The sequence below is a fragment of the Rutidosis leptorrhynchoides genome, chromosome 3, assembly GCF_046630445.1.
Source record: "Rutidosis leptorrhynchoides isolate AG116_Rl617_1_P2 chromosome 3, CSIRO_AGI_Rlap_v1, whole genome shotgun sequence".
NCBI classification, from domain to species: domain Eukaryota; kingdom Viridiplantae; phylum Streptophyta; class Magnoliopsida; order Asterales; family Asteraceae; genus Rutidosis; species Rutidosis leptorrhynchoides.
Window position 1 is genome coordinate 678,540,685 of NC_092335.1, and position 72,089 is coordinate 678,612,773.

Genomic DNA, 72,089 nt, shown 5'->3' on the forward strand with positions numbered 1-72,089 from the left:
ATAGTGAAATATCAGACAGAGCAATCGAGACAGATTATTGTATTTAACCAAAGAGGATCCTAATTTCCTTAATTACCGAAGAATCAAATCTTATTACAAAGATTTCTCTAAAACCCTTGAACTTCGAAAATCAACCCCATCTACGTCAAAAGATATGATGAAATTTTACTTTTTCTCATTTCACTCTTTTGTGATAACTTCACTCATACTCTTCACAAAATCAAATGGTTTTATCCATATTACTCACTGATGATAAAAACTCTAAATTCTAGCTCGTATGCGTCATGAAAACATACTTATTGTCAGCATGACCATCTCAATCAAATTTTGGGACTAAATTTCTTTAACGGGTAGGTACCGTGACAACTCAGAAATTTTCGACCAAATTTAAACTTAATCTTTATATGTTTTCGACACCATAAGCAAAGTCTGTAATGTTGAAATCTCAAAAACTTTAAACTGTGTTCATGTATTCATTTACCCTTCGACTGCTCTCGATGACTCACGATATGATTACTTGTAAATAGATATGCATATATTAATATATATATATATATATATATATATATATATATATATATATATATATATACATACATACATATATATAATATATATATATATATATAAATATATGTATGTATGTATATAATAATATGAAATATTATATATTGTAATTATTAAAATTAATTATGTAAAATAATAATAATATATAATAATTATTATTTAAAAAGTATCTATATATAAATAAAGTATATAGAATATAAATAGGGTTTCGAAGTTATTTAGTAGACGAAAGTAACACTCAATTGTCATTCGATTGATAGTAAAAGGATTAAAAAGGAACTTACGTAATTTTAAAATAAACGGTGATCAGAAAATGAGTTAGATAAATTATAGGCTTATTAAAAATGTATTTAGGAGCTATTTGTTAAATTTGTAAAACTTTTTATATTTTACTTGGGGTTGACATAAAAATTTGGGATTTTTGCAAAGACTTTTATCCGCCATAGAATTAACAACGGAGTCCGATGTAGCACTCGGTGAAAACTGTCGGTAGCTTACCAACAATTAAAATTCACGAGACCTTAATTTATGATACTGTTTTTGTTCTTTGCTTTCCTCTTAATTTCTTTGATCACCACTTTCCGAATTAGACAAATGAAGTGTTATTGTTTTCCTTGATTGATTGATAACCAATCACCCCACACCCACTTGTAATCTTCTTTTTCCTTTCTGTTATTCTTTGACAAACAAGTCCACTAAAACATTTATCTTATATTGTAATACATGCTTAATCATTGATATTATAATTATATTATATCTTATAAATTCTATATAAATATGCATATATCTACAACTTGAGAAAACACACCCATTAACTTTCTTGTTCATCCTTCTTCATTGATCTCCATCCTAGCCGAGAACCACCATCTTGGTTCATTCACCACTGCCACTCTTCGACTTCCACTACGTGCAACCACCATCATTAAAATCGTTTAAAACACCACCACATATCATCGTTATGTTTGCTTCTTTTGTTTTCTGTTTTGTAGGAAGACAACTACCATCTAACAACAACCCATCTCTGTTTCCATCGTGAACCACCTTCTTTAACCGCCACCTTTCACCCGCACCCCTCATAACCACCTGCGTAATTTATGTCAAACAGACCCGATCCAAACAGCTTTTTCTGTCCACTGTTTAATGTAGTGACCCGAAAAATTTTGACTAATTTTGAACCAAACTCTCGATACGATTTCATATTTTCTACACGATAAGCAAAGTCTGTTATGTTGAATCTCAAAAATTTTGAACTGTTTCATGAAATCATTTGACCTTGACTATTTCCGACGATTCACGAACCATTGGTTGTAAATATATGTGTATATATAAATATATGTACATTTATATATATATAATAACTTGAATTAAATTAATAAACTATTATTATATAAAGATATATATATATATATATATATATATATATATATATATATATATATATATATATATATATATATATATATATATATATATATATATATATATATATATATATATATATAAATTTATGAATATTACTTGTATATATATATATATATTGTTATATTAAATTTAATTACTTAACATATATAATTAATATATTCATTTGTGTAATAAAACTTGTTATTTAAAACTGTTTATATATAGAAAGAGAATATATTAAAAATATTTAATTTCGAGCCTAATTAGTAAACGTCAGGGACACTCGGTTGACGTTTCGTTAGTTTTAATATAGATGTAATACATGTTCATGAATGATTAAGATAAAAGTTGGATTGTAAATTGATTACGAAGATTTTAGATTTGTTAAAAATATTTTTTACATTTTAAGTTTAAATATTAGTACTCCGTACATATAAATTGGAACAGAAAATAAACAATTATCGAACCTTTTTAATCAGGTTTCAAACAGTTAATGAGTGAAATAATTAATTATATTTAATCTAAAAGTTTGGGATTTTTAGGAACACTTTTATGTATTAACTGTTTAGCAATGGACACGAAATAATATCCGCTTTAAACTGTCGGCAGTCTAATAGTTATATATGCCCGTGAAGATTGATATTATGATATAAAATTACTGTGTATTTTGTTTCTTGTCAACTCACATCTCAATTCATGAGATTACTGTTTGACACTGTTTGTTTTGTTTCACCTGCATCATTTATAATTAGATATTAGTTATATATAGTTGAGAGATAGATATAGAAACTTATGCATCAATATATATATACATAGCATATACACATACATACTTAATCATAGGCATTCTATAACCTTGATCACCAACACACTTTCATCATCACAATACCATTCAACCACCGGTCGTCTTCCATCCTCCGGTAACCACCCAACACCATATCAATCCACTTAACCATCAAACCCATCGTTAACCACTACAGCTACACCTTGTTTCTACTTCTGTTGTTAATCTACTCGAAACCAACCCAACACCTTTGCTAAGTATTCGATCACTTGTTTATTTTATTTTGTTTAACCAACCCAAACCATCGACCTCCTACTTTTTTTTCCTGTATTCTTTTGTGAAACAAAACACATCACTTAAAACCATCACCCGTCACCTTTTAATCACGCACCACCGAAATCATCCTCGTCAATCACCCTAACCACCTTTCTTTCTTTATCTATTTTCTTTCTTCCTTTCTTTATTTATGAAACCACTACACATACTGTGAAATTTGTTTCTAATCGACGGTAACAGCTGCAATGTTTATAGCTGCAGCTGTACTATCATTCTATTTACGTTCGACGATCAAAACCACCACCACCTGCGTTTTTTCTTCTTCTTGTTTCTTGTTTCTTTTTGGATGCCACACCATCTTCATCACCATAACCGCTCACCTCCACCACTGATTACTGCAGCTGATATTGATTAACCTATAACACCACCTTTATCTTTTAAACACCCATTTAATCGAGCAAGATAGAGACAGATATGGGTAATGTGTCGTATTAAAGATTGAATCTAAATTCTTGGACAAAGGTGGCAGACATTTTGTAGTTGCACTTTATAATAATGTTCTTGTCCCTTTTTCTTTTTTCCTTGTGCCACGTGACCAACAACAACACTCACAATTAATTAATCAATTGGTTAGTTCTCTGGGTTCCTTTTTATTATTTATGTGTGTCGAACAAGTGGGATACACAAGGATTAACCATGATAGATTTATGATGATGGTGATCGTTTCCCTGCAACCTGCAATGTTGCTGTCATTGTACATATTTTTTTTAAACAATCACGAGGTAACGGAATAGGATGAAGATGATATGAGGTTGATCATAATTATGATAATAATCTATAATGATGAGGAAAGATGATGAATAGTTGTTATGATTATTTAAATATGATATTGGATACGGTTATGTTGTTAGATTAATGATACGAGTGATATACGATGATGTTAAGTAAATGACGATGATAATTTTATGTTAATGATGATCCGGGAAGATGAAGTCGACGATGTTAATGATGACCATGATGATGGTATCCGTGAGCTGTGATGACCGTGAATGAATCACGATGAGGTATTGGTGATGAAACGATGATGGGACGATGATGTTATAAATGATGATAACAAGATAACGATGATAGATGAGTGATGTTAACTAACGATGATGATTATGATTATGATGAGAATTTTGTTACGAATTATAATGGTGATGAGAGGATTACAGTTAAGTGTATGATGATGATGTTGTTCGATTTAATGATCATGATGGAAATGATTTAGATGATAACAAGGATGATGATGAAGATGAAGTCAGACAAGTAATAGTTAAATAAATTTAATTTAAGAATTATAACAGAAAACTATAAGCGGAGGGATGGTTTGGAAGTGTGATAGGGGAACGAGAGGTCGCGGGTTCGATACTAGATGGGGGTATATATATATTTTTTAAATAGAATCCTTCTTGGGCTGTTAGTTGGGCTGATAGAACAGATATGTATATAAAGGGGTTACAAGTTCAATTAGAAAAGCAAACTAGATCGAGTGGTGTTGGGTGTTTTCGGGTTTTCGAGAGGTTGAGGGTTCGAGTCCTGGCGGTGGAATTCTTTTTGAGTTTTTCTTCAAGGTTGAACTCTTTTATTTTCATCATCATCATCATTATTATTATTATTATTATTATTATTATTATTATTATTATTATTATTATTATTATTATTATTATTATTATTATTATTATTATTATTATTATTCTTATTATTATTATGTATTTATTATGATAAGTAAATTATTATTATTATTAACATTAATACATGTTATTAAGTTGGTTATATTTATTAACTATATTAGTACCATCATTTAATATTATCATCACTAATATTATTATTTATAGTATTACTCGTGTTATTTTTGCTAGTAATAATATTGGGATTTCAAGAATACTAAACAGGTTAATTTATGATAAAAGGTATTATGATAAAGATTAGGAATTGATTATAATTATATGAACATGTGTAAATTATGATTATGAATACAAATTAGTATTAAAAGAAACTATAGTCATTAGTTTATAAATTAAGCACGAAAGTTACGATTATTATAACTATGAATATACATGTTTAATAATATTGTTAAGATTAAAAATATAGAAATTTTAGATATAAATGTTATTATGAAAATTATTAAGATCTTAATTAAAAGTATGTTTTACAAGAATTAGTATAATAAATATTATCATAGATACTTTAATATAATTTAATATTATTATCATTACTAATATTATTATTAACATTATCACTTTTATCAATATTATAGAGTATCAATATTATTACTAATATTAGTATTATCATAATTATTAATTACAAACAAGTTATCCCTATATAAAAAAATTTATATTTAACTTAACTCTATCAACAGTTATATATATATTTAATCGATTACGACTATATGTATTAATGAGTATACAAATGATATAGGTTCGTGAATTCGAGGTCAACCCTGCATTGTTCAATATAGTCATATGTATTTTTACTACAAAATACAGTATGGTGAGTTTCATTTTCTCCCTTTCACTCTTTACATTTTTGGGCTGAGAATACATGCAAATGCTTTATTAACTGTTTTACAATATTTATATGCGTGAGTTTCATTTACTCCCTTTTTAAATGCTTTTACAATATATATATTTTTGGGACTGAGAATACATGCACTGCTTTTATAAATGCTTTACGAAATAGACACAAATGATCGAAACTACATTCTATGGTTGGATTATCTAATCGAATATGCCCTTTTTATTAAGTCTGGTAATCTAAGAATTAGGGAACAGACACCCTAATTGACGCGAACTCTAAAGATAGATCTATCGGGCCCAACAAGCCCCATCCAAAGTACCGGATGCTTTAGTACTTCGAAATTTATATCATGTCCGAAGGAGGATCCCGGAATGATGGAGATATTCTAATATGCATATTGTTAATGTCGGTTACCAGGTGTTCAATCCATATGAATGATATTTTTGTCTCTATGCATGGGACGTATGTTTATGAGAAATGAAAATCTTGTGGTCTATCAAAATGATGAATTTTATTGTTTTATGATAAACCTATGAACTCACCAACCTTTTGGTTGACACTTTAAAGCATGTTTATTCTCAGGTATGAAAGAAATCTTCCGCTGTGCATTTGCTCATTTTAAAGACATTATTTGGAGTCGATCATCGCAATGGGACCAGATGTTGGTGACTTTGTCCAGATGGATTAGGACGGGGTATGACATGTGGTATCAGAGCGGTGGTCTTAGCGAACCAGGTCTTGCATTAGTGTGTCTAACTGATAGTTATTTAGATGCATTAGTGAGTCTGGACTTCGACCGTGTCTGCATGTCAAAAGTTTTGCTTATCATGTCGTGTCGAAAATCATCTACTTATCATCCTTAGGAAATTACCTGCTTATCATTCTTAGTCTAGACATGTCTTACTGCCTCTATTGCATGAATAGTGCATAGACAAAAATTCATATCTTAGCGTATCTGCTAATTCATATCTTAGCGTATCTGTTATTGTTACCTTTGCCTGACAGATTCCGTAGATTCCTCCGTAACTTATGGTATTTTAGTATTATATATGCATATGTAAATTATGTATTACAGGGTACTAATCAACATCATATAATCTATTTCTTATCGAAAATCCTTCATCTGATCGCACGATATGAATCCCTCAACCAGTTCGAGTCCCTCAGATTCCGATAGCTATTCCGAAAGTTATTCCGATAGCTTTTCTGACATGAATGTTCACCTAAGCTTCGGAAGCAGCGTCACCAGAACGAATCAACCAATCGGCCATCCTCAATTCATCTGATGGGTTCGTAGTCGACTTAACCGATGGAGACGAGAAGAAGGCGATCCTTTCCACCCACTAACCTGCACTCTTGACGATGAACCTGAAGCACTTACCGAAGAACCCATTCGAAAAACCATTTTCACACTCATTTTCAGAAAATCTCGCCAAGATTATATTCTATCTAAAATTCTAAACCTTATTCATTCGCTTGTTCCTACCGAAAATCATCCCGGAGTAATAAGTCAATGAGTTTCGCGCCCGAGTTGTAGCCTTGGAAAACATGGTGCAAAATGTACCAGCTTCAACAACATCAACTGCATCAACTGTACCACCAGCAACAACACAAACCACAACAACAACACATGCCTCAACATCACAATCGGTACCCCGATCATAATCATCGTTCTACATGACGTTCTGCATCATTTATCTTCGTTCAACATGGCGAATATGTAATCTCTAATGTTTTAGAGATTATATATTCTTATTCTAACGTAAATCAAATGAGTTTAATATCATATTAACTCATTAAATCCATGATTGCATCCGAAGAAAATATATATACAAGTATATTTTTATAAAGATTGTAATAAAAAAAAATTCTTTCGTACAAACTGTTAATGGTGAAAATATTTTAATGGGTAGGTAATACCCGAGGAATATTTAGATTTCACTTTAATAAGTTACACTGTACATTCGATGAAGCTGATTCAACGGTCATTTACTATCCTACTTACATCCACAGATATACGTATCTGTTCACCGCAGAATAACTATTTTTATTCAATTTCATATTTGGATTTTGACATACTAGAATCTAACAAGTGGCATAATGAAGAAAACATTTGATAAAATAAAATTTGTTAGAAACAAACAAATTAACTATGAAAAATTTTGTTAAGAATCCTAGCTAATTGTTCCTAGCTAACTGATTACATTTTATTTATCGCAATTTAATTATCGCAATTTACATTCTCGTAATTTACATTCTCGCAATTTACATTCTCGCAATTTTATTTATTGTCATTTAATTTCTGTATTTATTTTACGCACTTTAAATATCGGGACACGTATACAAGGTTTTGACATATCATATCGACGCATATATATATTTTATTTGGAATAACCATAGACACTCTTTATGCAGTAATGATCGAGTTCTCTATACAGGGTTGAGGTTGATTCTATAATAATATATATACTTTGAGTTGTGATCGAGTTTGAGACGAATACGGGTCACGATACGTACTAATTAATTCGAATATTATATATTAAACTATATTTGAATTATTGAATTGCTAACTGTGGACTATCAACTGTGGACTACCAACATTGGACAATTAAAATGAATTAAAATATTGATTATAACATATGAAACTAAACATCTCTTCAAGTTTGCCACTTGATTTCATCCTAAACCTCATTTGTATCTTCACGATTACATTCTGCGTTCAAACCTTTCATGATTTTGAAAACACCTCAATCGAGAGGAGGAACCAACTGTACTTCATCTACAGAAGAAAAGATTGATGCATATAGATATGCACCTGAAAAATTCTCAGAACTTGAGTAAACGTTTAACATGTATCTGTGCTAACTTATTTGGCGTTGTTATTACCAAAAATAACTTTACAATTCCTTTTCAAATTAGCTAATTTTGTCACAGCTCCAACAAATTAACATCGACCTTTCATTCGAATAAGTCTTATTATAACTTTGTTATATAAGTCTACCTTTCGTCATCATTACCGGAGAACCGTTTATATTCCACCACATTAGCAGTAAACTTACCAGTAACATCATTACTCATTGACATAAGTCTCTCCGAAGAACTATTATATTTGCTCATTAAAAACCCTATCTTATACCCATCCGTATCCTGTAACGAGAATTGCCATACCAATTACCAGAAATCAGCGTTTAATCATCTAAAAACACAATTCTCCTGAAACCACCTCGGATTGATAACCGACAATTCAGATATGGTAGCATTACATGCAGAGGAACCAGTAAAATTGTAGGTGGCCTAAATGGCCAAGAGTTTGATGATAAAGAATGGAGTGTTGGGAATGCTCGATAGAAAATTTGGTACTGAAAAATGGATTGAGCTAACTATGAAGGAGACCAAGGACAAAGACAAGGACCAAACCCTATATTCAAAGAATCCATGTAATCCTGGATCCGCCAAAATCTTTAGAGAATATCTTTTTCTGAAGTCATGTTAAAATCTTGCGGAAAATTTTTCTTCATCAACCTTCGAACTTAGAAATTCCAAAATATCATCATAAATATCTTCGATACTTCTGAGGATATTTTCATAAATATTCTTGTCCAAAATTATTTATCTCTTCCTGCTATCTATGTTACATCATAAAGGAAACTACTTTAGTTTCTAATTTCTTTAAAATTCGAGTTTGAATTATGAATGAATTTCTTCATCACAACTTGATTCAAAAATTCCAAGATATCATCGTATCTTTCATTATAAATATCCTCCATATTTCTGAAGATATTTTCATAACTATTCTTATCTGAAATCATTAATCTCTTCGTACTATCAGTGTTACATCATATAGAAACTGTTAGTTTCTATATTCTGTAAACTTCCGAGCTTAAAATATGAATGTTATTGAAGTAATGTTGGGAACTGATGCATGAGTTAGTATAATATAATGACACTTGATCAACGTGATTATATTACAGTAAGTCATGCTGAGTTTCTAAATGGAACGTGATGATTCACAGATCATAACGTCATCATGTGCTATGTTACACGACTCTTACATTCTACTAAATCTCTAAACAAAATCAAGAAGATATTTTCTTGATAATTTCATCTTTTCCAGTGACTTCTGATAATTTAGCAAATGTTTTGGAAATATGAACTGAAGTATAAAAGTTGAGAGTTGTGGGAATAATGGAACGGAAGAAGTTCATTTATAGTGGAAATACCAGACAAACCAATCGAGACAGATGATCGCATTTAATTAAAGAAATCTTAATTTCCATAAATTCCAAAGCATCAGATCTTATAGATTTCCAAGATTTTCTTTTAAATCTCTTGAATTCCGAAATTCAACCAAGACAACGTCAAAAGTTAAGACGCACCTTATTTTCTAAATTCAATCATGACTAGTTAAAAGTTATGATGAAACTTGTCTTTCTCATTTCACTCTTTAGTGATAGTTTCACTCATACTCTTCACATAAACGGATTGTTTCATCCATATTACTAACTGATGAGAAAAACTCTATTTATCAACTCATATTCATCATGAAAACATTCTTATCGTTAGCCGTGACAACCTCACTTAAATTTCGTGACGAAATTTCTTTAACGGGTAGGTACTGTAGTGACCCGGAAAATTTCGACTAATTTTGAACCAAACTCTCGATACGATTTCATATTTTCTACACGATAAGCAAAGTCTGTTATGTTGAATCTCAAAAATTTTGAACTGTTTCATGAAATCATTTGACCTTGACTATTTCCGACGATTCACGAACCATTGGTTGTAAATATATGTGTATATATAAATATATGTACATGTATATATATATAATAACTTGAATTAAATTAATAAACTATTATTATATAAAGATATATATATATATATATATATATATATATATATATATATATATATATATATATATATATATATATATATATATATATATATATAAATTTATGAATATTACTTGTATATATATATATATTGTTATATTAAATTTAATTACTTAACATATATAATTAATATATTCATTTGTGTAATAAAACTTGTTATTTAAAACTGTTTATATATAGAAAGAGAATATATTAAAAATATTTGATTTCGAGCCTAATTAGTAAACGTCAGGGACACTCGGTTGACGTTTCGTTAGTTTTAATATAGATATAATACATGTTCATGAATGATTAAGATAAAAGTTGGATTGTAAATTGATTACGAAGATTTTAGATTTGTTAAAAATATTTTTTACATTTTAAGTTTAAATATTAGTACTCCGTACATATAAATTGGAACAAAAAATAAACAATTATTGAACCTTTTTGATCAGGTTTCAAACAGTTAATGAGTGAAATAATTAATTATATTTAATCTAAAAGTTTGGGATTTTTAGGAACACTTTTATGTATAAACTGTTTAGCAATGGACACGAAATAATATCCGCTTTAAACGGTCGGCAGTCTAATAGTTATATATGCCCGTGAAGATTGATATTATGATATAAAATTACTGTGTATTTTGTTTCTTGTCAACTCACATCTCAATTCATGAGATTACTGTTTGACACTGTTTGTTTTGTTTCACCTGCATCATTTATAATTAGATATTAGTTATATATAGTTGAGAGATAGATATAGAAACTTATGCATCAATATATATATACATGGCATATACACATACATACTTAATCATAGGCATTCTATAATCTTGATCACCAACACACTTTCATCATCACAATACCATTCAACCACCGGTCGTCTTCCATCCTCCGGTAACCACCCAACACCATATCAATCCACTTAACCATCGAACCCATCGTTAACCACTACAGCTACACCTTGTTTCTACTTCTGTTGTTAATCTACTCGAAACCAACCCAACACCTTTGCTAAGTATTCGATCACTTGTTTATTTTATTTTGTTTAACCAACCCAAACCATCGACCTCCTGCTTTTTTTTCCTGTATTCTTTCGTGAAACAAAACACATCACTTAAAACCATCACCCGTCACCTTTTAATCACGCACCACCGAAATCATCCTCGTCAATCACCCTAACCACCTTTCTTTCTTTATCTATTTTCTTTCTTCCTTTCTTTATTTATGAAACCACTACACATACTGTGAAATCTGTTTCTAATCGACGGTAACAGCTGCAATGTTTATAGCTGCAGCTGTACTATCATTCTATTTACGTTCGACGATCAAAACCATCACCACCTGCGTTTTTTTTCATCTTGTTTCTTGTTTCTTTTCGGACGCCACACCATCTTCATCACCATAACCGCTCACCTCCACCACTGATTACTGCAGCTGATATTGATTAACCTATAACACCACCTTTATCTTTTAAACACCCATTCAATCGAGCAAGATAGAGACAGATATGGGTAATGTGTCGTATTAAAGATTGAATCTAAATTCTTGGACAAAGGTGGCAGACATTTTGTAGTTGCACTTTATAATAATGTTCTTGTCCCTTTTTATTTTTTCCTTGTGCCACGTGACCAATAACAACACTCACAATTAATTAATCAATTGGTTAGTTCTCTGGGTTCCTTTTTATTATTTATGTGTGTCGAACAAGTGGGATACACAAGGATTAACCATGATAGATTTATGATGATGGTGATCGTTTCCCTGCAACCTGCAATGTTGCTGTCATTGTACATATTTTTTTTTTAAACAATCACGAGGTAACGGAATAGGATGAAGATGATATGAGGTTGATCATAATTATGATAATAATCTATAATGATGAGGAAAGATGATGAATAGTTGTTATGATTATTTAAATATGATATTGTATACGGTTATGTTGTTAGATTAATGATACGAGTGATATACGATGATGTTAAGTAAATGACGATGATAATTTTATGTTAATTATGATCCGGGAAGATGAAGTCGACGATGTTAATGATGACCATGATGATGGTATCCGCGAGCTGTGATGATCGTGAATGAATCACGATGAGGTATTGGTGATGAAACGATGATGGGACGATGATGTTATAAATGATGATAACAAGATAACGATGATAGATGAGTGATGTTAACTAACGATGATGATTATGATTATGATGAGAATTTTGTTACGAATTATAATGGTGATGAGAGGATTACAGTTAAGTGTATGATGATGATGTTGTTCGATTTAATGATCATGATGGAAATGATTTAGATGATAACAAGGATGATGATGAAGATGAAGTTAGACAAGTAATAGTTAAATAAATTTAATTTAAGAATTATAACAGAAAACTATAAGCAGAGGGATGGTTTGGAAGTGTGATAGGGGAACGAGAGGTCGCGGGTTCGATACTGGATGGGGGTATATATATATTTTTTAAACAGAATCCTTCTTGGGCTGTTAGTTGGGCTGATAGAACAAATATGTATATAAATGGGTTACAAGTTCAATTAGAAAAGCAAACTAGATCGAGTGGTGTTGGGTGTTTTCGGGTTTTCGAGAGGTTGAGGGTTCGAGTCCTGGCGGTGGAATTCTTTTTGAGTTTTTCTTCAAGGTTGAACTCTTTTATTTTCATTATTATTATTATTATTATTATTATTATTATTATTATTATTATTATTATTATTATTATTATTATTATTATTATTATTATTATTATTATGTATTTATTATGATAAGTAAATTATTATTATTATTAACATTAATACATGTTATTAAGTTAGTTATATTTATTAACTATATTAGTACCATCATTTGATATTATCATCACTAATATTATTATTTATAGTATTACTCGTGTTATTTTTGCTAGTAATAATATTGGGATTTCATGAATACTAAACAGGTTAATTTATGATAAAAGGTATTATGATAAAGATTAGGAATTGATTATAATTATATGAACATGTGTAAATTATGATTATGAATACAAATTAGTATTAAAAGAAACTATAGTCATTAGTTTATAAATTAAGCACGAAAGTTACGATTATTATAACTATGAATATACATGTTTAATAATATTGGTAAGATTAAAAATATAGAAATTTTAGATATAAATGTTATTATGAAAATTATTAAGATCTTAATTAAAAGTATGTTTTACAAGAATTAGTATAATAAATATTATCATAGATACTTTAATATAATTTAATATTATTATCATTACTAATATTATTATTAACATTATCACTTTTATCAATATTATAGAGTATCAATATTATTACTAATATTAGTATTATCATAATTATTAATTACAAAAAAGTTATCATTATATAAAAAAAAATTATATTTAACTTAACTCTATCAACAGTTATATATATATTTAATCTATTACGACTATATGTATTAATGAGTATACAAATGATATAGGTTTGTGAATTCGAGGCCAACCCTGCATTGTTCAATATTGTAGTGACCCGAACTTTTCCATGTTTATATATATTAATTGAGATTGATATTTGCATGATTAAATGTTTCCAACATGTTAAGCAATCAAACTTGTTAAGACTTGATTAATTGAAATATGTTTCATATAGACAATTGACCACCCAAGTTGACCGGTGATTCACGAACGTTAAAACTTGTAAAAACTATACAATGACATATATATGGTTATATATATAGTTAACATGTTTTTATTATAAGTATGTATCTCATTAGGTATTTTAACAATGAGTTATATACATAAAAATGAGAATATTAATTTAAGAAACTCGAAAACGATATATATAACGATTATCGTTATAACAACGTCTTACTAGGTACATATGAATCATATTAAGATATTGATACACTTGGTTAATTATGTTAAATGATAAGTAAATATATTATTAAGTGTATTAACAATGAAATACATATGTAAAAATAAGACTACTAACTTAATGATTTCGAAACGAGACATATATGTAACGATTATCGTTGTAACGACATTTAACTGTATATACATCATACTAAGATATATTATATATCATAATATCATGATAATATAATAATTTAACATCTCATTTTTTATAATAAACAATGGGTTAACAACATTCAACAAGATCGTTAACCTAAAGGTTTCAAAACAACATTTACATGTAACGACTAACGATGATCTAATGACTCAGTTAAAATGTATATACATGTAGTGTTTTAATATGTATTTATACACTTTTGAAAGACTTCAAGACACTGATCAAAATACTTCTACTTAACAAAAATGCTTACAATTACATCCTCGTTCAGTTTCATCAACAATTCTACTCGTATGCACCCGTATTCGTACTCGTACAATACACAGCTTTTAGATGTATGTACTATTGGTATATACACTCCAATTATCAGCTCTTAGTAGCCCATGTGAGTCACCTAACACATGTGGGAACCATCATTTGGCAACTAGCATGAAATATCTCATAAAATTACAAAAATATGAGTAATCATTCATGACTTATTTACATGAAAACAAAATTACATATCCTTTCTATCTAATCCATACACCAACGACCAAAAACACCTACAAACACTTTCATTCTTCAATTTTCTTCATCTAATTGATCTCTCTCAAGTTCTATCTTCAAGTTCTAAGTGTTCTTCATATATTTTACAAGTTCTAGTTACATAAAATCAAGAATACTTTCAAGTTTGCTAGCTCACTTCCAATCTTGTAAGGTGATCATCCAACCTCAAGAAATCTTTGTTTCTTACAGTAGGTTATCATTCTAATACAAGGTAATAATCATATTCAAACTTTGGTTCAATTTCTATAACTATAACAATCTTATTTCAAGTGATGATCTTACTTGAACTTGTTTTCGTGTCATGATTCTGCTTCAAGAACTTCGAGCCATCCAAGGATCCGTTGAAGCTAGATCCATTTTTCTCTTTTCCAGTAGGTTTATCCAAGGAACTTAAGGTAGTAATGATGTTCATAACATCATTCGATTCATACATATAAAGCTATCGTATTCGAAGGTTTAAACTTGTAATCACTAGAACATAGTTTAGTTAATTCTAAACTTGTTCGCAAACAAAAGTTAATCCTTCTAACTTGACTTTTAAAATCAACTAAACACATGTTCTATATCTATATGATATGCTAACTTAATGATTTAAAACCTGGAAACACGAAAAACACCGTAAAACCGGATTTACGCCGTCGTAGTAACACCGCGGGCTGTTTTGGGTTAGTTAATTAAAAACTATGATAAACTTTGATTTAAAAGTTGTTATTCTGAGAAGATGATTTTTATTATGAAAATGAAACTATATCCAAGAATTATGGTTAAACTCAAAGTGGAAGTATGTTTTCTAAAATGGTCATCTAGACGTCGTCCTTTCGACTGAAATGACTACCTTTACAAAAACGACTTGTAACTTATTTTTCCGACTATAAACCTATACTTTTCTGTTTAGATTCATAAAATAGAGTTCAATATGAAACCATAGCAATTTGATTCACTCAAAACGGATTTAAAATGAAGAAGTTATGGGTAAAACAAGATTGGATAATTTTTCTCATTTTAGCTACGTGAAAATTGGTAACAAATCTATTCCAACCATAACTTAATCAACTTGTATTGTATATTATGTAATCTTGAGATACCATAGACACGTATACAATGTTTCGACCTATCATGTCGACACATCTATAAATATTTCGGAACAACCATAGACACTCTATATGTGAATGTTGGAGTTAGCTATACAGGGTTGAGGTTGATTCCAAAATATATATAGTTTGAGTTGTGATCAATACTGAGATACGTATACACTGGGTCGTGGATTGATTCAAGATAATATTTATCGATTTATTTCTGTACATCTAACTGTGGACAACTAGTTGTAGGTTACTAACGAGGACAGCTGACTTAATAAACTTAAAACATCAAAATATATTAAAAGTGTTGTAAATATATTTTAAACATACTTTGATATATATGTATATATTGTTATAGGTTCGTGAATCAACCAGTGGCCAAGTCTTACTTCCCGACGAAGTAAAAATCTGTGAAAGTGAGTTATAGTCCCACTTTTAAAATCTAATATTTTTGGGATGAGAATACATGCAGGTTTTATAAATGATTTACAAAATAGACACACGTACGTGAAACTACATTCTATGGTTGAATTATCGAAATCGAATATGCCCCTTTTTATTAAGTCTGGTAATCTAAGAATTAGGGAACAGACACCCTAATTGACGCGAACTCTAAAGATAGATCTATTGGGCCTAACAAACCCCATCCAAAGTACCGGATGCTTTAGTACTTCGAAATTTATATCATATCCGAAGGGTGTCCCGGAATGATGGGGATATTCTTATATATATATATATATATATATATATATATATATATATATATATATATATATATATATATATATATATATATATATATATATATATATGCATCTTGTTAATGTCGGTTACCAGGTGTTCACCATATGAATGATTTTTATCTCTATGTATGGGATGTGTATTCAAATATGAAATCTTGTGGTCTATTGTTACGATTTGATATATATAGGTTAAACCTATAACTCACCAACATTTTTGTTGACGTTTAAAGCATGTTTATTCTCAGGTGAATACTAAGAGCTTCCGCTGTTGCATACTAAAATAAGGACAAGATTTGGAGTCCATGTTTGTATGATATTGTGTAAAAACTACATTTAAGAAACTGATTTCGATGTAACATATTTGTATTGTAAACCATTATGTAATGGTTGTGTGTAAACAGGATATTTTAGATTATCATTATTTGATAATCTACGTAAAGCTTTTTAAACCTTTATTTATGAAATAAAGGTTATGGTTTGTTTTAAAAATGAATGCAGTCTTTGAAAAACGTCTCATATAGAGGTCAAAACCTCGCAACGAAATCAATTAATATGGAACGTTTTTAATCAATAAGAACGGGACATTTCAGTTGGTATCCGAGCGTTGGTCTTAGAGAACCAGAATTTTGCATTAGTGTGTCTTATCGAGTTTATTAGGATGCATTAGTGAGTCTGGACTTCGACCGTGTTTACTTGAAAAATGATTGCTTAACAAATTTTGTTGGAAACTATATATTTTTAACATGTGAATATTATGTGATATATTAATCTCTTAACGCGTTTGATATTATGTGATAGATGTCTACCTCTAGAACAAGTCCCATTGACTCACCTAATAATAATGAAGAGTCAAATGTAAATTGGAATGATTCGTGGACTGATTCACAAGTTCCCGAAGAGGAACCGGAAGAAGAGTCGGAACCGAAAGAAGAATCAGAACCGGAAGAGGAGGAACCGGATGAAGAAATAGAACCGGTGGGGGAAATAATAAAACGGTTAAGTAAAAGAAAATCCTCAACCAACCAACCAAGGTTAATTATGGTCAATGGTGTTTCCGCCAAGGAAGCAAAATATTGGGAGGATTACCAATTCTCCGATGAATCGGATTCCGACGAGAATTCCGATGATGTTATAGAAATTACCCCAACTGAATTTAAAAAGGCAAAAGAAAATAATAAGGGAAAGGGCATAAAAATAGAGAAATCTAATTCCAACCCCGATGAACTTTATATGTATCGTCAACCCCCGAAGTCCTTAAGTTGTAACAATGACCCGGGAACCTCTAAACCACCAGGTTTTTCTAAACCAATGTGGAAAATTACGGCTCGTATTAGGGGAACAACATATATCCCTAGAAACCTGGCAAAACGAACCAAAACCGAAGAAGAAGAAACGAGCGAGTCGGAATAAGATAGTTGTATTCGTGTGGTGTAATATATGTAATATAGTGTGCTTATGCTTTATGATATATGTAAAAATTGCTTGTATTAATAAGTATTTTTTTATGAATCTAACTCTTGTCTATTTTACAGTTTAAAAACACAAAATGGATAGACAACCCAATATTTTAAGAGACCTACCCGGAGACATGATTGATGAAATCTTGTCTAGAGTCGGTCAGAATTCCTCGGCACAACTATTTAAGGCGAGATCAGTTTGTAAGACATTCGAAGAACGTTCCAAGAATGTCTTGGTTTATAAGAGACTTTCGTTTGAAAGATGGGGGATATCACATTGGGAAACCCATAAGTTACGATGTGTTTACTTTGACGCATATATTGCGGGGAACCCAAATGCTATTTTACGCAACGGGTTAAGAAATTATTTTGACTCAATATATCCGAATATTGGACTTCGTGATTTAGAAAAAGCGGCTAACATGCAACATAAAGAAGCATGTTATGCTTACGGATTAGTAATGTTCGCTTCTCACCAAAGTGAGAACAAGAACATCGGGCTACAACTAATAAACAAAACGTTTCCACAAGTGACGGAGTCGGTAATTGGGGTAAGAAATGAGGTTTTTAGATTGTTACGGGACTGTTGGACATTACGTAACCCTCGTCTCTTTGACGACGTTACAACACGCTATCTTATCAACGGCCATAACGGTTATGTTCCACAAGACCAAGGATGGGAAGTAATCCTAGTAAAACCAGAATGCATGACTTGTTTCTGGACGTATGAATTACGTGTCTTTATTGCCTTTGCTGAATGACTTGTGTACTAGCTAGAATTATCTTCACAACTATCTTGTATCAAAGTTATTGTGTGCTATATTTCATGCTTTATGTAAAATAAGCGGTATTGTAAGTTTGTAAAATATTGTATAAAAGTTTGAACGCGAAATATTATTATAATCAGTTTTTCATATAGAATTGTAGTAGTTGAATTGTATATTAGCTACTAAGTATGAACTTAACGGGTAGGTACTACCCGAATTTAAACTTATAAAACGCTAATATGAAGAAAAAGCTTTTATAAATGAGTTCATATTCTGCTACGAAATACTATTAACTACTCTTAATATTCTGTATGATTAACTTGTTCCATTTGACTATTTTGAAGGAAATGGCACCGACTACTCGACACACCGTGAATATGAATGAAGAGGAATTCCGTACTTTTCTAGCTTCAAACATAGCCGCAGTACAGGCTGCGCTACATACCAACAATAACCTTGGATCTAGCAGTAAAGGAAATCGTGTAGGATGCACCTACAAAGAATTCACTGCCTGCAAACCTTTGGAATTTGATGGAACCGAAGGACCGATCGGATTGAAACGGTGGACCGAGAAGGTCGAATCGGTGTTTGCCATAAGTAAGTGTACTGAAGAGGACAAAGTGAAGTACGCTACGCATACCTTCACAGGTTCTGCGTTAACATGGTGGAATACCTATCTAGAGTAAGTGGGACAAGACGATGCGTACGCAATACCGTGGTCAGCATTCAAGCACTTGATGAACGAGAAGTACTGTCCCAGAACCGAGGTCAATAAGATCAAGACAGAACTTAGAGGGTTACGAACCCAAGGATTTGATATTACCACGTACGAAAGACGATTCACAGAATTGTGCCTATTGTGTCCGGGAGCATTCGAAGATGAGGAAGAGAAGATCGACGCGTTTGTGAAAGGATTACCGGAAAGAATCCAAGAAGATATAAGTTCACACGAGCCCGCCTCCATACAACAGGCATGTAGAATGGCTCACAAACTAGTGAACCAGATTGAACAAAGAATTAAAGAACAGACTGCTGAAGAGGCCAATGTGAAGCAAGTCAAAAGAAAGTGGGAGGAAAACGGTGATAAGAATCACCAATACAATAACAACAGCAATTACAATAATAATCGCAACAATTATCCCAACAATCGCAACATCAATCACAACTACAACAAACGGCCCAACAACAACAACAACAACAACAACAACAACAGCAACTACAACAATCATCCCAACAACAATAATAACCGCAACAACAACAACAATCAGAAGCAGCTATGCCAAAGGTGTGAAAAGAATCACTCGGGGTTCTGCACCAAATTTTGCAACAAGTGTAAAAGAAATGGTCATAGCGCGGCGAAGTGTCAGGTCTACGGACCAGGGGTTAATAGAACGAAAGGAACAAATGGTGTCGGAACGAGTAATGGCGGAGCAAGTAGTGTCGGAGCAAGTTATGCCAATGTAGTTTGTTATAAATGTGGAAAACCGGGCCACATTATTAGAAATTGCCCGAACCAGGAGAACACGAATGGAAAAGGCCGCGGAAGAGTTTTCAATATTAATGCGGCAGAGGCACAAGAAGACCCGGAGCTTGTTACGGGTACGTTTATTATTGACAATAAATCTGCTTACGTTTTATTTGATTCGGGTGTGGATAGAAGCTATATGAGTAGAGATTTTTGTGCTAAATTAAGTTGTCCATTGACGCCTTTGGATAGTAAATTTTTACTCGAATTAGCAAATGGTAAATTAATTTCAGCAGATAATATATGTCGGAATCGAGAAATTAAACTGGTTAGCGAAACATTTAAGATTGATTTGATACCAGTAGAGTTAGGGAGTTTTGATGTGATAATCTGTATGGACTGGTTGAAAGAAGTGAAAGCAGAGATCGTTTGTTACAAAAATGCAATTCGCATTATACGAGAAAAAGGAAAACCCTTAATGGTGTACGGAGAAAAGGGCAACACGAAGCTACATCTTATTAGTAATTTGAAGGCACAAAAACTAATAAGAAAAGGTTGCTATGCTGTTCTAGCACACGTCGAGAAAGTACAAACTGAAGAAAAGAGCATCAATGATGTTCCCATTGCAAAAGAATTTCCCGATGTATTTCTGAAAGAATTACCGGGATTACCCCCACATCGATCCGTTGAATTTCAAATAGATCTTGTACCAGGAGCTGCACCAATAGCTCGTGCTCCTTACAGACTCGCACCCAGCGAGATGAAAGAACTACAAAGCCAATTACAAGAACTTTTAGATCGTGGTTTCATTCGACCAAGCACATCACCGTGGGGAGCTCCTGTTTTGTTTGTCAAGAAGAAAGATGGTACATTCAGGTTGTGTATCGACTACCGAGAGTTGAAAAAACTTACCATTAAGAACCGCTACCCACTACCGAGAATTGAAGACTTATTTGATCAACTACAAGGCTCGTCTGTTTATTCAAAGATTGACTGACGTTCCGGGTATCATCAAATGCGGGTGAAAGAAGATGATATTCCAAAGACTGCTTTCAGAACACGTTACGGTCATTACGAGTTTATGGTCATACCGTTTGGTTTAACTAATGCACCAGCTGTGTTCATGGACCTTATGAACCGAGTGTGTGGACCATACCTTGACAAGTTTGTCATTGCTTTCATTGATGACATACTTATTTACTCAAAGAATGACCAAGAACACGGTGAACATTTGAGAAAGGTGTTAGAAGTATTGAGGAAGGAAGAATTGTACGCTAAGTTTTCAAAGTGTGCATTTTGGTTGGAAGAAGTTCAATTCCTCGATCACATAGTGAACAAAGAAGGTATTAAGGTGGATCCGGCAAAGATAGAAACTGTTGAAAAGTGGGAAACCCCGAAAACTCCGAAACACATACGCCAGTGTTTAGGACTAGCTGGTTACTACAGAAGGTTCATCCAAGACTTTTCCAGAATAGCAAAACCCTTGACTGCATTAAAGCATAAAGGGAAGAAATTTGAATGGAATGATGAACAAGAGAAAGCGTTTCAGTTATTGAAGAAAAAGCTAACTACGGCACCTATATTGTCATTGCCTGAAGGGAATGATGATTTTGTGATTTATTGTGATGCATCAAAGCAAGGTCTCGGTTGTGTATTAATGCAACGAACGAAGGTGATTGCTTATGCGTCTAGATAATTGAAGATTCACGAACAAAATTATACGACGCATGATTTGGAATTAGGCGCGGTTGTTTTTGCATTAAAGACTTGGAGGAACTACTTATATGGGGTCAAAAGTATTATATATACCGACCACAAAAGTCTTCAACACATATTTAATCAGAAACAACTGAATATGAGGCAGCGTAGGTAGATTGAATTATTGAATGATTACGACTTTGAGATTCGTTACCACCCGGGGAAGGCAAATGTGGTAGCCGATGCCTTGAGCAGGAAGGACAGAGAACCCATTCGAGTAAAATCTATGAATATAATGATTCATAATAACCTTACTACTCAAATAAAGGAGGCGCAATAAGGAGTTTTAAAAGAGGGAAATTTAAAGGATGAAATACCCAACGGATCGGAGAAGCATCTTAATATTCGGGAAGACGAAACCCGGTATAGGGCTGAAAGGATTTGGGTACCAAAATTTGGAGATATGAGAGAAATGGTACTTAGAGAAGCTCATAAAACCAGATACTCAATACATCTTGGAACGGGGAAGATGTACAAGGATCTCAAGAAACATTTTTGGTGGCCGGGTATGAAAGCCGATGTTGCTAAATACGTAGGAGAATGTTTGACGTGTTCTAAGGTCAAAGCTGAGCATTAGAAACCATCAGGTCTACTTCAACAACCCGAAATCCCAGAATGGAAATGGGAAAACATTACCATGGATTTCATCACTAAATTGCCAAGGACTGCAAGTGGTTTTGATACTATTTGGGTAATAGTTAATCGTCTCACCAAATCAGCACACTTCCTGCCAATAAGAGAAGATGACAAGATGGAGAAGTTAGCACGACTGTATTTGAAGGAAGTCGTCTCCAGACATGGAATACCAATCTCTATTATCTCTGATAGGGATGGTAGATTTATTTCAAGATTCTGGCAGACATTACAGCAAGCATTAGGAACTCGTCTAGACATGAGTACTACCTATCATCCACAAACTGATGGGCAGAGCGAAAGGACGATACAAACGCTTGAAGACATGCTACAAGCATGTGTTATTGATTTTGGAAACAGTTGGGATCGACATCTACCGTTAGCAGAATTTTCCTACAACAACAGCTACCATTCAAGCATTGAGATGGCGCCGTTTGAAGCACTTTATGGTAGAAAGTGCAGGTCTCCGATTTGTTGGAGTGAAGTGGGGGATAGACAGATTACGGGTCCGGAGATTATACAAGAAACTACCGAGAAGATCATCCAAATTCAACAACGGTTGAAAACCGCCCAAAGTCGACAAAAGAGCTACGCTGACATTAAAAGAAAAGATATAGAATTTGAAATTGGAGAGATGGTCATGCTTAAAGTTGCACCTTGGAAAGGCGTTGTTCGATTTGGTAAACGAGGGAAATTAAATCCAAGGTATATTGGACCATTCAAGATTATTGATCGTGTCGGACCAGTAGCTTACCGACTTGAGTTACCTCAACAACTCGCAGCTGTACATAACACTTTCCACGTCTCGAATTTGAAGAAATGTTTTGCTAAAGAAGATCTCACTATTCCGTTAGATGAAATCCAAATCAACGAAAAACTCCAATTCATCGAAGAACCCGTCGAAATAATGGATCGTGAGGTTAAAAGACTTAAGCAAAACAAGATACCAATTGTTAAGGTTCGATGGAATGCTCGTAGAGGACCCGAGTTCACCTGGGAGCGTGAAGATCAGATGAAGAAGAAATACCCGCATCTATTTCCAGAAGATTCGTCAACACCTTCAACAGCTTAAAATTTCGGGACGAAATTTATTTAACGGGTAGGTACGGTAGTGACCCGAACTTTTCCATGTTTATATATATTAAATGAGATTGATATTTACATGATTAAATGTTTCCAACATGTTAAGCAATCAAACTTGTTAAGACTTGATTAATTGAAATATGTTTCATATAGACAATTGACCACCCAAGTTGACCGGTGATTCACGAACGTTAAAACTTGTAAAAACTATACAATGACATATATATGGTTATATATATAGTTAACATGTTTTTATTATAAGTATGTATCTCATTAGGTATTTTAACAATGAGTTATATACATAAAAATGAGACTATTAATTTAAGAAACTCGAAAACGATATATATAACGATTATCGTTATAACAACGTCTTACTAGGTACATATGAATCATATTAAGATATTGATACACTTGGTTAATTATGTTAAATGATAAGTAAATATATTATTAAGTGTATTAACAATGAAATACATATGTAAAAATAAGACTACTAACTTAATGATTTCGAAACGAGACATATATGTAACGATTATCGTTGTAACGACATTTAACTGTATATACATCATACTAAGATATATTATATATCATAATATCATGATAATATAATACTTTAACATCTCATTTTTTATAATAAACAATGGGTTAACAACATTCAACAAGATCGTTAACCTAAAGGTTTCAAAACAACATTTACATGTAACGACTAACGATGACTTAACGACTCAGTTAAAATGTATATACATGTAGTGTTTTAATATGTATTCATACACTTTTTAAAGACTTCAAGACACTTATCAAAATACTTCTACTTAACAAAAATGTTTACAATTACATCCTCGTTCAGTTTCATCAACAATTCTACTCGTATGCACCCGTATTCGTACTCGTACAATACACAGCTTTTAGATGTATGTACTATTGGTATATATACTCCAATGATCAGCTCTTAGCAGCCTATGTGAGTCACCTAACACATGTGGGAACCATCATTTGGCAACTAGCATGAAATATCTCATAAAATTACAAAAATATGAGTAATCATTCATGACTTATTTACATGAAAACAAAATTACATATCCTTTATATCTAATCCATACACCAACGACCAAAAACACCTACAAACACTTTCATTCTTCAATTTTCTTCATCTAATTGATCTCTCTCAAGTTCTATCTTCAAGTTCTAAGTGTTCTTCATATATTTTACAAGTTCTAGTTACATAAAATCAAGAATACTTTCAAGTTTGCTAGCTCACTTCCAATCTTGTAAGGTGATCATCCAACCTCAAGAAATCTTTATTTCTTACAGTAGGTTATCATTCTAATACAAGGTAATAATCATATTCAAACTTTGGTTCAATTTCTATAACTATAACAATCTTATTTCAAGTGATGATCTTACTTGAACTTGTTTTCGTGTCATGATTCTGCTTCAAGAACTTCGAGCCATCCAAGGATCCGTTGAAGCTAGATCCATTTTTCTCTTTTCCAGTAGGTTTATCCAAGGAACTTAAGGTAGTAATGATGTTCATAACATCATTCGATTCATACATATAAAGCTATCTTATTCGAAGGTTTAAACTTGTAATCACTAGAACATAGTTTAGTTAATTCTAAACTTGTTCGCAAACAAAAGTTAATCCTTCTAACTTGACTTTTAAAATCAACTAAACACATGTTCTATATCTATATGATATGCTAACTTAATGATTTAAAACCTGGAAACACGAAAAACACCGTAAAACCGGATTTACGCCGTCGTAGTAACACCGCGGGCTGTTTTGGGTTAGTTAATTAAAAACTATGATAAACTTTGATTTAAAAGTTGTTATTCTGAGAAGATTATTTTTATTATGAACATGAAACTATATCCAAGAATTATGGTTAAACTCAAAGTGGAAGTATGTTTTCTAAAATGGTCATCTAGACGTCGTTCTTTCGACTGAAATGACTACCTTTACAAAAACGACTTGTAACTTATTTTTCCGACTATAAACCTATACTTTTCTGTTTAGATTCATAAAATAGAGTTCAATATGAAACCATAGCAATTTGATTCACTCAAAACGGATTTAAAATGAAGAAGTTATGGGTAAAACAAGATTGGATAATTTTTCTCATTTTAGCTACTTGAAAATTGGTAACAAATCTATTCCAACCATAACTTAATCAACTTGTATTGTATATTATGTAATCTTGAGATACCATAGACACGTATACAATGTTTCGACCTATCATGTCGACACATCTATATATATTTCGGAACAACCATAGACACTCTATATGTGAATGTTGGAGTTAGCTATACAGGGTTGAGGTTGATTCCAAAATATATATAGTTTGAGTTGTGATCAATACTGAGATACGTATACACTGGGTCGCGGATTGATTCAAGATAATATTTATCGATTTATTTCTGTACATCTAACTGTGGACAACTAGTTGTAGGTTACTAACGAGGACAGCTGACTTAATAAACTTAAAACATCAAAATATATTAAAAGTGTTGTAAATATATTTTAAACATACTTTGATATATATGTATATATTGTTATAGGTTTGTGAATCAACCAGTGGCCAAGTCTTACTTCCCGACGAAGTAAAAATCTGTGAAAGTGAGTTATAGTCCCACTTTTAAAATCTAATATTTTTGGGATGAGAATACATGCAGGTTTTATAAATGATTTACAAAATAGTCACAAGTACGTGAAACTACATTCTATGGTTGAATTATCGAAATCGAATATGCCCCTTTTTATTAAGTCTGGTAATCTAAGAATTAGGGAACAGACACCCTAATTGACGCGAACTCTAAAGATAGATCTATTGGGCCTAACAAACCCCATCCAAAGTACCGGATGCTTTAGTACTTCGAAATTTATATCATATCCGAAGGGTGTCCCGGAATGATGGGGATATTCTTATATATATATATATATATATGCATCTTGTTAATGTCGGTTACCAGGTGTTCACCATATGAATGATTTTTATCTCTATGTATGGGATGTGTATTGAAATATGAAATCTTGTGGTCTATTGTTACGATTTGATATATATAGGTTAAACCTATAACTCACCAACATTTTTGTTGACGTTTAAAGCATGTTTATTCTCAGGTGAATACTAAGAGCTTCCGCTGTTGCATACTAAAATAAGGACAAGATTTGGAGTCCATGTTTGTATGATATTGTGTAAAAACTGCATTTAAGAAACTGATTTCGATGTAACATATTTGTATTGTAAACCATTATGTAATGGTCGTGTGTAAACAGGATATTTTAGATTATCATTATTTGATAATCTACGTAAAGCTTTTTAAACCTTTATTTATGAAATAAAGGTTATGGTTTGTTTTAAAAATGAATGCAGTCTTTGAAAAACGTCTCATATAGAGGTCAAAATCTCGCAACGAAATCAATTAATATGGAACGTTTTTAATCAATAAGAACGGGACATTTCAAATATAGTCATATGTATTTTTACTACAAAATACAGTATGGTGAGTTTCATTTTCTCCCTTTTACTCTTTACTTTTTGGGCTGAGAATACATGCAAATGCTTTATTAACTGTTTTACAATATTTATATGCATGAGTTTCATTTACTCCCTTTTTAAATGCTTTTACAATATATATATTTTTGGGACTGAGAATACATGCACTGCTTTTATAAATGCTTTACGAAATAGACACAAGTGATCGAAACTACATTCTATGGTTGGATTATCTAATCGAATATGCCCTTTTTATTAAGTCTGGTAATCTAAGAATTAGGGAACAGACACCCTAATTAACGCGAACTCTAAAGATAGATCTATCGGGCCCAACAAGCCCCATCCAAAGTACCGGATGCTTTAGTACTTCGAAATTTATATCATGTCCGAAGGAGGATCCCGGAATGATGGGGATATTCTAATATGCATATTGTTAATGTCGGTTACCAGGTGTTCAATCCATATGAATGATATTTTTGTCTCTATGCATGGGACGTATGTTTATGAGAAATAAAAATCTTGTGGTCTATCAAAATGATGAATTTTATTGTTTTATGATAAACCTATGAACTCACCAACCTTTTGGTTGACACTTTAAAGCATGTTTATTCTCAGGTATGAAAGAAATCTTTCGCTGTCCATTTGCTCATTTTAAAGACATTATTTGGAGTCGATCATCGCAATGAGACCAGATGTTGGTGACTTCGTCCAGATGGATTAGGACGGGGTATGACATTTAAACTGCTACTGCAGCTAGTACCTTAATATAAACTTGCAACTACTATTCATCATCTTGTTCGAACAAACCCACCTTCAACAAATGTCAAACCACCTGCGTATTTTCTATTTCTATGCTATCCGAGACCACCCCAAAGCCTACACCATAGTTACGCTATCACTACTACTGCTATGTCATTCTGCTACTGTTTTAAAATAAAGAAGAAAGAGATAAATGGAGAAGACGATGAACAGTACAAAGGTGATAAACGATGAAATGATAATTTGATGATGCTGTTCATGGCTGCAGTGTTTATGTGTCTTGTTTAACCCAAACCCACATTTACTTGATCGAAAACCACAAAGATATGATCATGTTGATGATTAACAACAAAGATGTGATAATGATGGGTCGATGATGGACAGTGATGATGATGAGGTACGATGATATTAATGGTGATGATATGATCATGTTGATGATTAATGATGTTGATAATCTTATGATGATAATTCGATGGTGATGATACATGATAATGGTGATATCATGAAGAAGATGAAGGCGGGAATATAAGGGTTAAATGAAATTAGTCGGAGGTTTATTTCAGAAAATGGGCAACAGCCCAACGGTCTAGAGTGTTTGCAGGTGTACGAGAGGTCGGGGGTTCGAGTCTGGTTCGCAACAATATTTTTTTTTAAAAGCTTCTTTTGAGGTAGTTTTCTTATCAAAAATTTTTATTATTATTATTATTATTATTATTAATATTATTATTATTATTATTATTATTATTATTATTATTATTATTATTATTATTATTATTATTATTATTATTATTATTATTATTATTATTATTATTATTATTGTTATTATTATTGGAATTATAACTATTATCATTATTATTATTATGATTTTAATTATTATTATTATTATTATTATTATTATTATTATTATTATTATTATTATTATTATTATTATTATTATTATTATTATTATTAGTATTATAACTATTATAATTAAAATTATTATACCATGGGTTATTATTAACAAAATTAAAATTAGAATTATAATTACTATTATTATTGTTACTACTAAAATTATTATTATTACTAGTAAGTATTATTATTATTATTATTATTATTATTATTATTATTATTATTATTATTATTATTATTATTATTATTATTATTATTATTATTATTATTATTATTATTATTATTATTAATATTATCACTTAGTATTATTATTATTATTAATATTAATATAAGTATTATTATTAGTATTATGTTAATATTATTAAAATGACTACTAATATTGTTAAATTATATTATCAATACTATGATTAGGATTATAATAATAATAATAATAATAATAATAATAATAATAATAATTATTATTATTATTATTATTATTATTATTATTATGAAAATAATAAAAGTGATTATTATTTTCATTAATATTAGTATTAGTATCATTTATAAACATTAGTATTATCAATCTATTTATAATTAATAATATCATTATTAATAAACTTTCATTTAAAAACTATTATTATCATTAATATTATTATAAGTACTATTATTATTAATATCAATATTTTTATCAATGAAATCATAAACATTATTATCATTATTATCAATACTAAGTATTATCATTATTATTTTTATCATTACAAATATTATTTTGGCATTATTTATAATAATTATCTTAATAAACAAATGATATATATATATATATATATATATATATATATATATATATATATATATATATATATATATATATAAAGATATATTTAATACTTATAACAAAAATTTATATTTTAAATAAATATATAAAATATACATGTTATTAATATAAAAATGATGTAACTAATAAAATTATATATATATATACATATATATATATATATATATATATATATATATATATATATATATATATATATATATATATATATTTTCGATTACAATTATGTGTATTAATAAATATATATACTTAATATAGATACGTGAATCCGAGGCCAACCCTGCACTTGTTCAGTGCCGTCATTTGCATTATTACTACGAAATACAGTATCGTGAGTTTCATTACTCCCCTTTATTATATTTTTGGGACTAAGAATACATGCGCTTTTATAAATGTTTAACAAAATAGACACAAGTACTTAAACTACATTCTATGATGAATTATTATACCGCGCATCCCTTTTTGTTTAGTTTGGTAACCTAAGAATTAGTGAACCACTCCACTAATTGACGCGAATCCTAAAGATAGATCTATGGGCCTTGACAAGCCCCAGTCAGAGAATTTGAACTGCTTTAGTACTTCGAGGTTTATATTATATACAGACGAGGTGCCTGTATGGGGATATGCTAGATGCATTTTTGTTAATATCGGTTACCAGGTGTTCATCATATGAATGGATTTTATAGCAGTGAGCAGACCTATACTTTAATATGAAAAATGAAGTCTTGTGGTCTATTAAAATAATGGAAATGATTGTTTATGATATTTGATAGTGCTCTAAATGAACATATATTTAGTATCAATATCCTTCCAATATGTAAAGCTTTTAGTAGTAATTGTTCTATTTTTATGTAATATTCATTTAAATAAATAGTGCGAAGACAAAAGAAGAAAATGACGATTTGAAGACGCAAATGACCAAAAAGCTCAAATGTACAAGTTACAATCCAAGTGGTTCCAATTATTGATAATTAACGTCTAAATATTAACAAGAGTACAAGTCGCAGAACGCAAAGTACAAGATATCTACGCGTACGAAACGACGTTCGAAAATCTGGAACCGAGACATAAACCGAGTATCAACGTACGACTCAACGGAGCTAAAATTACAAGTCAACTATGCACAAGAATATAATATAATATATATAAAATTATATATTATTATATATTATTATATTATATATTATAATATTCAGCAGCCCACGTTTAACTCAATTTGGTTAGCTGGAATCCGAAGCTCCGCACTCGCGGAGCTGTAAGGCACAAAAGTACCGCACTCGCGGAGCTGTACAGTTCAAAGTGGGCCTATAAAAGCTCACGAATTCTGCTCGAATTATACATATCTTTTTCTTTTCCTTTCTATGTAACGTGTGCATATATATATATATATATATATATATATATATATATATATATATATATATATATATATATATATAATATAATATAATTTTAATTTTAAGTTAATAATAATAAGGTTATTGTAAGAATGTTTTACGGGTTTTAAGTCAAAATTCTGTCCGTGCGACGCTACGCGATTAATAACCACTGTAAGCTATGTTCTTCCTTTTTCAATTAATGTCTCGTAACTAATTTATTATTATGCTTATTTGAGCCAAAGTAATCGTGATGTTGGACTAAAATATTAAGATGGGGTTATTGAATTTTGTACCATAATTTGGGTTTGGACAAAAGACCGACACTTGTGAACATAGGACTATGGACTATTAATAGATGGGGGGTATTGTCTAATTGAATGACAACTCATTGGAATCTGTCTAACCTATCTTCAAATTAGTTAATCTAATAATTATTAAATGATTATGCATGTCCTATTTAGTGACGTTTATACGACATCTTTTACAAATCATTTAATTTAATCAATTGGATTGGGTAATTTATTATTCATTATGGCCAAGTGAATAAATTAATGTATCATGGACTAATTGTAACAGGGGTGGATTACATACAAGGGTAATTGGTGTAATTGTTAACAAAGTATTAAAACCTTGGATTATACGCAGTCGATAACCAAGTGTAATCATTAAACAAAGTATTAAAACCTTGTTACAGTTCGAATCCCTAATTAGTTGGAATATTTGACTTCAGGAATAAGGTTAATTTGACGAGCATTTTATAATTAGGACCGATGAACTATTATGGACAAAAACCAGATAGGTTTCAAATAATCCAGGACAAAGGACAATTAACCCAAGAGTAATAAATTAAAATCAAAACGTCAAACATCATGGTTACGGAAGTTTAAATAAGCATAGTTGTTTTATTTTATATCTCATTGTACTTTTATTTACTGTCATTGTCATTTTAAATGTTGTTATTTATTTTACGCATTTTATATCGTCATTTATCTTTACGCTTAAAATATAAAATCGACAAACCGGTCATTAAACGGTAAAACTCCCCTTTTATATAATATTATTACTACTTATATATATATATATATATATATATATATATATATATATATATATATATATATATATATATATATATATGTATATGTATATATATATATATATATTATAAATATAGTTGTTAAAAATATAGTACGTATCACTAGCTCCCTGTGGAATGAACCGGACTTACTAAAAACTACACTACTCTACGATTAGGTACACTGCCTATAAATGTTGTAGCAAGGTTTAGGTATATTCCATAAATAAATAAATAAAACTTGTGTAATTTGTATCGTATTTTGTAATAAAAAGACAAAATTTCATTCCTCGTCCCTGAACTTTACATCAACTTTGACTCCTCGTCCTTTTTCTTTTTTTTTGTGCATCCCTCGTCCCTAATGTATCACAATTATACATCACTCGTCCTCCCGTCTAGTTTCTATCAATTTCAGCCGTTTGTTCAGTCATGTGCAAACCATGTGAGGGTACTTTAGTCTTTTTATTTTATTTATTATTTAACTTACTTTAGTCATTTTATTTTATTTATTTTCTTTATTGGTCAGTCATGTGCAAACCCTAATTTTACACTTCTACTAAATCAAGAAATCAAATTATAAACTCGTCATCATCAACTCATCATGAACACCTAATCGATTTTAGGGGAGATCGTCTCATCTTCAACCCACTGTAATCCATCACCGTCTTCATCATTTTTTCACCAGATTCATCATCATCGTCATCATTTATTTCACCAAAAATATCAAAATTTGATTTCCCCATTAGAACATGAAATTGAAGCTAGATCGAGTATCCTCATCACCACACGAATCTGAAACAATCCTCAAAACGTATTTACAGTCCCTGAAATTGCCGAAAAGTGAATATTTTGGCCGGAAAGTGGTTCCGGTGATGTTGGTTCTGAAGATGGTGGGTACGGTGATGGTGGTTCTGAAGATGGTGGTTACAGTGATGGTGGTTTTGACGATGGTGGTTCTGGTGATGTTGAAAACGACAAGCTTGAATTGGTTCTGGTGATGGTGGTTCTGAAGATGGTGGTTATACTGTCTCCATTGTTATGTTTCTTCATATATAACAAGTAATTTAACACAGTAACAAGCTCAAATAATGATTTATTTGCAAGTTAAGAGGCAGTCTGTGCATTAGAAACTGTTTACTTTAATCGCAATCTTCATCATTTGTCAACAATGATCTAGGAAAGCTGCAGGTACTTATTGGGTTGGGATTGAAGCGGGTCACTTTTACTACAGGTCATAAAAAGCCGGGCAGGCTGGGTTGAATCACAAACATGCTTTGATGTAATCTCAAATATTTTCTTTCTGTACCTTTGATATGTGGTCTTGTTGCTTTCCATGTATGAATTAATTTTTCTTTTGTGCAGAAGCTTTAATAATTAGTGATGTTATTTGTTATTTTTTTTTTCACTTTTTGTTCCAGTCACAAATGTGTACAAAAACCTTTGCCTCAACTGTCATGAGAGCACAAAGGTGTTCTTCCAAAAGTTTTGCTTCAAGTGAGGCAGGTCTGTATCTCATGAATCTCATTACTTTTTTTTTTTTTTTTTAGAAGAAATGTGTATGATAGATTTGCAAAAAGAAATGGTGATGTTATTTTTATTGAATTAAGAAATTAGGGTTTATGTTTTGAGTTGAATGAGGGAGAAGTCAATGGAAGAAAAAAAGTTAAATAGAAGAAAATGATACAATGACTAAAATACCCTCACATGTTCTACACGTGGAGGAGTTAACGGTCAAATTTGACAGAAACTAGACGGCAGGACGAGGGATGTATAATTGTGATACATTAGGGACAAGGGATGCACAAAAAAAAGAAAAAGGACGAGGAGTCAAAGTTGATGTAAAGTTCAGGGACGAGGAATGAAATTTTGTCTAATAAAAATAATAGTATTTCGTACTACACCTCGCACACATCAAGTTTTTGGCGCCGCTGCCGGGGAGCCGAAAGCGAAACGCTATAAAAAAAATAAGTTTTTAAGCTATATATATAAGTTTTTAAAAAAATATAAAAACATAAAATATATATATATATATATATATATATATTTATAAGTACGAAATTAAAAAGTGTAATTTTTTTTATATAAAACTAATAGGTAATTGTTAAAATATAAGTTTTATTTAAGTTATATTTTATAAAATTTAAAATCAAAAATTTAAATCAAAGTAAAAAAAATGCTGAACCTGCGTAATTTGAGCCTGCAGCTCATTTGAACCTGCATTCTCCGCACTCGCGGAACTTTTGGGCAGCTAGGATCCGCACTCGCGGAGCAGTCTGACAGACTGAAACCTGGTACGCATTAATTACGCAGTTAGGGTTATAATTATTTATAATTAATAATAATTAGGGTTTTAGTTCAATATTAATTAGTTTTAGTTTATTTAATTTTGTATTTTTAAGTTTTAATTAGTTTTATTAATATATAAATTAATACTTTTATAAAATACTAATATAAAAATAATATATTTATAAAAAATGTATTTTTATAACTTTAAGTTTTATTTTTATATTTTGTATCTTTTTATTTCGTTTAATCGTAATTTGTATATTTATCGTTTGTATTTAGTTTAAACTTAGTTTTTGCCGTAGTATTTTATATTTTTAGATTTTTAGGCATTGCCGTAAAATTCCTTAAGTGCTTTTTCTTTAGATTAAGATTTGGACGCTTTAGAATTTTACGACGTCATTTATCGCTTTAATATTTAATAGATTTTAGTGCCTAATTAAGTTATTGCCGTTTTGGATATAGAATTCCTTTTAAACTTTAATTCCTTTAGACGTAATTTTTAATATTTAGTTTTTAGACTTTTAAGTTTCGACGCTTCACTTTATTATTATTATTTTTCAACCTTTTATTTTTTTTGACGTTTTTCGACGCACTCTTCTTCTTTCTCATTTCTACGCTCTAGTTTTTAGGACATAGAATTTTCTTTATTTTCTTTAAAATTTTGACGAAAAATTATTTTAAGCGGTTAAATTGATAGACATCCAAAAATTTTCTGCTTCGTAGTAATAGTTGGATTTGTTAGTGGCTGAGTTGTGGATTTTTTGACTTAAAGGATCCTGGCTCCCTGCTGCATCTTTTGGCTATTCGAAACGTGGGCAAAAGCAGAAAAGTCTATTAATTTGATAACTTATATAATTTTTATTTTTATAACTAATAGGATATTCAGTAAATGCACCGAGCAAAACGTTCACCACCTTTCATACGTTCACCACCTGTAACTCGATCAAGACATCTAGCCAATATTATCGCCGTTGATTTTTCTTTAGAATCATCATCTAGTCGAACAAGTACTCCAATTCGAATTTCCGATAATCCATCTTTTGAACCCGATTTCACAATTGAGAACCCTGAGGATATTCAAGGACAATTCCAAGATCCTGAACCAATAATCATTCCTCCTGAACCACAAACCATTAAATCAGAATCTTCTAGTGATTCGGATTCAAAAATTTCAAATATGGAAATAAGGGAACCTCTAAGTATGGAAGATCGAATGAGAGCCACACGCACTGGCCACGGACACGCCATTATTAAGCCAGACATTACTGCGCCAGATTATGAAATCAAAGGATAAATCCTACACATGGTAACTAATCAATGCCAATATAGTGGTACGCTAAAAGAAGATCCAAACGAACATCTTCGAACCTTTAATAGGATTTGTACTCTATTAAAAATCAGAGAGGTTGAGGATGAACAAATCTATCTCATGTTGTTTCCCTGGACTTTAAAGGGAGAAGTCAAAGATTGGTTAGAATCGTTACCTGAAGGGGCGATTGAGACATGGGATGTTTTAGTTGAGAAATTTATTAAAAGATTCTTTCCGGCATCTAAAGCCGTGAGACTTTAAGGAGAACTTGTTACGTTCACGCAAAAGCCAAATGAAACATTATATGAGGCGTGGACAAGATTTAGAAAGTTGTTAAGAGGATGTCCTCAACATGGTTTAGACACTTATTAAATAGTACAAATATTCTACCAAGGTGTTGACGTTGCTACACGAAAAGACATCAACACAGCAGCTGGTGGTTCTATTATGAAGAAAACTGCAACCGAAGCTCACAAAATCATTGATAACATAGCCTCCCACTCGCATGAGTGGCACCAGGAAAAAGATATCTTTCGTTCATCTAAAGCTGCTAGAGCTGATTCTAGCCATGACTTTGATTCCGTTTCCGCAAAAATAGATGCTTTTGAGAGATGAATGGAAAAGATGACTAAAGATATTTACACAATACGAATCAGTTGTGAGCAATGCGGTGGACCACACTTAACGAAAGATTATCACATCGAGCAAACAATGGAACAATGTGAGAATGTTTCCTACATGAACCAAAGGCCGGGAAATAATTATCAAAACAACTATCAACCACCAAGGCCAAACTTCAATCGAAATCAAAACATTCTTTACAATCCAAATGGACCCAACAATAACTCGTATAACCAACAAGGTCCAAATAACCAACCAACTCAAAACAACACTTTCAATCAACAAAGACCTGGCTTGTATAAACCACCACAACAAACCGAAGAGAAAAAGCCAAAATTGGAAGAAATGATGGCAAAGCTAATGGAATCTCAAACACAATTTATTACATCTTAAACCCAAACGAATGAGAGGTTTGATCAGTCATTAAGAACTCAACAAGCTTCCATTCTGAATCTAGAAAAACACGTAGGTACTCTTGCTAGCATGATGAGTGAGAGGGAACAAGGAAAGCTACCGAGTAATACTGAAGTAAATCCTCGGAATGAGAATGTTAATATGGTGTCAACAAATTCTGAAAAACTAGCACTAGAAGATGGGAAGGTTTTAGATGTGAGTAACAATGAAGAAGTTACACCACCACCACCACCACCACCCGAGTATGTAAAGCCAGTAGTTGCACCATACAGACCACTAATCCTGTTTTCAAGAAAATGAGTTGAGTATGAGCAAGTAATAGGTAATAAAGTTTGTGATACCTCTGGAAAGAAGAAGAAGAATAAGAAAGTACAAGAAATAAAAATCGTTAAAATAAACCCGGTGAAGACAGTTCCACCAAAACTTCCACCAAGGTTGGGTGATCCGGGTGAATTTATTGTTCCTTGTCTACTTAGTGATTGTGTCATGTATGATGCACTAGCAGATTTAGGTGCGAGTGTGAGTGTTATGCCTCTTTCATTATATAAGAGATTAGGAGTAGGTGAGTTAAGTCCAACGAAAATGAGTGTTCGACTCTTTGATCAAACCATTAGGCACCCAGTTGGAATTGCTGACAACCTACCCGTTCAAGTGGGTAATTTAACCTTTTTAGTCGAATTTATTGTCATTGATATAGAAGAGGACCCAAACATTCCTCTAATTTTAGGTCGACCATTCTTAGCGTCCACCGGGGCGTTATTTGATGTAAGAGAGGGTAGAATGACACTTAGTAATGATGAAAAATCGATCACCTTTGTGAGTCAAAAGTCTAAATCTCCACCAACTAAAACCATTGAACCAACAAAAACGATTGATAAGAACCATATTGTTTTACCAACTCCAACGGTAGTGCTTAGCAATAATAAAACGCCTAAGTGTGGGGAAGATGAAGTAACACCTAATGATGACCTGATAACAAAGAACCCCGTTGTTGATATGAAATTAAATGACCCCGTTATTAACATTTCAATGAAGAAACTTATTAAACGGATTCACGATGCTAGAACCAAGGGGAACTTTAAGTTATGTAACCGGTTAGTATCCAATCTATCGCCTAAAGAAAAGGCGAAACTAGTTGAATTTGTAGATATTACACAGGAATCCGACCAATGGCTTAAAGAAAAAGTCACAAATATGCAAGTTGATTATGATCCAAAAGAAATTGACGATGAAGTTAATCACAATTTCAAAACCACAGCTATCTAAGTGTGAGGAGATTCAAATATTCTAAGAAATAATGCTGTCTAGAGTTAGTTGTTCTGTTCTCGTGTAATACGCTTTTTAAATTTAAGTTTTGTGTCAATTTAAAATCAAAATTTACTTTTGATGTGTTAAGACGTGACCTTTAAAATGTAGACAATATGCTTAATAATTAACACATAATACAGGCAACTATAACCCGATCATGTAGTAATTAGCAAGTACATTGACCAGTTCATACTACAGGGAGCAGTTTGTTTTCAACGACTTTAAACAATTAATCATTCTAAAAGGGAATTTGTATTTGAAGTTGGAATTCGTTTAATACTACAATAATCAAGATATAGTAAATAACAGGAATGAGAAGGTGGTGTTTACTTCTATGCTTGATAAATGACAGGGATTGTTCTTTTGTAACTAAAACGGTTATTTCATAGTTACAAGTAATTAGTTTATATCAATTTCACAATATCTATAAACTTAAGAGCTATGTTTAATCAACAAGATTCTTTCGTGGTTGAATTCACATAAAACCTAGTTTACTAAGATCACTCTAAGTAAACAACATGATTGTATATCCTAGATATCATTCAATTAACATCCTATACTCACATATAGGTGGCTAAATCACTAGGTGTTGAAGTATAAGCTATGGCCTTTGATAAACTCACATAAACCAAGTCATAACTTACATAATTGAACTAGGATACAAGGATGGTTATAACAATGGATCTTTTGAAAGAACATGGTGATTTAGATTGTTTAACTAACTAGACCCAACCCAGGTTAAACTTATGTGAAACCTAAATTACAACAATCACTTGAGGTAATTTCATAACTATGTTGCTTTGGAACTTATTCAATTACCGAATTAAACACATAACAAAATCACTTAAGCTTATGCATCTAATCGTCTAGATTACTAGGTGTATTGAAGTATAGATTGTTTTCCTAGTTAACTCACATTAATAGATCTGCAATCTATATAATTGAAATAATGAACTAAGCAAGCATAACAATGGTTCTTATGGTTGAACTAGATTAATAAATCAATCAAAACATACTTGTAACTTATAACATCAAAATATAGAACAATCCCAAGCCATAAATCTTACATTGAAGTAAACACACAAGGTTTTTAGTTAGACATGATTAAAACAAGAACAATACAACAATTCATTTACTTGAAATTCATAAACATAACAAGAAGTGAATGAAAACAAGAATACCAATTGAAATAGATGAACTAGCTTCAATCTTGGTGTTGAAAGAGTATTACTTCCTTCTTGACAAGCCTTAGAACCCCTCTTGAGCTTCCCAATATGAGCTATTTACTGATATATGATGTGTGTTTGAGTACAAGGGATAACCACCATTAAATAGGCTCAAAAGTTAGGTAGAATAGTGTTCTGGAGAGGGATGCGCCGCATCCCTTTAGTGATGCGCCGCATCACTTTAGGCTCAAGTGTTTTCCAGCTCGTTTAGCACTCAGGAACTGTTGTCAGGCAAGGGATGCGCCGCATCTGACTCCTTGGATACGCCTCATGGATCAGAAACCCCGCATCTAAAACTTTCGGTATTTTTTGGTCTTGGTTGTGCCGCATCTAAAGCAGATGCGCCGAATCTACCTCTGAATAATAGTAATTTTCAAACATGAGTTTGTATAGCTCCGAGTTACTAACGTCTGGGCTCCGGATTCACTCTTTTTCGATTTCGTATGACCGAGTTATGGCCAAAACGGTGCAGGTGCGCAGAATCTTCTAAAATCAGCAATATTTTCCATAAATCTTCGCTTCAACACTCATAACGGATTGTACGCACATTTTAACTTATCACAATACACAAGTAAAACAATTACATACAAAATGATACAAAATCGGATCGAAATAACGACAACAAATATGTATAATTTTGGCGTTATCAACTCCCCACACTTAAACCTTGCTTGTCCTTAAGCAAGACTTACAAGAAATCGATATTTACTATAGTGAACACACGCATTTAATTGAGAACACAAAAAATGGGAATCACACTCACACGATATAATACACAAGTTTACACTAGTCACACGAAGTACACAAAACACACACGCTATTTTGGAACACAAGAACTCACACTATATGGAACACACACTCGGATCACACTCACACTTTTTTATTTATTTAACAATGTAACACACGCACGCGTTTGAGTATACACACACCTTTTGAGTATTCACGCGAATTGAAATCACACCAAAGTCGAAAGGTGGGTTTTAAAGTCCACATTTCTTTGAAAATTTGGATCCTTAGGGAAATTAGGACCTTTGCGAAAAACCTTTGATATTTTGAAAATTAGTCATGTTAGTTTTTACACTAATCAAGTTTTCCGATTTTAACCTCAAAGTCCTGTTGAGGGTAACTGAAAAGCGAAGCCTCAGTCGGCGCGTAGCAAGCTACTCACCCCCATGATTGAAGTATCATGGAACTTGAAACCGGATGTCCTAAAAATGGTTTTATACAATATAGTTCATAAAATAGCATAAGTTTTAGAAGAAACTATATTGTGTCCAAATATTATCGGTGAACCATGAGTTTGCACACCTCAATTTGTTATGGCATATGTATGTTGACCGCGATCAAACATAGATGCGGTTGATCTTTACGGAGATCATCCATCTGGAGATTCGATTCATTAGTCTTAAACGCTAATTTGCAATGTGCCCCCCATTGTACGAGACAAATCCATCTCATGGTTAGGATTAGTCTGACCACCAAAAACCCTGTTTGATGTTGAGGTTAGGTGGATTTCCAGCTGATGATAGAGATGATTTTTCAAGATTTTTCGTCAACCTACAGCTGCTCTGGACTACATCTTCTAACATAAGTTAGCAAGTGTGTCATTTTGACAGACTTGACTTCCTTCACAATCATTACAGGGATGAGCATTGGATTAGATTGTTAGAACAACAAAGTACTTGATGATTCTTTCCATTAAGAATGTGGTGTAGCATATTGATTATCTCTTTTATATGATTACTAGTTTTATGATTTTTAACCAAAATAAATTCAATCATTTGGTTGTTTCTAAATTTGTTTTGTGATAATAATTTCGGTGTAAACACTTAGTTTTAAAATCTATAAATTTTAAACAAAATTCGAATTTATGAAGATAAAAGTTCAAAACTTTTCACCATTTTAAGCCATTTTAACCAAAATCAAAACCCGAAAGAATTCCTGAAGGAATTTATAACTTCCTCCCCACACTTGAGTTCATGTATCGCCCTCGTTACATGAAATCAGAAAAATTTAAATTCGAGAGGGTTAAAGAGTGTATAAGAGAGTTATTACTTTCAAGGTTTAAAACCGAAGTTCACGAGATGATGGCGCTGAACTGAATGCCAGCATAAGAAGATCGTCCATTCCTTTGCAACCACAAATCAATCATCATTCAAGTATTTTGTTGAACCTAATGTCAGTATTTGAAAATTTGCAGCACATAGCACAATACTCATTTCATATGGTGCATATTTATTAATGAGTTGTGCACCCAACTTGACCCCTTCTTTTAATACCTAATGGGGTCATTCTTCCCCACACTTATCGGACGACATGTAAAATCAGTGGAAAAGGTTCCACGAATAAGTAACGTGAGCCAGTCATTAACCCCTCGGGTGGTATATAATATATCATATAATTCCTTTTTCAATTTCTTGAAAAAGGAATACCTAACCCGAGAGTCAACACATGACTCTCTCCTAAGTGCGGCTTGCAGCAAAAATTTTATTCTTTCAGGTGGATCATGTCCAAACGGATCATCTTTTAATATATTCCAAGTGCTAACCTCGTGATGATATACAATTTCCACATGAGAAGGTGACTCCTCAAATGATTCCACTATATTAGACTCCTCATCGTCGATGATCATTGATGACTCCATTTTGTCGACATCGGTAGTTAAAATGTCATCATCATCACTATCCCATGAAGACCAACCTATCGCCCGCAATTCCCCCTCATCAATTCCTGGATTAAGCATTGCAAATGTGGACATAACTGGGGTGGTAGGTGGTATAATAATGGTAGGCTGAACACTCTCCACCTCGGGTATCTGCGTATTACCCCTCGAATCAGCTAGTGAATTAGCCGGAAAAGTGTCCGGCTCCCTTTCTTCAATTTGTTGGAGTAGACCGCTCATGGTCCTCTGTAAACGCTCAATGGATTCTTGTTGGGCCGCTAGTGTTTCTTGCAAATTTTGGCTCTGTTCAGTCTCGTTTCTCATGAAGTCTAAAATTACATCTTCTAAATTTGACTGACTCTCCTCTCCTTGTTGAATTTTGAAAGTGTTGTTCAGATGATTCCCAGGATGAGTTACCATCTTCATAATACTCCCATGGTTGGTCCATTGGGGCATAATGATACATAAGACTATCATCACACTCCTCGGGCATATAGTAACCTCCGTAAGTCTCACAAATACCTCTTGGTTCAATCTTAGCTTCCCAAGAACCCATATACCAATAATCATTCATACCCATGAAAACCAATGATTCACCCGATTGTTAGACATCATACATGGCTTCCGAATTCATATAATCATACCCAGCCATATTATACCTGTAACCTAGCTGCAATCACACCACAAAAGAAAAAACAAAACAAACAAAAACAAAAATAAAGCAGGTAACTTTCGTGAAAATAACTTCCCGCGAAAGGATCGAATAACTAAAAGTCTATTAAAATCTTTTAAACAAAACCGTTCCCCGGCAGCGGCGCCAAAAATTTGATGTGTTAAGACGTGACCTTTAAAATGTAGACAATATGCTTAATAATTAACACATAATACAGGCAACTATAACCCGATCATGTAGTAATTAGCAAGTACATTGACCAGTTCGTACCACAGAGAGCAGTTTGTTTTCAAGGACTTTAAACAATTAATCATTCTAAAAGGGAATTTGTATTTGAAGTTGGAATTCGTTTAATACTACAATAATCAAGATATAGTAAATAACAGGAATGAGAAGGTGGTGTTTACTTCTATACTTGATAAATGACAGGGATTGTTCTTTTGTAATTAAAACGGATATTTCATAGTTACAAGTAATTAGTTTATATCAATTTTACAATATCTATATACTTAAGAGCTATGTTTAATCAACAAGATTCTTTTGTAGTTGAATTCACATAAAACCTAGTTTACTAAGATCACTCTAAGTAAACTACATGATTGTATATCCTAGATATCATTCAATTAACATCCTATACTCACATATAGGTGGCTAAATCACTAGGTGTTGAAGTATAAGCTATGGCCTTTGATAAACTCACATAAACCAAGTCATAACTTACATAATTGAACTAGGATACAAGGATGGTTACAACAATGGATCTTTTGAAAGAACATGGTGATTTAGATTGATTAACTAACTAGACCCAACCCGGTTAAACTCACGTGAAACCTAAATTACAATAATCACTTGAGGTAATTTCATAACTATGTTGCTTTGGAACTTATTCAATTACCGAATTAAACACATAACAAAATCACTTAAGCTTATACATCTAATCGTCTAGATTACTAGGTGTATTGAAGTATAGATTGTTTTCCTATTTAACTCACATTAATAGATCTGCAATCTATATAATTGAAGTAATGAACTAAGCAAGCATAACAATGGTTCTTATGGTTGAACTAGATTAATAAATCAATCAAAACATACTTGTAACTTATAACATCAAAATATAGACCAATCCCAAGCCATAAATCTTACATTGAAGTAAACACACAAGGTTTTTAGTTAGACATGATTAAAACAAGAACAATACAACAATTCATATACTTGAAATTCATAAACATAACAAGAAGTGAATGAGAACAAGAATATCAATCGAAATAGATGAACTAGCTTCAATCTTGGTGTTGAAAGAGTGTTACTTCCTTCTTGACAAGCCTTATAACCCCTCTTGAGCTTCCCAATACGAGCTATTTACTGATATATGATGTGTGTTTGAGTACAAGGGATAATCACCATTAAATAGGCTCAAAAATTAGGTAGAATAGTGTTCTGGAGAGGGATGCGCCGCATCCCTTTAGTGATGCGCCGCATCACTTTAGGCTCAAGTGTTTTCCAGCTCGTTTAGAACTCAGGAACTGTCGGCAAGCAAGGGATGCGCCGCATCCCCTCATAGATGCGCCGCATCTGACTCCTTGGATGCGCCTCATGGATCAGAAACCCAGCATCTAAAAATTTCGGTATTTTTTTGGTCATGGATGCGCCACATCTAAAGCAGATGCGCTGCATCTACCTCTGAATAATAGTAATTTTCCAACATGAGTTTGTAGAGCTCCGAGTAAAATGATACAAAATCGGATCGAAATAACGACAAAAAATATGTATAATTTTGGCGTTATCAACTTTATTTCATTAAGTTTAAAAAATGATTTCTAAAATTCATCGTAAGTTGAAGACTATGTCATGGAACCGAAATTGCTTTACCCGAGGGCGGGGCAAAAAATTTTGTTATCATTATTTTTAATTTTATTGATCTAAAGTATACCAAAAAAATTAAAAAAATCCAAAAATCTTTACTTTTAAAACAATCGCTTTAACGACAAATTTTAAATTTTGTCGAGTGACGGACTAGGTAAACATACCGAAACTACCTAAAGTAAAAGGAAACAAAATTTTTAAAAAAATTATTCATTTAAATTGTTTTAAAGTTCAGCGCACTTTCAAATACTGGCATTAAAGTTCAGCAAAAGCTACTAATTTTGACGACAAGACGCAAAATATCAAATGTGATATAAATTAATATGTTTGCAAACTCGGTATTTTTAATCACTTTTCTAAACTAATCACCCTCATGAATTTATAATTATAGTCTGATTTCATGCAAATGAGGGCATTGCATGATCTCAAGTGTGGGGAAGGATTATAAATTCTCTCGGGTTTACACTTAGTTTAATTGCCAAATTTTGAGAAAATTTGAAAAAATTTCAACTAAATGAATTCAAAATCATGTTTATACATATTTATGAACGATAAAACTAGGTGTTACTGCCGAAATTATTGTTACCTCGGAGAGAACATAAATGGATAAACAACCCAAAACGCTTGAATTCATTTAAAATGAAATAAAGGAGAATAAAAAGGCAAAGAAAAACAAAAGCTAAGTGTGGGAAGAATTTACCAAGTTCTTTAAAACACATATCACAGATTTGGTACAGATTATTGTAGGTACTTTTGCTTTAGACTAAACTAATCAGTTTTACCCGATTTATTGTAATACCTTTGAAAGAATAGATGGATCTACACGATGAATCAATTCCGTCATTAAAAGGAAGTAAAGTCTTCCGAAAAAGATACGCGCTTCTTGATTTAGGTCAGGAAGTTGTCGTCCAGACCAGTTGTAGAGTCTACGAAAAACCTTGAAAAGTTTTCTCGAAAATCAGCTGGAAATCCACGGACCTCAGTATCAAACAGGGTCGCCAAGTGGTCAGACTTATCCTAACCATGAGAGGATCTATCTCGTAAAATGGGGAGGGCACCATGCAAATTAGCTTGATAAGACTAATGAATCAGACCCCCAGAAAGGATAATCTCCTAAAAGATCAAAAATCAGCATTTAAGCCTGATATTACTCAATCCTTGAGATTGACTTTAAAGATTGAGAATTACAAACTCATGGAATTCAATGATATCTAAACTAGAGCTTGAACGAGAAAATATTTTGATCAAAATTAAAACCGATTTGTTTTCTGAAAACCTATTTTCATTGCGTTCATTACCATTGAACGTAAAATCCTAAGATTTCATCAGAATTCATTAGGTCACCTGAACCAAATCGGGTGTCAACCGTAAGAAAGGTGGTTGCATAGCATGGTCGAAGACAGGACCTTGTGCCAGACCGAAAAAATATAGGGTGACCTTTACTATTGCTCCTACAAAGGATAGTAATTGCATCCGACACGTTTTTGACCATGATCATCTGCATGTCATTAGACATTGCCTTAACAGTTGCTTGTTCATCGCTTTCCTTTACAATCGGATAGTAGTTTACCGAAAGGTAATATACAGGACAAGTATACTGGACGTGTTGCTTTCCTAATACAAGGTTAGCAAGTGGGTGACACAAAACCACTTTTGAGCTAAAATTTTAAAAATCTGAAACCCACAAAATCCACAAAAATATTTTGCAAACACCGGTGAAGGGTTATTCCGGAAAACTTGTCTAGGGTAAAATCTAGCTTGAATTTTCAAAAGATCAAATGTTTTCATAGAGATCTAATTTCCTTAAAGGATCTAAATTTTCATAGTCATGTGGGACTGTAAATCACATCGTTACTATCATTGTTTATACCGCCGTATTAAAATCACTGATGTAAAAAGTGTGAGAATAAAAAAAAGTGATTCGAGTGAAGTGTGATTTTATTTCAAGTTATGTATTGCTTGAGGAAAAGCAACGCTCAAATGTGGGGATATTTAATAGTGCTCTAAATGAACATATATTTAGTATCAATATCCTTCCAATATGTAAAGCTTTTAGTTGTAATTGTTCTATTTTTATGTAATATTCGTTTAAATAAATAAGTGCGAAAACAAAAGAAGAAAATGACGATTTGAAGACGCAAATGACCAAAAAGCTCAAATGTACAAGTTACAATCCAAGTGGTTCCAATTATTGATAATTAACGTCTAAATATTGACTAGAGTACAAGTCGCGGAACACAAAGTACAAGATATCTACGCGTACGAAACGACGTTCGAAAATCCGAAACCGAGACATAAACCGAGTATCAACGTACGACTCAACGGAGCTAAAATTACAAGTCAACTATACACAAGAATATAATATAATATATATATAATTATATAAAATTATATATTATTATATTATATATTATAATATTCAGCAGCCCACGTTTAACTCAATTTGGTGAGCTGGAATCCGAAGCTCCGCACTCGCGGAGCAGTAAGGCACAAAAGTACCGCACTCGCGGAGCTGTACAGTTCAAAGTGGGCCTATAAAAGCTCACGCATTCTGCTCGAATTATACATATCTTTTTCTTTTCCTTTCTATGTAACGTAAATATATATATTTATAATATAATTTTAATTTTAAGTTAATAATAATAAGGTTATTGTAAGAATGTTTTACGAGTTTTAAGTCGAAATTCTTGAAATGTCCCGTTCTTATTGATTAAAAACGTTCCATATTAATTGATTTCGTTGCGAGGTTTTGACCTCTATATGAGACGTTTTTCAAAGACTGCATTCATTTTTAAAACAAACCATAACCTTTATTTCATAAATAAAGGTTTAAAAAACTTTACGTAGATTATCAAATAATGATAATCTAAAATATCCTGTTTACCCACGACCATTACATAATGGTTTACAATACAAATATGTTACATCGAAATCAGTTTCTTGAATGCAGTTTTTACACAATATCATACAAACATGGACTCCAAATCTTATCCTTATTTTAGTATGCAACAGCGGAAGCTCTTAGTATTCACCTGAAAATAAATATGCTTTAAACGTCAACAAAAATGTTGGTGAGTTATAGGTTTAACCTATATATATCAAATCGTAACAATAGACCACAAGATTTCATATTTCAATACACATCCCATACATAGAGATAAAAATCATTCATATGGTGAACACCTGGTAACCGACATTAACAAGATGCATATATAAGAATATCCCCATCATTCCGGGACACCCTTCGGATATGATATAAATTTCGAAGTACTAAAGCATCCAGTACTTTGGATAGGGTTTGTTAGGCCCAATAGATCTATCTTTAGGATTCGCATCAATTAGGATGTCTGTTCCCTAATTCTTAGATTACCAGACTTAATAAAAAGGGGCATATTCGATTTCGATAATTCAACCATAGAATGTAGTTTCACGTACTTGTGTCTATTTTGTAAATCATTTATAAAACCTGCATTTATTCTCATCCCAAAAATATTAGATTTTAAAAGTGGGACTATAACTCACTTTCACATATTTTTACTTCGTCGGGAAGTAAGACTTGGCCACTGGTTGATTCACGAACCTATAACAATATATACATATATATAAAAGTATGTTCAAAATATATTTACAACACTTTTAATATATTTTGATGTTTTAAGTTTATTAAGTCAGCTGTCCTCGTTAGTAACCTACAACTAGTTGTCCACAGTTAGATGTACAGAAATAAATCGATAAATATTATCTTGAATCAATCCACGACCCAGTGTATACGTATCTCAGTATTGATCACAACTCAAACTATATATATTTTGGAATCAACCTCAACCCTGTATAGCTAACTCCAACATTCACATATAGAGTGTCTATGGTTGTTCCGAAATATATATAGATGTGTCGACATGATAGGTCGAAATATTGTATACGTGTCTATGGTATCTCAAGATTACATAATATATAATACAAGTTGATTAAGTTATGGTTGGAATAGATTTGTTACCAATTTTCACGTAGCTAAAATGAGAAAAATTATTCAATCTTGTTTTGCCCATAACTTCTTCATTTTAAATCCGTTTTGAGTGAATCAAATTGCTATGGTTTCATATTGAACTATATTTTATGAATCTAAACAGAAAAAGTATAGGTTTATAGTCGGAAAAATAAGTTACAAGTCGTTTTTGTAAAGGTAGTCATTTCAGTCGAAAGAACGACGTCTAGATGACTATTTTAGAAAACATACTTCCACTTTGAGTTTAACCATAATTTTTGGATATAGTTTCATGTTTATAATAAAAATCATTTTCTCAGAATAACAACTTTTAAATCAAAGTTTATCATAGTTTTTAATTAACTAACCCAAAACAGCTGCGGTGTTACTACGACGGCGTAAATCCGGTTTTACGGTGTTTTTCGTGTTTCCAGGTTTTAAATTATTAAGTTAGAATATCATATAGATATAAAACATGTGTTTAGTTGATTTTAAAAGTCAAGTTAGAAGGATTAACTTTTATTTGCGAACAAGTTTAGAATTAACTAAACTATGTTTTAGTGATTACAAGTTTAAACCTTCGAATAAGATAGCTTTATATGTATGAATCGAATGATGTTATGAACATCATTACTACCTCAAGTTCCTTGAATAAACCTACTGGAAATGAGAAAAATAGATCTAGCTTCAAAGGATCCTTGGATGGCTTGAAAGTTCTTGAAGCAGAATCATGACACGAAAACAATTTCAAGTAAGATTTTCACTCGAAATAAGATTGTTATAGTTATAGAAATTGAATTAAAGTTTGAATATGATTATTACCTTGTATTAGAAAGATAACCTACTGTAAGTAACAAAGGTTTCTTGATCTTGGATGATTACTTGGAATGGATTTAGAAAACTTGGAAGTAAACTTCCAATCTTGGAAGTATTCTTAATTTTATGAAACTAGAACTTTTGGAATTTATGAAGAACACTTAGAACTTGAAGATAGAACTTGAGAGAGATCAATTAGATGAATAAAATTGAAGAATGAAAGTGTTTGTAGGTGTTTTTGGTCGTTGGTGTATGGATTAGATATAAAGGATATGTAATTTTGTTTTCATGTAAATAAGTCATGAATGATTACTCATATTTTTGTAATTTTATGAGATATTTCATGCTAGTTGCCAAATGATGGTTCCCACATATGTTAGGTGACTCACATGGGCTTCTAAGAGCTGATCATTGGAGTGTATATACCAATAGTACATACATCTAAAAGCTGTGTATTGTACGAGTACGAATACGGATGCATACGAGTAGAATTGTTGATGAAACTGAACGAGGATGTAATTGTAAGCATTTTTGTTAAGTAGAAGTATTTTGATAAGTGCCTTGAAGTCTTTCAAAAGTGTATGAATACATATTAAAACACTACATGTATATACATTTTAACTGAGTCGTTAAGTCATCGTTAGTCGTTACATGTAAATGTTGTTTTGAAACCTTTAGGTTAACGATCTTGTTGAATGTTGTTAACCCATTGTTTATTATAACAAATGAGATGTTAAATTGTTATATTATCATGATATTATGATATATAATATATCTTAGTATGATGTATATACAGTTAAATGTCGTTACAACGATAATCGTTACATATATGTCTCGTTTCGAAATCATTAAGTTAGTAGTCTTATTTTTACATATGTATTTCATTGTTAATACACTTAATAATATATTTACTTATCATTTAACATAATTAACCAAGTGTATCAATATTTTAATATGATTCATATGTACCTAGTAAGACGTTGTTATAACGATAATCGTTATATATATCGTTTTCGAGTTTCTTAAATTAATAGTCTCATTTTTATGTATATAACTCATTGTTAAAATACCTAATGAGATACATACTTATAATAAAATCACGTTAACTATATATATAACCATATATATGTCATCGTATAGTTTTTACAAGTTTTAACGTTCGTGAATCACCGGTCAACTTGGGTGGTCAATTGTCTATATAAAACCTATTTCAATTAATCAAGTCTTAACAAGTTTGATTGGTTAACATGTTGGAAACACTTAATCATGTAAATAACAATTTCATTTAATATATATATATAAACATGAAAAAGTTCGGGTCACTACAATTCTGTCCATGCGACGCTACGCGATTAATAACCATTGTAAGCTATGTTCTTCCTTTTTCAATTAATGTCTCGTAACTAAGTTATTATTATGCTTCTTTGAGCTGAAGTAATCGTGATGTTGGACTAAAATATTAAGATGGGGTTATTGGATTTTGTACCATAATTTGGGTTTGGACAAAAGACCGACACTTGTGAACATAGGACTATGGACTATTAATAGATGGGGGTATTGTCTAATTGATGACAACTCATTGGAATCTGTCGAACCTATCTTCAAATTAGTTAATCTAATAATTATTAAATGATTATGCATGTCCTATTTAGTGACGTTTATACGACATCTTTTACAAATCATTTAATTTAATCAATTGGATTGGGTAATTTATTATTCATTATGGCCAAGTGAATAAATTAATGTATCATGGACTAATTATAACAAGGGTGGATTACATACAAGGGTAATTGGTGTAATTGTTAACAAAGTATTAAAACCTTGGATTATACGCAGTCGATAACCTAGTGTAATCATTAAACAAAGTATTAAAACCTTGTTACAGTTCGAATCCCTAATTAGTTGGAATATTTGACTTCTGGAATAAGGTTAATTTGACGAGCATTTTATAATTAGGAACGATGAACTATTATGGACAAAAACCAGATAGGTTTCAAATAATCCTGGACAAAGGACAATTAACCCAAGAGTAATAAATTAAAATCAAAACGTCAAACATCATGGTTACGGAAGTTTAAATAAGCATAATTATTTTATTTTATATCTCATCGTACTTTTATTTAATGTCATTGTCATTTTAAATATTGTTATTTATTTTACGCATTTTAATTATCGTCATTTATCTTTACGCTTAAAATATAAAATCGACAAACCGGTCATTAAACGATAAATATATATATATGTTAAAAATATAGTACGTATCACTAGCTCCCTGTGGAACGAACCGGACTTACTAAAAACTACACTACTCTACGATTAGGTACACTGCCTATAAGTGTTGTAGCAAGGTTTAGGTATATTCCATAAATAAATAAATAAAACTTGTGTAATTTGTATCGTATTTTGTAATAAAAATAATAGTATTTCGTACTACACCTAGAACACATCAATAAACTAATGAACTCACCAACCTTTTGGTTGACACTTTTAAGCATGTTTATTCTCAGGTTTGAAAGAAATCTTCCGCTGTGTATTTGCTCATTTTAAAGATATTACTTGGAGTCATTCATGGCATATTTCAAAAGATGTTGCATTCGAGTCGTTGAAGTCAACAAGATTATTATTAAGACATTTATAGTTTGGATATATTATGAAATGGTATGCATGCCTGTCAACTTTCAATGAAATGAAAGTTGTCTTTTAAAAGCGAATGAAATGTTTGTAAAACTTATCATATAGAGGTCAAATACCTCGCAATGTATCCATATGTTATTGTATTCGTCCTTATGGATTAGGACGGGTCGTCTCACAATCCAACTTACTGATCACACAATTCGATATCCTAAGGGCATAGTTGAGAACGTCTTGGTGAAAGTCGACAAATTCTTGTATCCTACGGATTTTGTAGTAATGGATATCAAGGAAGACCTACAGACACCAGTAGTGTTAGGAAGACCTTTCATGAATACGGCTAGGACTGTCATTGATGTGTACAATCAAACCTTGATCTTACGATCACATGGGGAGAGCGTTACCTTCAAAATTGACCGATCAACTAATCTTTCTGGACAGGCAGAGATGTTTGCTATTTCCACCAGACGATCACTTCCGATGACGAGTCTTCACCACCAGCCGATGATATCGAGATGGGTGTCGAATCACAGCCTGTAGACGACCCAGAAATGGAAGAAGAGGATCTCAGCAAAGAAATAGAGGAAGAGGAGGAATCTGAAGAGGAAGAGGAAATGGAAGACGTAAAAGAAACTGCAACAATACCCGCTCTGAGCATTAAGCGTCATGAAGAATTAATGAGGCTTGAGACGGAAGATCACAGTTTAATCATTCGCTTCAAGAAGAAGACCGATAAGGCTGAGGTTAAGGATATAGAAATTGATCCCGCAAGTATCAAAGTGGAGAATTGGAATACTGAAGAAACCCTTTCATCAGACACATCCTCAGAAGAACAATATACCGATGATGACGAGGAAGAGCAACATGAAGACATTCTGAATAACTCACACTCTCCGACCGAACCAGATCAAGGGGAGTCGGACTCTTCTTCAGATCGAATTCCGGTCATATCTACACACGCGGACATGATAACCTTCATCAATGATACTGATGAATTTGAAGATATTCTCGAAGCCATCCATAAATCAACAATTGATTTTATGCTACGCTTAACGGAATGAATTATGGATATCTAAGAAGAACACAACCACTATCTCCAAAGAGAAGACAATGATGTTGAAATCCTAGAAGAACGCATTCAAGACTTTATCAATTCTCTTCACGATCATATCTACCAAGAAGAAAGGCAACGAGAGCAATTCAGTGGTTCGCACTATTCTTGAGACAAGATTATGTAGAGATCAGAAGATCATTTACTCTAAGGTTTATAACGCCTTAGCCGGATCTGCACTTCCGTTCTCAGCAAACCAACGAGCACTACTGACTCTCATCCGAAAGCACATGGATCTTTCCACCGGATGCCCGACTTATCACTTTGATTTGAAAATAATCAAGGATATTCACAGCTTTTTCGCTCTCTTGGAAAGAGATAATTTAGAAAGCATACCAGACAGGCTAGTGATTTATGTAACAATTGATCACCATGCTGATAGGATTATCAAAGAATTACGAGATGCTGTTACGGGGGAAGTAAGGTGAAACAATCCATTCTCTCATCTTGAACCAGATCAAGTCAACATTGCCACCTATGTTACGAAGCAGATATCACGTATCTTCCACGAATCCACAGATCCTAGTTTCACATTTAAAGCTGGATGTTGGGAGATATACTCAAAGACAGTGACATTAATGCTCGGGTCAGGATTGCTGTTCACTTCTTTTCATCTTCGTCTTTTAACAAATCTGTGCAAAGCTACAGACTCTTACTGTGGAGATCACTATTCCGAAGACTTCGAAATTCTAAAGATACAGTTTCTAACATTGTTTGAAGACCTCCGAAATGAGCATCCCATCAGAGAAACAATCACCACCAGCACTGCTTCTATGATTGACATTCATGAGTCAACCAGCAGAGTCGTGGATCATATTCTCATCGGACTTCAAGACTTATCAAGAGGTGAAACTGCGCACTACTTATCTTTCAGAAGATCTTCCAGAGAAGTACCGGACCTTCTACCACTATTGGTCCGACACTTTCTCAGGATTTACCCGCCAAGACTCACATTCCCTCGAGAAGACCAAGATTACAACCATCAGCGAGGAATGTTTGCTTTTTAGAGTGTCACTACGGTCGAGCCAACGACCTTAAACAAAAGCGCTTCTCGGGAGGCAACCCGTGCAATAAAATAGAGTAGAAGAATAAAGGATGACAAATGAGCCGGTCAATAAAAGACGCAAGGATTGAAAACTAGCCTCATCTGCTAGGGGTATTTCTTTCTTTTTGCTACTAGCGCAAGATTCAAACTATGCCACATCCTATCTTATCACTAAGTGTGGGATTCCAACCCAATTAAAAACACTAGACAAATACTCCTAAATCTTCAACTAAAACTCCTAAGTGTGGGATACACTAGGAACATTGAGGACAATGTTCGTCTAAGTGTGAGATGTTGGTATAATCTTTTTATGTTGTATTAAAATAACCCATTACGAAGATTCCAAGTCCTTAAGCCATATTTCAAAAAATTTTGCAAAAGAAAGCCTTTTCGAAAAAGTATTTTTGAAAACCTAAAACATTTGTCAATAAAAGTAAGGCTTAAGTTGGGTAAAAATCTTTTTAGGTTGAACCAAATCTCTAATAGAGCATTGCATGACTAAGGCATTATCGACCTAAATTGATTATGGTGAGACACCCCAAATAAGACCAGCATTCATTTTTAATGCTTTACTATTTTCCGTTGAGAGTGTCGATGTCTGTACTCAGTATCAGAACTTGCTTTAGATCTACATTTTCGAGCAGCGAAATGTGATTCGGTTATAATCAGAAGAGCTAGCCATTTGTCAAAAATAAGCCTTCCGCACCTCCACTACTTCTACTCCACAACTACACCCACATCATCTTTACTATTACTCGAAAAAAATCCAGAAAACGAGATTTCTTCCGAAAACCCGATGTTATAAACCTCTCAAGTATCATGGCAAAGGTCTTGAAAAAGTTTACCGGCAAATGTTTCTCGAGATGAAATCTCCAATATATATATATATATATATATATATATATATATATATATATATATATATATATATATATATATATATATATATATATATATATATATATATATCAAAGTTCTGGAAAAAGGAGCAGAACTTAATAAGAGAAATGCCGAAGAAAACTTGACCGAAAATGATTATCAAATGAAGAAAAGTTCAAAAGTGCTTCTCAAACACTTTAGCACTCCTATATATCCAAATAAAAGTCTGTATAAAGACCGCATTACCCTTTTTCTTACCCTTCAAAAACAACTTCACTACCACTCCAAAATTCCTTTTCCGTCATTGACAAATGACCTAGAAGCTAAGATTACTACCGTTCTCGCATTAGCAGCAAGAATTTGAGTCTTTATCAAGCCTATGACGATGGGTGCAGCATGACTGGCTATGAGTGAATTCATTTCTTAGATCAATAGGGAACCCTAAACACTTGTCTGATTTGAGTGCCCCGTGAAAGCTAGCCTATGTCATGTAACCTCTTCGCATGCTTGCAGAGTTAGTTTCAATCATAACATAGATGACTCACCTTATCTTTTTGCTCTTATAATAAAAGCAAACCGCTTAGGCTATTAGAAAAGAAACTCCAAAAAGATTCTTAAGGAAATGAGAGTTTGCTTGAGGACAAACAAAGTCTAAGTGTGGGATATTTGATATCGGCTAAAAAGTCACATTTTCAACCCGGTATTAAGGCCCAAAAACAAGAAAGATTCGAACTTTATCGGCAAAATACCCACTTCGTCGGTTAGAATTGAAGAACAAGTAATTACGAAGATGGTGCAAAAAGAATCAAGAGAATCGGAGCTAAAACGAAGATTCTAGATCGAAAACGGTGAAAGAAAAGAAATCAAGTTACGGTCCAGGGAATCAGCAAGCCAAACGGCTGCCAGTGTGGCAAACGTCCTGCCAATCACCCAAATCAAACGGCCTCGTTAAACGGCTTGCCTTAGCAAACGGGCCCTGCAAACGAATACAATGTAAGATCAAATGCCCAGATCAAACAGCCTCGTTAAACGGCTTGCAGGCAAATTTTGTGCTTATTTAAAGGGTCTTTGTCATTCATTCCAACACACACTTCAATTCACTTCTTTCTCTCTCTTGTACAATATTAATCATACTCTTAAGGCCTTCAACTCCGTGCGGGAAACCTAGTACCCAGAGAAGAACGCCGAAGATTGTATTAGGAGCGGTCTGGAGTCTTGAAATTGTCACTTTTGTATTAGGAACTCGTTTAATCTACTGATACTTCTATCCTTTATCTTTATATAGTGTCTTCTATCATTATGTTCTGTGATATTGTTGCCATGATTAGCGAGTAGTTATCTTTAGTGTATGCTATGATGTAAGCAGTTATAATGCCGAAATAATATTATGGTTTGTGTATGCTGTTGAAATGCTTTTCGATTATGCTTTAAACTCAATCGCTTTTCCAACTAATAGAACGTAGTTATTGGCTCTATTATTGGGAAGTCGAGAACCCCGATTCAGAGTACACTATGTAGAGACCCGTCCTAATCCATCCGGACGAAGTCCATATTGATTATAAACGATTCACAACAGTTGATTACATCACGAGGTACTTGACCTCTATATGATACATTTTACAAACATTGCATTCAATTTTAAAAGACAATCTTTCTTTACAACGAAAGTTGACGACATGCATACCATTTTAGAATGTATCCAACTATAATTGACTTAATAATAATCTTGATGAACTCGACGACTCGAATGCAACGTCTTTTGAAATATGCCATGAATGACTCCAAGTAATATTTCTAAAATGAGCAAATGCACAGCGGAAGATTTCTTTCGTACCTGAGAATAAACATGCTTTCAAGTATCAACCAAAGGTTGGTGAGTTCATTAGTTTAACATAAATAATCATTTCCATCATTTTAATAGACCACAAGATTTTCATTTTCAGTTCTCATAAATATACGTCCCATGCATAGAGACAAAAATATCATTCATATGGATTGAACACCTGGTAATCGACATTAACAAGATGCATATAAGAATATCCCCTATCATTCCGGGAAATCCTTCAGACATGATAAAAATAACATCGAAGTACTAAAGCATCCGGTACTTTGGATGAGGTTCATTAGGCCCAATAGATCTATCTTTAGGATTCACGTCAATTAGTAGATCGGTTTACTAATTCTTAGGTTACCAAGCAAAAGGGGCATATTCGGCTTCGATCATTCAACCATATAATGTAGTTTCGATTACTTGTGTCAATTTCATAAAACATTTATAAAAATTGCGCATGTATTCTCAGCCCAAAAATATAAAGGGTAAAAAGGTAAATGAAACTCACCATATTGTATATTGTAGTAAAATACGTATAACGACATTGAACAACTGAACAATGCAGGGTTGGCCTCGAATTCACGAACCTATATTATTTGTATATTCATCAATACATATAACCGTACTCGAACAATTTCACATACTATATCTTTATATATTATTTATATATATAAAAAACTGGTTATTACTTATATAGTTATATATATTTATGTTGTATATATATTTAAAATGATTAATATCTATATATTTAATTATATATATATATATATATATATATATATATATGGTTAATATTATATCTAAAATTCATTGGTTTGTTATATATAAGTATTCATGTAATTAATGTTAATAGGTTTTATATATAGGTATATAAATTATTAATACAATATATATGTTAGGTCAAAATATATATTTGTAACAGAAATGATAGTTTTGAAAATAATAATTTACTAATAATAATAACTTTCTTGATAATGATATTACTAATAATAATAACGGTATTGTAAAAGAAGAAAAAGAATACTTATATTAATAATAGTAGTAATAGAAATAATTACGAGAATGATATAATACTAATATTAGTGAAACTAATTATAACTTATATTACTTTTATATTAACAAAAATAATAATAATCATAGTCATAATTATAATAATAGTAGTTAGAATGATAAGTTAGTAATCATAATAATAATAATATTATCCATAGTTGTGTCTATAATCATAATACTAATAAATGATAACGTCGGTAATGGTTTTATTACTAATACTTTTGTTGATAGTAATAATAATAATACTAACAATTTTATAAAATGATACTAATAATAATATTTATAATGATAAATTGTATTATGTTCATACTAATGTTAATAATAATAATAATAATGATCATAATTATAATAACAATAATACATATGTAATATTAGTAATAATAATATCAATAATACTAAGTAATGATAATAATATTAGTAATAATATCAATTTTAACAATACTAATTAATACTAGTAAGAACAATAACAATCATAATAATAATAATAATAATAATAATAATAATAATAATAATAAAAACAATAACAACAACAACAACAACAATAATAATAATAATAATAATAATAATAATAATAATAATAATAATAATAATAATAATAATAATAATAATAATAATAATAATAATAATAATAATAATAATAATAATAATAATAATAAAAATAATAATAATAATAATAATAATAATAACAACAACAATGGAAATGAGTAGGGAAGGTATACCCTAAAAAAGAAATGCACCCAACGGGACTCGAACCCGCGACCTCTCGATAACCTGAACACCCACAAACCACTACTCCAATCCAGTTTATCTGATTTAGTTCCACCTTATATAAATATATACCCCGTATTTTATCTGTGTATTTTCATCTTCTTCTTCTCACTCAGGCTCGATCAATCAATTTTTAATCAAACATAACAACGGCTCACTAATTAATTTATGGGCTTTCAGTTGAAGTAAAAACATTTTGAGTGATTGAGAATCGATTAACAGAAATAAAATAACAAAATATATAATGCTGTAACAGTTTCTGATAAATACGAAGAACATGAATTGTGATTTTGAAATTAACAGCGTTTGAGATCTAACATACAACATGAAAAAGTTTTCATTCCATTCCTAGAAACTTTCTCCATCATCAATTTATCTTAAAACATATAAACGAATTCGAATTTAATCATGAACACAAAGGTTGAATTTTTGAAAATAAACTTTGACTCGAAAATTTGGATTCGTTAGATGAAATTGGACCTTGAACCTTTGCAATTAGATTAAATGGAAGTTTTCTAACTACACTGCATTAATGGATTTTAAAATTAAACTCGAATTAAGATTTTTCAAAATTTAAAGCACGAACAGGGTAGAACGAGCTGTAAAGAATAATAGATAGATGAAATTGATTACAGAAAATTTTACATTGATATTTGAGGGTGGATACTTGATGATAATACCTTAACTGATTACATTCCATCGATATTTTATAAAATGTAATTCGATCGTGCCTATGTCCTTTATCAGACAAAAACAAAAAAAATGGAGGAGAAAAAGATGTGATTTGATTTTGATTTGGTAACAATATTTGTTTGTAGCATAACTAATTTGTACTGGAATCAATCACGCACAGTTTTGTTGACAAATTGAAGCTGACTAGCATCCTATAAATTAATAACGTATTTATTTGTATTATAAATATATAAACTGTTTTTATATAATTATAATTCTGTATATGTATTTGCTTATATACCTACTGTATTTTGCATATGTATATGTATATGTATCTAATTATATTCAGTATTATTAAATATATATACATGCATTAATACTAATAACAATTATATAAAATTTATAATAATGACAATAATATCAATATTTCTAATAACTAATAATTTAATAATTTAATAATTTAATAATAAAACCATTTGTATTAATAATAGTTTTATTAATAATGATATCAAATAATAATAATACTGATAATGCTCATAGTAAAGTTGATAGTAGCATCGAAATGTTAATACTAAAATACTAATACATATATTAACAATAATAGAATACTAATAATACTAATAATATTGTTAATTAACATTAAGACAAATAATAATTATAATAATACTAATAATAATAATGTATCAAGTTACATGTAACAACTTTTAAAAATAATAATAATACAGATAATAATATCATTATTAACATTAACATTAGTAATAATAATGAAAGTAATAATAATAATATTGATATATTATTTATATTTTAACTTGTAACTTCAAATAATATATTAACTTTACATTTCATTACTTATGTAACACTTATCCTATAAAATTACATATTTTAATATTTTATATTTATATGTATATATATATATATATATATATATATATATATATATATATATATATATATATATATATATATATATATATATTATATACATATTACAACATACATATTATATTAATTGTGTATAGAATTCATATATATATTTATATATATTTATTTTAGTAACATTTTAATTATTGTGTATATCACTCTACATTTTTAATTCGAATGATTAAATAGTATTATATTAATTAAACACTTATATATATATATATATATATATATATATATATATATATATATTTACTTATTTATTTACTTATTTATTTATACACAATTGTTCGTGAATCGTCGGAAATAGTCAAAGGTCAATCCTATACAGGAGCACAGTTCAAACTTTTTGAGACTATAACATTACAGACTTTGCTTATCGTGTCGTAATCATAATAAGATTAGGTTTAAATTTGGTCAAAAATTCCCGGGTCGTCACAGTACCTACCCGTTAAAGAAATTTTGTCTCGAAATTTGAGTGAGGTGGTCATGGCTAACAATAAAATTGTTTTCATGACGAATATGAGTTGATAAATAGAGTTTTATCATCATTGGGTAATGTGGATAAAGTAATTCGATTACTCGGAGAGTTTGGATGAAACTATCACAAAAGGGTGAAATGAATAAATACAGGTTTGTCTTAGTTGGTGACGTAGTCACGGTTGATTTTCAAAATTTAAGGGATTTAGAGAAAATCTTCGAAATCTAAAAGATTTGATTCTTCGACGAATAAGGAAATTAAGATCTTTATAATTAAATACGATGATCTGCCTCGATTACTCTGTCTGATATTTCCATTATAAATTAATCTTTTTCCGTTCCATTATTTTCACCATTCCTATACTTTCTTTCTTAGTTCATACATCCAAAAGATTGTAAAAATGCTTAATCCCGTTCTAATCCTTGATATTTTCCTAATTATCATTTCTGTCATCCTTCTTTTCAATCTTCCTCCAGAAGAATCTGTTTACTTCTACTATTATCTTGGGGTGATACTATTCTTAATTATACCGTGTCTTTATATTGCTATTCGTATTAATATCCACGGTTTGTAACCTCCGTGTTGTTATTGGGCTTTATATTTTCTTTTATATTTTGGAGCTCTTTGCCTTTTTATTCTCCTCTCGACCTCTAGTAAAGCGAGTAACGGTCCAGAATTCATAAGTATGGAATTTCGAATGTACTTAATGTTCTGAACAAGAAAGAACGTAATATCACGATTTGATTTGTCAAATTACCAGAATCACTGAGAATAGAACTATCAAGAATATATTTTCTTGATATGTTCAGAAGTTAAGCAGAATGAAAGAGTTATGTAACATGGCACATGATGACGTTATGATCTGTGAATCATCACCTTCCATTAGAAACTCAGCATGACTTACTGTAATATAATCAAGTTGATCAAGTGTCATTATATTATACTAACTCATGCATCAGTTCCCAACACTACTTCAAAAACATTCATATTTTAAATTCAAAGGTTCGCAGAATATAGAAACTAAAACAGTTTCCTTTTATGATATAATACAGATAGCGCAGAGAGATAATTAATATCGAACGAGAATATTTATGAAGATATCTTCAGAAATATTGAGGTTATTAATAAAGAAAGGTACGATGATATCTTAGGATTTTAGAATCAAATTGTGATGAAGAAATTCATTCACGATGATTTAGAGTGGTTAAGGAGTAAGGTATTCGCTAGAGATTTCATCAGAAACAGAATCATCTGGATTCTTTATGTACAAGTTTAGTCCTTGTAATTTGTTCAGAGTCTTCTTCATGGTTTGCTCAATCCGGTTTCAAGTTCCAACTTTTCTGAGCTTTGCCAACATACCATTCTTTATCTTTATACCTTCGACAGTTAAGGTCGTGTATAGTTTTTGCTACTGTATTCGGCCTTTTTTCAGAATTTGGAATATTGATTTGTAGACTGGGTGCTTTTAAAAATTTCAGAGTGGAAGGTCATAATTCTAAGAGATAAGAATTATATATATACTTATAACTGTTGATGAAGACATGCTGCGAGAATTCAAAATACTGATTGCTAATTCCCAGTAGTTGGTATAGTAATTCTCGTTATAAGATGTAACTGAGTAAATGATAGGGTTTCACTGAATATGGTGATTTTTTGGAAATTCAAAGATCAACGGAGTTGTTGGTAAATTTACTGCTAATGTGGTGAGATATAAACGGTTTCCCGGTATCGATGATGAAAGACAACTTATATAACAGGGTTATAATAAGCTAATCCGAGTGAAAAGTCGAAGTTGACTTATTGGAGCTGTGACAAAATTGGCTAATTTGGAAAGGAATTGCAAAGTTATTTTGGGTAATAATAACACTAAAGGAATTACCTCAACTATGTGTTAAACGTTTTTTCAGTTTCCGATAGTTTTCAGGTGCATACTATATGCATAAATTTTTTCTCTCGTAGATGAAGTGCGGTTGGTTCATCCTCTCGATTTAGGTGTTTTCAAGAATCATGAAAGGTTTGAACACAGATTGTAATCGTCAAGATACAAATGAGGTTTAAGATGAAATCAAGTGGCAAACTTGAAGAATTATTTAATTTCATATGTTATAATCAATATTTTAATTCATTTTAATTGTCCGATGTTTTTTTTTAGTCCACAGTTAACAGTTCAATGATTCATATATAGTTTAACATATAATATTCGAATTAATTAATACGTATCGTGACCCGTGTACATGTCTCAGACTCGATCACAACTCAAAGTATATATATTATTATAGAATCAACCTCAACCCTGTATAGTGAACTCTAACATTACAGCATATAGAGTGTCTATGGTGATTCCAAATAATATATATAGATGCGTCGATATGATATGTCAAAACCTTGTATACATGTCCCGATATTTAAAGTGCGTAAAATAAATAACAGAAATTAAATGACGATAAATAAAATTGCGATAATTAAATTGCGATAAATAAGCTGCGATAAATAAATGTAATCAGTTAGCTAGGAACAGTTAGCTGAAAACAGTTAGTGTGGATTCTTAACAAAAATTTTCATAGTTGATTTGTTTGTTTCTAACAAATTTTATTTTGTCCCATGTTTTCTTCATTATGCCACTTGTTGAATTCTGATAGGTCAAAATCCAAATATGAAATTGAATAAAAATGGTTATTCTGCAGTGAACGGATTCGTATCTCTGTAGATGTAAGTAGGATAGTAAATGAATGTTGAATCAGATTTGAAGAATGTACAGTGTAACTTATTAATGTGAGATCTAAATATTTCTCGGGTATTACCTACCCGTTAAAATATTCTCATCATTAATAGTTTGTACAAAAAAAAAATTTAATTACAATCTTTATGAAAACATATATACATATATATTTTCTTCAGATGTAACATAGATTTTAATGAGTTAATACTAAATTAAACTCATTCGATTTACGGTTGGAACTAGAATTGAATAACCTTTTGAAGGCTTTGGAGATTACATAAGTATTTCTTCAATAATATTGAAATTATGAATCAATACTTCGTTATTTGTTGAGGCGTGATGTTCGTTTTCGTTAAATTCTTGTGAATTTCGTAAAGTATGAATGATTTTATCTGAAAAGTTTTGAGTACATCGATGATGAAGATATAAAATCAAATAGATACTTGATTTATTATAAATTGGAATTTGTTGAATTGAGACAGAGATTGTAGTTAACGATGGTTAAGTTGCGGGCGAAGGACGTACATTATTGCATATTTGTAATATGAATTAACCGAGTAGTTAAGATTCATACACAATAGCTTAGCACGGAAAGATTTATTTTTATTTTAAAATATATATATATATATATATATATATATATATATATATATATATATATATATATATATATATATATATATATATATATATATATATATATATATATATATATATATATATATATATATATATATATAATATACATATAATTTCTTCAGAGGGAATGAGTTAATTCTTCATAAATCATTGATATAATATACGCGTCATCGATTCGTAATGATGTCCACAGTGATTCTTGAACTGACGGAGTTTGTGAGGTTATAGATGTTGTTGATTCTGATGCTGACTGTACTAACGATGCTGGTGACGCCGACGGTACTGTTGATGTTGTTGGTAAAATAAGTTTGGCTTGTTAACCGCGCACCATTTTTGTCAGGTTTTCTACTCTTCCTTCTATCATTTTGGTTCGCTTAACTGATTTATGGTTAGGACCAGATTAGATAATCTCTAAGACTTTAGAGATTACATAATTGCCGTGGAATGTTTCTCCAATGAAGTTATGAATTAATATTTCGTCAGTTATTGTTGTTGGTACTCCTTGGTATCTATGGTGCGTATGACGTTGATGCTCGTAGGGCAGATTGTGAAGTTGAGGTTTACGACGCGGTTGTGATTGGAGGTGGTAATGGTACTTTTGGCATTGATGATGGTGGTACTGGTGCTACTGCTGGTGTTTGTAACCTTTGCACCATATTCTTTAAAGCCACTACCCGAGCGCGAAGCTCGTTGCCTTCTTCTATTACACCGGGGTGATTGTCGGTTCGGACGAGCAGATAAATAAAATCTAGAATTTGATGTAGTATATAATCGTGACGAGATACTCGGGAAATGAGAGAGAAAATGGTGTTTCGGATTGGTTCGTCGGTAAGTGCTTCAGGTTCTTCGTCAAGAGGGCAATGTGGTGGATGGAAAGGATCGCCTTCTTCTTGTCTCCAATGATTGAGGAGGCTACGAACCTATCAGATGAATTAGGGATGGATGATTGGTTGATTCATTCTGGGACACTGCTTTCGGAGCTTAGGTGAAAATCCATATCGGAATAGTTGTCCAAATCCGAGGAATTATAACTGGTTGAGGGATTCATCTCGTACGACCAGATGAAGTATTTTCGATAAGAAATAGATTATAGGATGTAGATTAGTACCCTGCAATACATAATTTACATATGCATATATAATACTAAAATCCCATAAGTTATGGAGGAATCTACGGAAGCTGTCAGGCAAAGGTAACAGTAACAGATACGCTAAAATATGAATTAATCTACACACTGTCTATGCAATAGAGGCAGTAAGACGTGTCTAGACTTTAAGGATGATAAGCAAATAATTTTTCTACACTAAATGATAAGCAAAACTTTTGACATGCAGACACGGTCGAAGTCCAGACCCACTAATGCATCTTAACAACTATCAGTTAGACACACTAATGCAAGACCTGGTTCGCTAAGACCACCGCTCTGATACCAACTGTAGAGACCCGTCCTAATCCATCCGGACAAAGTCCATATTGATTATAAACGATTCACAACAGTTGATTACATCACGAGGTACTTGACCTCTATATGATACATTTTACAAACATTGTATTGAATTTTAAAAGACAATCTTTCTTTACAACGAAAGTTGACGGCATGCATACCATTTCAGAATGTATCCAACTATAATTGACTTAATAACAATTTTGATGAACTCGATGACTCGAATGCAACGTCTTTTGAAATATGCCATGAATGACTCCAAGTAATATTTCTAAAATGAGCAAATGCATAGCGGAATATTTCTTTCGTACCTGAGAATAAACATGCTTTCAAGTGTCAACCAAAAGGTTGGTGAGTTCATTAGTTTAACATAAATAATCATTTCAATCATTTTAATAGACCACAAGATTTTCATTTTCAGTTCTCATAAATATACGTCCCATGCATAGAGACAAAAATATCATTCATATGGATTGAACACCTGGTAACCGACATTAACAAGATGTATATAAGAATATCCCCTATCATTCCGGGAAATCCTTCAGACATGATAAAAACAACATCGAAGTACTAAAGCATCCGGTACTTTGGATGGGGTTCGTTAGGCCCAATAGATCTATCTTTAGGATTCGCGTCAATTAGTAGATCGGTTTACTAATTCTTAGGTTACCAAGCAAAAGAGGCATATTCGGCTTCGGTCATTCAACCATATAATGTAGTTTCAATTACTTGTGTCAATTTCGTAAAACATTTATAAAAATTGCGCATGTATTCTCAGCCCAAAAATATAAAGGGTAAAAAGGTAAATGAAACTCACCATATTGTATTTTGTAGTAAAAATACGTATAACAACATTGAACAACTGAACAATGCAGGGTTGGCCTCGGATTCACGAACCTATATTATTTGTATATTCATCAATACATATAACCGTACTCGAACAATTTCACATACTATATCTTTATATATTATTTATATATATAAAAAATGGATATTACTTATACAATTATATATATTTATGTTGTATATATATTTAAAATGATTAATATCTATATATTTAATTATATATATATATATATATATATATATATATATATATATATATATATATATATATATATATATATATATATATATATATATATATATATATATATGGTTAATATTATATCTAAAATTCATTGGTTTGGTATATATAAGTATTCATGTAATTAATGTTAATAGGTTTTATATATAGGTATATAAATTATTAATACAATATATATGTTAGGTCAAAATATATATTTGTAACAGAAATGATAGTTTTGAAAATAATAATTTACTAATAATAATAACTTTCTTGATAATGATAATACTAATAATAATAACGGTATTGTAAAAGAAGAAAAAAAATACTTATATTAATAATAGTAGTAATAGAAATAATTACGAGAATGATATTAATACTAATATTAGTGAAACTAATTATAACTTATATTACTTTTATATTAACAAAAATAATAATAATCATAGTCATAATTATAATAATAGTAGTTAGAATGATAAGTTAGTAATCATAATAATAATAATATTATCCATAGTTGTGTCTATAATCATAATACTAATAAATGATAACGTCAGTAATGGTTTTATTACTAATACTTTTGTTGATAGTAATAATAATAATACTAACAATTTTATAAAATGATACTAATAATAATATTTATAATGATAAATTGTATTATGTTCATACTAATGTTAATAATAATAATAATAATGTTCATAATTATAATAACAATAATACATATGTAATATTAGTAATAATAATATCAATAATACTAAGTAATGATAATAATATTAGTAATAATATCAATTTGAACAATACTAATTAATACTAGTAAGAACAATAATAATCATAATCATAATAATAATAATAATAATAATAATAATAATAATAATAATAATAATAATAATAATAAAAACAACAACAACAACAACAACAACAACAACAACAACAACAACAACAACAACAACAACAACAACAACAACAACAATAATAATAATAATAATAATAATAATAATAATAATAATAATAATAATAACAACAACAACAACAACAACAATGGAAATGGGTAGGGAAGGTATACCCTAAAAAAGAAATGCACCCAACGGGACTCGAACCCGCAACCTCTCGATAACCCAAACACCCACAAACCACTACTCCAATCCAGTTTATCTGATTTAGTTCCACCTTATATAAATATATACCCCGTATTTTATCTGTGTATTTTCATCTTCTTCTTCTCACTCAGGCTCGATCAATCAGTTTTTAATCAAACATAACAACGGCTCACTAATTAATTTATGGGCTTTCAGTTGAAGTAAAAACATTTTGAGTGACTGAGAATCGATTAACAGAAATAAAATAACAAAATATATAATGCTGTAACAGTTTCTGATAAATACGAAGAACATGAATTGTGATTTTGAAATTAACAGCGTTTGAGATCTAACATACAACATGAAAAAGTTTTCATTCCATTCCTAGAAACTTTCTCCATCATCAATTTATCTTAAAACATATAAACGAATTCGAATTTAATCATGAACACAAAGGTTGACTTTTTGAAAATAAAATTTGACTCGAAAATTTGGATTCGTTAGATGAAATTGGACCTTGAATCTTTGCAGTTAGATTAAATGGAAGTTTTCTAACTACACTGCATTAATGGATTTTAAAATTAACTCAAATTAAGATTTTTCAAAATTTAAAGCACGAACAGTGTAGAACGAGCTGTAAAGAATAATAGATAGATGAAATTGATTACAGAAAATTTTACATTGATATTTGAGGGTGGATACTTGATGATAATACCTTAACTGATTACATTCCATCGATATTTTATAAAATGTAATTCGATCGTGCCTATGTCCTTTATCAGACAAAAACAAAAAAAAATGGAGGAGAAAAAGATGTGATTTGATTTTGATTTGGTAAAAATATTTGTTTGTAGCATAACTAATTTGTACTGGAATCAATCACGCACAGTTTTGTTGACAAATTGAAGCTGACTAGCATCCTATAAATTAATCACGTATTTATTTATATTATAAATATATAAACTATTTTTATATAACTATAATTCTGTATATGTATTTGCTTATATACCTACTGTATTTTGCATATGTATATGTATATGTATCTAATTATATTCAGTATTATTAAATATATATACATGCATTAATACTAATAACAATTATATAAAATTTATAATAATGACGATAATATCAATATTTCTAATAACTAATAATTAAATAATTTAATAATTTAATAATAATACCATTTGTATTAATAATAGTTTTATTAATAATGATATCAAATAATAATAATACTGATAATGTTCATAGTAAAGTTGATAGTAGCATCGAAATGTTAATACTAAAATACTAATACAAATATTAACAATAATAGAATACTAATAATACTAATAATATTGTTAATTAACATTAAGACAAATAATAATTATAATAATACTAATAATAATGTATCAAGTTACATGTAACAACTTTTAAAAATAATAATAATACAGATATTAATATCATTATTAACATTAACATTAGTAATAATAATGAAAGTAATAATAATAATATTGATATATTATTTATATTTTAACTTGTAACTTCAAATAATATATTAACTTTACATTTCATTACTTATGTAACACTTATCCTATAAAATTACATATTTGAATATTTTATATTTATATGTATATATATATATATATTTTATATACATATTACAACATACATATTATATTAATTGTGTATAGAATTCATATATATATATTTATTTTAGTAACATTTTAATTATTTTGTATATCACTCTACATATTTAATTCGAATGATTAAATAGAATTATATTAATTATACACTTATATATATATATATATATATATATATATATATATATATATTTACTTATTTATTTACACATAATTGTTCGTGAATCGTCAGAAATAGTCAAAGGTCAATCCCATACAGGAGCACAGTTCAAACTTTTTGAGACTATAACATTACAGACTTTGCTTATCGTGTCGTAATCATAATAAGATTAGGTTTAAATTTGGTCGAAAATTCTCGGGTCGTCACAGTACCTACCCGTTAAAGAAATTTCGTCCCGAAATTTGAGTGAGGTGGTCATGGCTAACAATAAAATTGTTTTCATGACGAATATGAGTTGATAAATAGAGTTTTATCATCATTGGGTAATGTGGATAAAGTAATTCGATTACTCGGAGAGTTTGGATGAAACTATCACAAAAGGATGAAATAAATAAATACAGGTTTGTCTTAGTTGGTGACGTAGTCTCGGTTGATTTTCAAAATTTAAGGGATTTAGAGAAAATCTTCGAAATCTAAAAGATTTGATTCTTCGGCGAATAAGAAAATTAAGATCTTTATAATTAAATACGATGATATGCCTCGATTACTCTGTCTGATATTTCCATTATAAATTAATCTTTTTCCGTTCCATTATTTTCACCATTCCTATACTTTCTTTCTTAGTTCATACATCCAAAAGATTGTAAAAATGCTTAATCCCGTTCTAATCCTTGATATTTTCCTAATCATCATTTCTGTCATCCTTCTTTTCAATCTTCCTCCAGAAGAATCTGTTCACTTCTACTATTATCTTGGGGTGATACTATTCTTAATTATACCGTGTCTTTATATTGCTATTCGCATTAATATCCACGGTTTGTAACCTCCGTGTTGTTATTGGGCTTTATATTTTCTTTTATATTTTGGAGCTCTTTGCCTTTTTATTCTCCTCTCGACCTCTAGTAAAGCGAGTAACAGTCCAGAATTCATAAGTATGGAATTTCGAATGTACTTAATGTTCTGAACAAGAAAGAACGTAATATCACGATTTGATTTGTCAAATTACCAGAATCACTGAGAATAGAACTATCAAGAATATATTTTCTTGATATGTTCAGAAGTTAAGCAGAATGAAAGAGTTATGTAACATGGCACATGATGACGTTATGATCTGTGAATCATCACGTTCCATTAGAAACTCAGCATGACTTACTGTAATATAATCAAGTTGATCAAGTGTCATTATATTATACTAACTCATGCATCAGTTCCCAACACTACTTCAAAAACATTCATATTTTAAATTCAAAGGTTCGCAGAATATAGAAACTAAAACAGTTTCCTTTTATGATATAATACAGATAGCGCAGAGAGATAATTAATATCGAACAAGAATATTTATGAAGATATCTTCAGAAATATTGAGGATATTAATAAAGAAAGGTACGATGATATCTTAGGATTTCAGAATCAAATTGTGATGAAGAAATTCATTCACGATGATTTATAGTGGTTAAGGAGTAAGGTATTCGCTAAAGATTTCATCAGAAACAGAATCATCTGGATTCTTTATGTACAAGTTTAGTCCTTGTAATTTGTTCAGAGTCTTCTTCATGGTTTGCTCAATCCGGTTTCAAGTTCCATATTTTCTGAGCTTTGCCAACATACCATTCTTTATCTTTATACCTTCGACGGTTAAGGTCGTGTACAGTTTTTGCTGCTATATTAGGCCTTTTTTTTCAGAATTTGGAATATTGATTTGTAGACTGGGTGCTTTTAAAAATTTCAGAGTGGAAGGTCATAATTCTAAGAGATAAGAATTATATATATACTTATAACTGTTGATGTAGACATGCTGCGAGAATTCAAAATACTGATTGCTAATTCCCGGTAGTTGGTATAGTAATTCTCGTTATAAGATGTAACTGAGTAAATGATAGGGTTTCACTGAATATGGTGATTTTTCGAAAATTCAAAGTTCAACAGAGTTGTTGGTAAATTTACTGCTAATGTGGTGAGATATAAACGGTTTCCCGGTATCGATGATGAAAGACAACTTATATAACAGGGTTATAATAAGCTAATCCGAGTGAAAAGTCGAAGTTGACTTGTTGGAGCTGTGACAAAATTGGCTAATTTGGAAAGGAATTGCAAAGTTATTTTGGGTAATAATAACACTAAAGGAATTAACTCATCTATGTGTTAAACGTTTTTTCAGTTTCCGATAGTTTTCAGGTGCATACTATATGCATAAATCTTTTCTCTAGTAGATGAAGTGCGGTTGGTTCATCCTCTCGATTTAGGTGTTTTCAAGAAATCATGAAAGGTTTGAACACAGATTGTAATCGTCAAGATACAAATGAGGTTTAAGATGAAATCAAGTGGCAAACTTGAAGAATTGTTTAATATCATATGTTA